Genomic DNA, 72,089 nt, shown 5'->3' with positions numbered 1-72,089 from the left:
AGAAAGTTATCCGTACAAAAGCATATAGTCTGGCTATGCTCTATCATCATTGCACAACGAGTTTAAATCATGCACAACCCCGGTATTGGCCAAGTAATTGTTTCACACATTTACTTTCTCAAATATTTTCAACTCTCACGCAATACATGAGCGTGAGCCATGGTTATAGCACTATAGATGGTGTGGAATGTGGTGGAGGTTGCAAGACAAAAAGGAGAAGATAGTCACATTAACTAGGCATATCAATGAGCTGTGAAGATGCTCATCAATATATATATCAATGTGAATGAGTAGGGATTGCCATACAAATGATGCACTAGAGCTACAAGTATGTGAAAGCTCTTAAAGAAAACTAGTGGGTGTGCATCCAACTTGCTTGCTCATGAAGACCTAAGGCAATTTTGAGGAAGCCTATCATTGGAATATACAAGCCAAGTTATATAATGAGAATTTCCCACTAGCTATATGGTGGTGACAAAACGAGAGACTCTCAATCATGAAGATCATGGTGCTCAAAATGCACAAGTGTGGAAAAAGTGGTAGCATTGTCCCTTCTCTCTTTTTTCTCTCATTTTTTTTTAATTTTGGTGGGCTCTTTTGCCTCTTTTTTATGGGATTCTTTGGCCTCTTTTATTTCCTCACATCGGACAATGCTCCAATAATGATGATCATCACACTTTCAACTCAAAACCTAGAGCAACTATGACTCTGTATGGAATGCCTTCGGTAGTGTACCGTGGCAATGATCTAGCATGGCATACACATCAATGGAAACATCATGCTAGCTATCTTACGATCGTGCAAAGGCAATGCAGACGTGGTGGCACATATCATGGTGGTAGTTGCATGGCAATATATCTCGGAATGACTTTGAAAAAGCCATAGTAGGTAGGTATGGTGGCTGTTTTGAGGGAGGCCAATGGTGGGTTTTGTGCACCAGCGAAAGTTGCACGACACTAAGAAGATAGTGATGGTGGAAGGTGAAAGTGCATCTAAACCATGGACTCAACATTAGTCATGAAGAACTCATATACTTGTTGCAGAAGTTTTATTAGTAATCGAAACAAAGCATTCAACGCATACTCCTAGGCAAAGGGTTGGTAGGTATAAACCATCGCGCGATCCCGACCGCCACGCAAAGGATGACAATCAATATACTAATCATGCTCAGACTTCATCACATAGCGGTTCACCATACGTGCATGCTACGAGAATCACTAACTTCAACACAAGTATTTCTAGATCCACAACACCTTACTAGCATGACTTCAATATTACCATAACCACAACTCAAAACTTATTGAGATGAATCAAACTTCTCTAACTATTCTATGCACATGAAGGTGGAAGTTTTCGTATCCCTTTGGATAACTACCCCTTTTGAGACTACTTTCAAAGCATAGATCAACTACCAAGCCACGCACCGCTGCGCTCTAAAATATATAAGTGAAGCACATGGAGAAAAAGTATCTAGCTCAAAAGATATAAGTGAAGCAGATGTGAGCTGAATTGTGTGCCAAAAGATATAAGTGAAGCTCGACAAAATCACGGTGAGTGCATGTCTCTCTCTCTAGGTGTGCATCAAGGATGATTGTGACACAACAACAAAAAAGACTCCTACGATACAAGACGCTCCAAGCAAAAACACATAACATGTGGTGAATAAAAATATAGCCCCAAGTAATGTTACCGATGGATTGAAGACGAGAGAGGGGATGCCTTCCCGGGGCATCCCCAAGCTTAGGATTTTACGGCATCCTTGAATCTCTTGGGGTGCCTTGGGCATCCCCAAGCTTGAGCTCTTGCCACTCTTTATCTTTTTGTCCATAAGAACTTCACCCAAAACTTGAAAACTTCGCAACACGAAACTTAAACAGAAACTCGTGATAACATTAGTACAAGAAAGCAAACCACCACTTCCTTAGGTACTGTAGAAAACTTAAATTCTACTTGTGCTGATGTTGGGTTACTGTACTTTCAATCTTCCATGGCTAATACCCCCCGATACTATCCATAGTTTCATCAAAATAAGCAACCAACACAACAAAAACAGAATCTGTTAACAGCAGACCAGTCTGTAGCAATCTGTATGTTTCGTATACCTTTGGTACTTCACAAATTCTGAAAAATTACGAAAGTCTTAAGAATTTGCGTAGCAATCAGAAGCAAAAAGAATCAACTCAAAAGCTCTTACAGAAAAAAATGAAAATTCTTTTCGTGAGCAGAAAGTTTCTATCTTTTCCAGCGTGACCAAACGATCATCCTCAAGACTAATCATAACGGTTTTGCTTGGCACAAACGCAAAAAGAAACACAAAAAACACAATCATAACAGAATTATGAAAGTGTGGAAAACACAAAGCATAAAGAAAAAGCATAGATTCGTTGGGTTGCCTCCCAACAAGCGCTTTTGTTTAACGCCCTTAGCTAGGCATTTAATGATGCTCTCACAAAAGACAAGAATTGAAGCCCAACGAGAGCATCCTAAAGCATGTGAAAATCACATCTAAGTCTAACATACTTCCTATGCATATGCATTTTATAGGAAAACAAATTGTCAAGACAATCAATAGCTGCCATATGCAAGGAAGAAGAAAGAGACAAGAGCAATCTCAACATCACGAGAGGTGATTTGGTAACATGAAAGTATCTACCAACATGTTTTCCTCTCTCATAGCAATTACATGTGGGATCATATTCAAATTCAACAATATAGCTATCCCATATGATATTCTTTTCATGATCCACATGCATGCAAAGTTGACGCTCTTCAAAAATAGTGGGATTATCATCAAATAAAGTCATGACTTCTCCAATCCCACTTTCAGTATTGTTGCAAATATCATATTCATCATGAGGTTTGAACAAATTTTCAAGATCATAAGAAAGATCATCACCCCAATCATGATTATTGCAATAAGTAGTGGTCATAGCAAAACTAGCATCCCCAAGCTTAGGGTTTTGCATATTTTTAGCATGATTTTCACTAATAGGATTTATAGTGAAATCGTTGCAATCATGCTTTTCATCCAAGGAGCCCTTGTGAATCACTTCATGAATTTCTTCCTCACAATTTTCAGATTCACGCATCTTACGCAAAACTCCAAAGAAATAGTCAATTGCCCTCAACTCACTAGCAATTTGTTCCACACGAGTGGGTCTCTTAAAGAGACTAGCAAGTGGATGAGGATCGATATCACTAAATTTTCAGCAAGCGAAGATGCAAGCATATTGAGGGCACATGGCACACAAGCGAACAGGAAGCAAGCGAGAGAAAAGGGCGAACGAAAAAGGCAAAGGAGAAAGGCAAATGAAAACGACAAATGTGAAGTGGGGGAGAGGAAAACGAGAGGCAACTGGCAACAAAAGTAAATGCAAGAGAAGAGTTTGTGAGACCTACTTGGACAGATCTTGATTTCTCCTCCCCGGCAACGGCGCCAGAAATACTTCTGATTGTTCTGATGTGTATCCCTTGCAACGGCGCAAGAAATAGTTGTGTCAGCGGCACCAGGAATCCTTCAGCTACGGCTACGCCTTAAGGGACTTCCTAGGCAAGTATGCAAAGGATTTCCCCCGTGGCCTTGGAGCCTTGCGTTGGTGTTCCCTCGAAGCGGAAAGGGTGATGTAGCACAGCGACGGTAAGTATTTCCCTCAGTTTGAGAACCAAGGTATCAATCCGGCGGAAGAGTATCTCAAGATCCTGCACAAACACAAAAGCTTGCACCCAACGCTATGAAGGGGTTGTTAATCCCTTATAGATTGTTTGCCAAGTGAGAATTGAAAGCAACAAAGTAACAAAGCAAAGTAAAAGTGGAGATGTAAACGATGGATGTGAATAGACCCGGGGGCCGTAGAGTTTACTAGTGGCTTCTCTCATGAAAGCAAGTAGACAATGGGTGAACAAATTACTGTCGAGCAATTGACAGAACTGTGCAGATTCGTGACGATATCTATGCAATGATTATTTCTATAGGCATCACGTCCGAAACAAGTAGACCGATACTTTCTGCATCTACTACTATTACTCCACACGTCAACCGCTATCCAGCATGCATCTAGTGTATTAAGTCCATAATACCAGAGTAACGCCTTCAGCAAGATGACATGATATAGAGGGATAATCTCAAACCAATGATAAAAACCCCATCTTTTTACCCTTGATGGCAACTTCTTGATGTGTGCCTTGCTTCCCCTACTGTCATTGGGAAAGGTCACCACATGGCAGAACCCAAAACCAAGCACTTCTCCCATTGCAAGAATCATAGATCTAGTTGGCCAAACAAAACCCAAGACTCGGAGAGACTTACAAGGATATCAAATCATGCATATAAGAAATCAACAAAGACTAAAATATATATCATAGATAATCTGATCACAAGTCCACAATTCATCGGATCTCGACAAACACACCGCCAAAAAAGATTACATCGGATAGATCTCCATGAGGATCATGGAGAACTTTGTATTGAAGATCCAAGAGAGAGAAGAAGCCATCTAACTACTAACTACGGACCCGTAGGTCTGAAGTGAACTACTCACGAGTCATTGGAGGGGCGATGATGATGATGAAGAAGCCCTCCAACTCCAAAGTCCCCTCCAGCAGGGTGCCGGGAAGGGCCTCCAGATGAGATCTCGCGGAAACGGAAGCTTGTGGCGGCGGAAAAGTACTTTCGAGGCTCTCCTGATTTTTTGCGGAATATTTGGGAATTTATAGGCCAAAGACCTAGGTCAGGGGGCGGCCAGGGAGGCCACAAGCCTGCCCACCTCCGCCTCCCCCTGGTGGCGGAGTGGGGGCTTGTGGGCTCCCTGGAGCCCACCTGGCTTGGCCCAAAAGCCCCCTGGACTTCTTCTGTTCGGGAAAAAATCATTTCGGGGTTTTTCTTTCGATTGGACTCTGTTCCAAAATCAGATCTGAAAAGAGTCAAAAACACAGAAAAACAGGAACTGGCACTTGGCACTGAATTAATAAGTTAGTCCCAAAAAGATATAAAAAGGTACATAAAACATACAAAGAAGGCAAGATAACAGCGTGAAACCATCAAAAATTATAGATACGTTTGAGACGTATCACCCACTTGCCCAGCCTAGTCCCTACCTGCGATCGGGGCCGTCCGATCGCGATCGTGCGGTTGAAATCGGGGCAAAAATCCCCCTAACCTAGCCCCCAATCCTATTTAACCAGCCCCACCTCCTAATTTTGGGCAGCCACCTCACTGCCTAGATTTATGCACCCTAAGCCTAGCCAGCCGCCACCTGTCCTCCTCCTCTCACCTCGAGCTAGGCATGGCCCGCCCGAGCCCGCAACAGGCGCTCCAGGCACGGGTCGCTTCGCCCCACCTGTGCGAAAGGAAGGACGGGTCGAGCAAGGCCAGCCCCGAGCTCTCCTCCCCAAGCGCTGCATCGCAGCCTCCCGTCACCGACAAGCTGCTGAATCCCGCCGCCGCCCTCAGTTCCCACGCCGGTGCCGCCGGTAGCCGCCGCCCTCCTCCCTTCGCCTCGCTGGGCGCCGCCACCGCCTGCCCGATCTGATCTGGTCGGATCCACATTGGCAGGCTGGCTCCCCGTTGACCAGCGGATGGGCCCCGAGCAGGCCCAGGTCCAGCCACTAGCGCTACTGTCCCTAGCCTGCCTTCTTCTCGCCTCCCACGGCCCAGCCCGCACAGCCGGCGCATGCCGCCTTCTCCCCCGAGCCGGCCCAAGAGCCGTGGTGAGCGCCCGACTATCCCCCACCCCGCACGTGTTTTTGTTATCTTGCGCATGCCCTTTTTAGGCCCATTAGGTCATTTCGGCCCGAGTAGATTTTTTTACGTCCTCCAAATTTTTCCAATTTCTAAACCGTGCATCGGATTGCAACAAATAATATATGTAAAACATGTAGAATTTTATCTACAATAATATTTTCCAACTTGAATGCATATTTATAACTGTTAGCCATGTTGTTTGCATTAGTTTGCGTGTCGACGTGTTAGAAACGGGTTACTTCGTAGCTAGCTAACCGTAGCTCCGTTGGAGATGAGCCATAAATGTAAATGGACTAGAACGATGAGTAGAATCACGTGAACTACTTTGTTTTGCCGTTTAACAAACATAAAATGCGGTTAGGACAAATCTGGATAGATTACAAAGTTAACGCGTGGGGTCGGTTCAGAGACGCTATATGTCATTTCCGGCCTCATTTAAAATGCATAGATAGGTAGATTATTTGTGTTTCACCCCTTGCCATGTTTAACAACATTTAATATTGCAGCATAAATAAACGAGAGTGAACTAAATAATTAAATGTGGAGTTTCGTCAATATGCAACTCGTTGGATATTGAGCTTCACTTAATGTGTAGTGTTTGATTGTGTGAATTTCCATGCCATGCCTTGCATAATTGAAATGGACATGCATCATATTAGGTTGTGCATCATATCGTGCATGTGTTGTGGTGAATATTGTGTGTTGATTCTTGTTTCCGGTTTGCTTCGTCTCGATAGAGTTTCGCAAGCGTGTCAGAATGTGAGGATCCGTTCGACTACGTCGTTTCATCTGCTTCACGGAGTCGTTCTTATTCCAAGCGGGATTACAGGCAAGATGATCATTTCCCTAAATACCATTACTATCATTGCCATGCTAGTTATATCGTTTCTACCACTATGTCTCGCTGCCTACCACCTGCTAAATATCAGCCTCCCAACATTGCCATGAAAACCTTGAGCCTTTTTACAACCTAGCAAACCATTGATTGGCTATGTAACCGCTTGCTTAACCATGTGTTAACGTTGCTAGTTGCAGGTGAAGTTGCTTTCATGTGATAACATGGGTTCTTTGTTATATCACCATATAATTGCTAATTAATTTAATACACCTATATACTTGGTAAAAAGGTGGAAGGCTCGACGTTTCTAGCCTGGTGTTTTGTTCCACCTTTGTCGCCTTAGTTTCGGCTACTCGTGTTATGTTTCATAAATGAGCGCTCCTAACATGCTTGGGGTTGTTATGGGGACCCCCTAGATTCTCATTTTTGGATAAAACTCGTTTGGCAAGGCCCAACATTGGTACTATATTTGCCCAACATAATAATTCTGCTAATACTGAAAATCATAGGGCATCATAAACCCGAGGAGTGATTCAACATAATACAGGGGGGCAGTGCTGATGGTGCTGGTACTAAATAGAACATTGTGCGGGGCCAACTTGGGGCAACTCGGGTGATGTCTATCAGGCCACTTTATGCGTAGCTCATCCTTCGTGTCCTCAGAACGAGATACACTGCTCCTATCAGGATCATCGACACGCAGGGCGGCCTTGCTGGACTTGTTTTACCTTTCTTGAGCATCTTCTGCGAGGGATTCCGAGGATACTTTGAGCTATCTCGAGGTTGAGGTTTTCCAATAGGACCCAGAGGAGATCACGGGTTTCCCTGATGGAGGTCATTCCGTCACAGCGTGTGGTAGTTTGTGATGGACTTGTTGGAGAACCCCTACAGGGTTTAATATTTTGGAAAGCCGTGCCCATGGTTATGTGGCAACGTGGAAACTGTTTTTTAACATCTGGTTATATATAACTTGAAGTAAGCCTAATTAAAAATCGCCAACTGAGTGCGTAACCGTGATTATCTCTTTCATGAGCTCCTTCTCCGATTGAGGACATGGTGGGGTTATGTGTGACGTAAGTAGGTGTTCAGGCTCATTCATTTGATCATCAGTAGTTCATGTCGGTTAGTCTTAGGTCATCCCCCTCTTTTATTCTTGTACAAGTAAGTTTGCCACCTCAAAAAAATGCTTAGTCGCTTGCTGCAGCCTCACCACTTAACCATACCTCACCTATTAAGCTTTGCTAGTCTTGATACCTTTGGAAATGAGATTGTTGAGTCCCCTGGTGCTCATAGATTACTACAACACCAGTTGCAGGTACAGGTAAAGAGTTACTTTGACGTGAGCGCGCTGATTGTGCCATTTGGAGTTTCTTGTTCTTCTTCTTCTTCATCGATCTAGGATGGGTTCTAGGTCGACAGCCTGGGATAGCAAGGATGGACGTAGTTCTTTTATCATTTGTTTTCATCTATAGTCGAACCTGCTCTTCTTCATGATGAATGTATATTGATGTATTGATGTGCTATTGATGTAGCTTGTGGCGAGTGTAAGCCAATTCCTTATACTCATCTTTTCAGTACATGTACTTGTAACGATATCCATTCTTGCGAAACACGAGATGCATTTCTATCCCTGTCGAGGCCGTCACGCCAAAAATAAGGATAGGACCGCATCTTGGGTGTTACACAAACAAAAAAACTATAATACATAACTCTACAAGCAAAACACATATCATGTGATGAATAAAACACAGCTCCAAGTGACATACCGATGGAATGGACACGAAAGACTTCTGGGGCATCCCCAAGTTAGACGCTTGAGTCTTCCTAGGATATTACCTCGGGGTGACTTGCGCATCCCAAATCTTACGGTCTTGCCTCTCCTTATTCCTTCATCCATCGTCATTGCACCCAAAACTTAAAAACTTCAACACTTAAAACTCAATAGAAACCTCATGAGATCCATTATTATAAATAAGAAAATCATAAACCTTAGGTACTGTTATAAATTGATTCATATTTAATTATTGCATAAGATATTGTATTATAACTTCTCCACGACTTATATTGCCTGATATAATCCACAACATCATCAAGACAAGCGAACTATGCAAGCAAAAAACACAATCTATCTAAAACAGAACAGTCTGTAATGATGAGCACTAAAACCATAATTATATAACCTAAAAAAATCTAGAAAATTAGGAAAACCTCGGAAATTTTAATATTAATGTTATAGAAAACATTCAAATCCAAAAGACATTCGAGTAAAATCAGACAAATTTTGCACTAGACGTAAAAGTTATATCTAATCTAACAAATTTTGCACTAGATGTAAAAGTTTGTTTTTGCACATGATCAAATCTAATATCTTCCTAATAATGCCAAAGGCTTTACTTGGCACAAACACTAATTAAAATATGAATACACAATATTTACAGTATAAATAATCATTTAAAAACAAAATAACAGAAAGTAAAGCACAAAAATTAAGATAACTATTGGCTTGCCTCCCAACAAGCGCTATCATTTTACGCCCCTAGCTAGGCATAATGGAAAGTATGAGGTGTTGTCATCCTTGAAATGTTGGTAATATGCCCTATAGGCAATAATGAAGTGGTTATTACTATATTTCCTTGTTCATGATAATCGTTTATTATCCATGCTACAATTGTATTGGGTGGAAACTCAAATACATGTGTGGATACATAGAAAACACATTGTCCCTAGTGAGCCTACAAAGGACTAGCTCGTTGATCAAAGATGGTCAAGGTTTCCTGGCCATAGACATGAGTTGTCATTTGATAACGGGATCACATCATTAGGAGAATGATTTGATGGACAAGACCCAAACTATGAACGTAACATATGTGTTGGAAATATGCCATAGAAGCAATAATAAAATAGTTATTATTATATTTCCTGTTTCAAGATAATTGTTTATTATCCATGCTATAATTGTATTCAATGGAAACATAAATGCATGTGTGGATATATAGACAAAAAAATGTCCCTAGTGAGCCCCTAGTTGACTAGCTTGTTGATCGAGGATGGTTAAGGTTTCCTAGCCATAGACAAGTGTTTTCACTTGATGACGGGATCACATCATTAGGAGAATGATGTGATGGATAAGACCCAAACTATAAATGTAGCATATGATCGTGTCATTTTGTTCCTATGACCATGTGATAATGTAACTCACTCACACCGGAGGAATGCCTTGTGTGTATCAAACGTCGCAACGTTACTAGGTGACTATAAAGGTGCTCTACAGGTATCTCCGAAGGTGTCCGTTGAGTTAGCATGGATCAAGACTGGGATTTGTCACTCCGTGTGACAGAGAGGTATCTCGGGGCCCACTAGGTAATACAACATCACAAACATGTCTTGCAAGCAATGCGACTAAAGAGTTAGCCACGGGATCTTGTATTACGGAATGAGTAAAGAGACTTACCAGTAACGAGATTGAAATAGGTCTGTCGATACGGACGATCGAATCTCGGGCAAGTAACATACTGAAGGACAAAGGGAATGATATACGGGATGGTGTGAATCCTTGACATAGATGTTCAACCGATAAGATCTTCGTAGAATATGTAGGATCCAATATGGATGTCCATGTCCCGCTATTGGATACTGACCACAGAGTGTCTCGGTCATGTCTACATAGTTCTCGAACCCTCAGGGTGTGCGCACCTAAGGTTCGGTGACATTTTTGGCATAGTTGAATTATTGACCTTGGTAACCGAACGTTGTTCAGATTCCCGGATGAGATCTCGGACGTTAGGAGTGTCTCCAGAATGGTCCGGAAACGAAGATTGATATATAGGATTGTTGCATTTGGCTTCCGAAAAGATTTCAGGCATTACCGGTAAAGTACCGGGAGTGACGAATTGGTTCCGGGGTTTTACCGGGAGGGGCCACCCACCCGGGAGAGGAACTAATAGGCCCATGGGTGGCGCACGAGCCCTTAGTGGGCTGGTGAGGCCAGCTAAATAAGCCTATTTTGGCCAAGCCAAAAATAGAGAAGGAAAAGGAAAAAAAGAGAAGGAAGGAGGTGGACAAGATGGCAAGGAGTCCTCCACCAACCGAATTGGTGGAGGACTCCTCCCTCCTTGGCTCGTCCGACTCCTCGTCCTTGGAGTAGGAGGAAAGCCACCCTCCCCTTGGTTCCTCCTATATATAGTAGAGGTTTGAGAGGGTTTTTGAACCTCAAGCCTTTGTGCAGCCCTCTCTCCCTCCACTACTTCGTGACACCTCGTAGCTAGTTCGGTACGGCACGACGTAGCCCTGCCGGAGTAGCTCCACCATCATCACCGACACGCCGTCGTGGTGCCCTAGAATCAACTACCTCTTCGTCTCTCTTGCTGGATCAAGAAGGCGGAGATCGTCATCGAGTTGTACGTGTGCTGAACGCGGAGGTGTCGTCCGTTCGGCGCTAGATCAGGACGGATCGTGGGACGGCGGCGATTTGGATCGTGAAGACATTCCACTATATCAATCGCGTTTCTTAACGCTTTCCTCTTAGCAATCTAGAATGGTATGTGGATCCGATCTCCCTCTCGTAGATGATCATCACCATGATAGGTCTTCGTGTGTGTAGGATTTTTTTGTTTCCCATGCAACGTTCCCCAACAGTGGCGTCATGAGCTAGGTTCATGCATAGATGATATCTCGAGTAGAACACAAAAGAGTTTGTGGGCCATGATGTTCGATTTTCTGCCCTCCTTAGTCTTTTCTTGATTCAACGACATTGTTGGATTGAAGCGGCCTGGACCAACTTGACTTGTATGCTTACAAGAGACCGGTTTCATCGACTGGCATGCAACTTGTTGTATAAAGATGACTGGCGGGTCTCTGTTTCTTCAACTTTAGTTGAATCAGATTTGACCGAGGCTAGCCTTGGAGAAGGTTAAATAGCAATTTGCATATCATCTCTGTGGCTTTGCATAATTAAGATGGGATCATACTAGATACCCATAAGAGCCACGTAAAACATGCAACAACTAATTAGAGGACGTCTAACTTGTTTTTGCAGGGTATGCTTGTGATGTGATATGGCCAAAGACATGATATGATATATTGGATGTATGAGATGATCTTGTTGTAATAGTTAAATATCGACTTGCACGTCGATGCTACGACAACTGGCAGGAGCCATAGGGCTGTCTTTAAATATATTTTGCGCTTGCAGATGCTCTTGCTATATCGCTAGGCAATAGCTTTAGTAGTAAAAACATAGATAGGGCCACAACCTCGATGGAAACACAATGATGGAGATCATGGTGTGGCGCCGATGATGATGGAGATCATGCCGGTGCTTTGGTGATGGAGATCAAGAAGCACAAGAGCATGGCCATATCATGTCACTTTTGATTTGCATGTGATGTTAATCCTTTTATGCACCTTATTTTGCTTAGAACGACGATAGCATTATAAGGTGATCCCTCACTAAAATTTTAAGATAAAATTGTGTTCTCCCCGACTGTGCACCGTTGCGACAGTTCATTGTTTCGAGACACCACGTGATGATCAGGTGTGATAGACTCAACATTCACATACAACGGGTGCAAAACAGTTGCACACGCGGAATAGTCGGGTTAAACTTGATGAGCCTAGCATGTATAGGCATGGCCACGGACACAAGATACCGAAAGTTCGAGCATGAATCATATAGTTGATATGATCAACATGGAGATGTTCACCATTGAAACTAATCTCAACTCACGTGATGATCGGACTTGAGTTAGTGGATTTGGATCATGCCCCCACTCGAATGACTAGAGGGATGTCTATTTGAGTGGGAGTTTATTAATAATATGATTAGCTAAACTCAATTGTCTTGAACATAGTTTAAGTAATCTTTGCAAAAATTTATGCTGTAGATCAATGGCTCGCGCAGTAGCAACCCTGAATTTTAATACGTTCCTAGAGAAAGCTAAGCTGAAAGATGATGGAAGCAACTTTGTTGACTAGGCTCGTAATCTGAGGCTTATCCTCACAGCTGGCCAAAATAAATATGTCATTGATGTTGCGCTAGGTGATGCACCACCCGGTACGGCGACCCAAGATGTTTTGAACGCTTGGCAGTACCGCAAGGATGACTACTCACTAGTTCAATGTGCAGTTTTGTATGGCTTAGAACCAGACTTCAAAGATGTTTTGAACGTCATGGAGCATATGAGATGTTCCAGGAGTTGAAGTTTATCTTTGAGAAGAATGCCTAGATCGAGAGGTATGAGACCTCCAATAAGTTCTATGCTTGCAAAATGGAGGAGAATTCGTCTGCCAGTGAACATGTGCTCAGAATGTCTGGGTACTCTAACCGTCCAGCAGAGCTGGGGATTGAACTCCCGCAAGAAGCTATAACTGACATAATTCTTCAGTCACTGCCACCTAGCTATAACAGCTTCGTGTTGAACTATAACATGCAAGGGATGAATAAGCCACCCGGCGAGTTGTTTGCGATGCTGAAAGTCGCCGAGTTAGAAATCCAGAAAGAACATCAAGTATTGATGGTCAATAAGACCACTAGTTGCAAGAAAAACGACAAAGGGAAGAGGGGTAACTCCAAGAAGAGTGGCAAAGATATTCCCCTCCAATGAAGAAACCCAAGGCTGGACCTAAGCCGGAAGCTGAGTGGTATTATTGCAAGGGACTGTTCACTGGAAGCACAAACTGCCCCAAGTATTTGGCCGATAAGAAGGCGGTCAACGCCAAACAAGGTATATTTGATATACATGCTATTGATGTGTAACTCACCAGCTCTCGTAGTAGTGCCTGGTTATTTGATACTGGTTCTGTTGCTCACATTTGCAACTCGAAACAGGAACTGTGGAATAAACGAAGGCTAGCGAAGCATGAAGTGACGATGCGCGTGGGAAATAGTTCCAAGGTTGATGCGATCACCGTTGGCACGCTCTCACTTTAGTTACCATCCTGACTAGTGATGAAATTAAATAATTGTTATTTAGTGTGTGCGTTCAGCATGAACATGATATCTAGATCTTGTTTATTGCGAGACGGTTACTCATTTAAGTCAGAGAATAATGGTTGTTCTATTTATATGAGTAATATCTTTTATGATCATGCACCCAATGTGAGGGGTTTGTTCATATTGAATCTCGATTGTCATGAAACTCATGTCCATAACATTGAGACCAAAAGATGTAGAGTTAATAATGATAGCACCACTTTCTTGTGGCACTGTCGCTTAGGTCATATTGGTGTAAAGCGCATGAAGAAACTCCATGTTGATGGACTTTTGGAGTCACTTGATTTTGAATCACTTGACACATGTGAACCATGTCTCATGTGCAAGATGACTAAGACTCCGTTCTCCGAAACAATGGAGCGTGCAAGTGACTTGTTGGAGATCATACATACTGATGTGTGCGGACCGATGAGCATAGAGGCGCGCGGCAGATATCGTTATTTTCTCACCTTCACTGATGATTTGAGTAGGTACGGTTATATCTACTTGACGAAGCACAAGTCTGAAACGTTTGAAAAGTTCAAGCAATTTCAGAGTGAAGTTGAAAATCATCGTAGAAAGAAGGTCAAGTTCCTATGATCTGATCGAGGAGGTGAATATCTGAGTTACGATTTTGGTGCTCACTTGAGACAATGTGGAATTGTTTCACAATTGACACCGCCTGAAACACCACAACGCAATGGTGTGTTCGAACATCGTAATCGTACTTTATTAGATATGGTGCGTTCTATGATGTCTCTTACCGATTTGCCGTTATCATTTTGGGGCCATGCATTGGAGATAGCTGCATTCACTTTAAATAGGGCACCATCAAAATCCGTTGAGACGACTCCATATGAGCTATGGTATGGCAAGAAGCCAAAGTTATCGTTTCTTAAAGTTTGGGGATGTGATGCCTATGTAAAAAAGCTTCAGCCTGAAAAGCTGGAACCCAAAGCGGAAAAGTGTGTCTTCATAGGTTACCCAAAAGAGACAGTTGGGTATACCATCTATCTCCGATCCGAGGGCAAAGTGTTTGTCGCTAAGAACGGAGCTTTTCTTGAGAAAGAGTTTCTCTCAAAAGAATTGAGTGGGAGGAAGATATAACTTGATGAGGTTGTGGAACCTCTACTTCAAAAGGATGGTGGCGCGAGACAGAAAGAAATTTCTGTTAAGGCAACACCAATTGAAGAGGAAGCTAATGATGGTGATCATGAAGCTTCAGATCAAGTTGTTGTCGGACCTCGCAGGTCGACAAGGGCACGTATTGCTCCTGAGTGGTACAGGAATCCTGTCTTATCAATCATGTTGTTCAACAACAATGAGCCTACGAATTATGGAGAAGCAATGGTGGGCCCGGATTCCAACAAATGGTCAGAAGCCATGAAATCTAATATAGGACCTATGTATGAAAACAAAGTACGGACTCTAAAAGTATTACCTGAAGGTCGAAAGGCTATTCAGAACAAATGGATCTTTAAGAAGAAGATGGACGCAGACGGTAATGTGACCATTTATAAGGCTCGACTTGTGGCAAAGGGTTTTTCACAAGTTCAAGGAGTTGACTATGATGACACATTATCACTCGTAGTGATACTTAAGTCCGTGCGAATCATGTTAGCAATAGCTGCATTCTTCGATTATGAAATGTGGCAGATGGATGTCAAAACGGCGTTCCTTAACGGGTTTCTTAAGGAAGAGTTGTATATTATGCAACCCGAAGGTTTTGTCGATCCAGAGAATGCTGATAAAGTGTGCAAGCTCCAGCAATCCATTTATGGAATGGTGCAAGCATCTCGGAGTTGGAATCAACGGTTTGATAAGATGATCAAGGCATTTGCGTTTATACAAGTTTTTGGAGAAGCTTGTATTTACTAGAAAGTGAGTTGGAGCTCTATAGCGTTTCTAATATTATATGTGGATGACATATTGCTGATTGGAAACAATGTAGAGTTTTCGGAAAGCGTAAAGGATTACTTGAATAATTTTTTTTTCAATGAAGGACCTAGGAGAAGCTGCTTACATATTGGGCATAAAGATCTATAGAGATAGGTCAAGGCACCTCATAGCTCATTTACAAAGCACATACCTTGATAAAGTTTTGAAGAAGTTCAAAAAGGAACAATCCAAGAAGGGGTTCTTGCCTGTGTTACAAGGTATAAAGTTAAGTAAGACTCAATGTCCAGTAACTGCAGAAGATAGAGAAAAGATGAGTGTCGTCCCCTATGCTTCAGCCATAGGGTCTATCATGCATGACAACCTGTCCAGTAACTGTAGAAAGTCACCTTGTGGTGAGATGGCACTAGTTTTATCTATCTAGGGTGGTTTATGTGCATGGTGAGAGGTTGTACTTGCATGCATCATTATGTTTGTGACATCATGTTCGTGCTTGTATTTATTTCCTGCTTGTTTCTTTTGGGTAGCTACTGGGACCGGAAACGAGTTCGAAGAGTCCGGTGAGTTCGTGAAGGAAGATCAGGATCAGTTCAACTCTGAAGAAATCACATGCAAGATGATCGTGACCTTGACACCGTTTCTAGCTCTGTTTTGCTTAGTGATTCGTTTCTTTCGATACATCTCCGCTGCCTACCACATGATATATAGGCCATCAAACATTGCCATGAAACCTCAAACACCTCCCCTCCTAGCAAATACTGTTTGGCTAAGTTAGGCTTGTTCAACCACTAATTGTTAGCGTTGCTAGTTGCAGGTGCCAACTAGTCCATGTGATAACATGGGCATTTGATATCAACATATTCATTTGCTATTTCATTAATGCACATATATACTTGGTAAATAGCGGAAGGCCTAGCCTTTTTCCGGGTGATTTGTTCCGTTGTTGCCGCCTTAGTTTCGGCTACCAGTGTTTTATTCCATAACTGAGCGCTCCTAACACGTTCGGGGTTGTTATGGGGACCCCCTTGATAAATCGTGTACTGTTAAGACTTGTCTGGCAGGACCCAACTTTGGTGTTAATTTGCTAATAACTTAATGTAAAAAGCATAGGGAATAGCTATCGATAGGACGTATCAACAACTCGGGCCAGTGCTCCTCATGAGTGTTGGTCCAAAATGAGCAGACTATGGGGCCACCACGGGGCAACTCAATGTTTGGTTTAACTCGTAGTGTGACTCATCCATCGTGTCCTGAGAACGAGATACGCGGCTCCTATCGGGATCGTCGACAAGTCGGGAGGTCTTGCTGGACTTGTCTTACCTTAGCGATATATCTTGTGCATTGGGATTCCAGTGAGACTTTGGGTCTTCTCAGAGTTGAGGTTTTCCACAAAGGAATCCAACGAGATCACGAGTTTCGTGGTAGAGGATTATTATGCGGCCTGTGGTAATTTGTGATGGACTAGTTGGAGCACCCCTGCAGGGTTTAATGTTTCGGAAAGCCGTGCCCGCGGTTAAGTGGTAAACATGGATATTTTGTTAACATCCGATTGTAGATAACTTAGAGTAATTCAAATAAAACTTGCCAACTGAGTGTGTAAACGTGACTGTTTCTTTTAGAGCTCCTTCTCTGATTAAGAACACGGTGGGGTTATGAATGACGTATCAAGGTCATTAAGTTAGTTAGACTCGATACCAAGGTCATGAGATTGCTAACTCCTCGTGGCTCACAGTTTACTACAAACACCCACAGGTGCAGGTATCCCAGATGCAGGTGTTCCCGAGGATACCCAGCTGAGGTTGGAGTTCGACGAAGACAGTGTCAGGCTGTATGTGACGTATCCCGAGGACTAGAGGCGCATGGTAGTGATCGTGGGACTAGCAAGATGGGATAGCATGATTTTGTCGTTTATCTTGTCCGTAGTCGGACTCTATCTTATGTATGAATAATGTATGCTTGTGTGTATTTTAATCTAGCATGTGGCGAGTGTAAGCCGAATCTTATACTCATTTCTCTATTTTATGTAATGGCAATGTTATCCTGCTTGCGATACGCTTATATGCGACCCTTTCCCCTTTTGAGGCTGGCCTCCAAATAAGGAAAGTGTTGCATCTTAGTCGTTACAAGTTGGTAATCAGAGCCTTACGACCATAGGAGCCTTTGATTGATCGAACTTGGCCAAGTCGAGTTTGGCAAAATCTATTTTGAGTCTTAGTTATATCGGAGAGTAGGTTTATTTTTTCTCCTCTTCTATGCTCTGGTGAGGTTTACGACTTAGGAAATTTTAATTCAACTCCTCTTCTCTCTCAATTTTTTTAGGATCACAGAGATATTTTGGGAATCTATATGATACCGATGTAACGGAGTTCTATATTGGTGCCTCCTGCTGTGTTGATTTTATTCCAGGGAGTTGAGCTCCAGGGAATTCTTGAGCATGTCGTTATCATTCATATTTCTTAGTATCTCAGGACGGAGGATGTTCGAAATTGCTTGAATACTAGTAGTTGCGAGATAACCCCGACATCCCCAGTATTGGTGCAGAGAGTTCGGGAGTACTACCATACTTTGTATTGTTGTGATTACGAGGGTCTGAGATAGATGAAGTTCTAAGATTCTGATTATGTGTTGACGGATGTGATACACTGGACGGGTTAGTATAGGAGTTGAGTGATATATTACTCCTTGTATCTGTGGACCACATTGCATCACCAGAAATTTCGGGAGTTCTTAGGTGGGAATTCAGGTAGTTACTTATAGGACAATCTTCCAACAGATCCATGATGTGAGGTTGGGATTCGAAATTCAGTGGATTCATTTGTTCACGGTCTTCATAGAGCGGTTCTCGTTGTGTCTTAAAGAGTCCTTGTAGCTTGCTACGACTCGGGGACGCTTCATATGTCGTGTGCACTGCCTTGTACATGATGGCTACTATAGGATAGAGATCGTGCGATCATATCCACGAAAATATTGGATGGAATTGATGACCCACGAGTATAGGGGATCTATCGTAGTCCTTTCGATAAGTAAGAGTGTCGAACCCAACGAGGAGCAGAAGGATCTGACAAGTGGTTTTCAGCAAGGGAATATTTGCAAGCACTGAAATTATCGGTAACAAGTAGTTGTGTGGTGAGATGATTCGTAGCAAGTAGCAAGTAACAAAAGTAACAACGGTGCAGCAAAGTGTCCCAATCCCTTTTGTATCAAGGGACAAGCCTGGACAAACTCTTATAGGAGGTAAAACGCTCCCGAGGACACATGGAAATTTCTGTCAAGCTAGTTTTCATCATGTTCATATGATTCGCGGTCGCTACTTTGATAGTTTGATATGTGGGTGGACCGGCGCTTGGGTACTGCCCTTACTTGGACAAGCATCCCACTTATGATTAACCCCTCTCGCAAGCATCTGCAACTATGACAGAAGAATTAAGACAAAGTCTAGCCATAGCATTAAACTAGTGGATCCAAATCAGCCCCTTACGAAGCAACGCATAAACTAGGGTTTAAGCTTCTGTCACTCTAGCAACCCATCATCTACTTACTACTTTCCAATGCCTTCCTCTAGGCCCAAATAATGGTGAAGTGTTATGTAGTCGACGTTCATATAACACCACTAGAAGAAAAACAACATACAACGCATCAAAACATCGAACGAATACCAAATTCACATGACTACTTATAGCAAGACTTATCCCATTTCCCCAGGAACAAAAGTAACTACTCACAAAGCATAATCGTATTCATGACCAGAGAGGTAATGAGTAGCATCAAAGATCTGAACATATAATTTTCAACCAAGTAATCCAACTAGCATCAACTATAAAGAGTAATTAACACTACTAGCAACCTTACAAGTACCAATCGGAGTCGCGAGATGGAGATTGGTTACAAGAGATGAACTAGGGTTTGGAGATGAGATGGTGCTGATGAAGATGTTGATGGTGATGAGTCCCCTTCGATGAGAGGAGTGTTGGTGATGACGATGGAGACGATTTCCCCCTCCGGGAGGGAAGTTTCCCCGGCAGGATCGTCCTGCCGGAGCTCTAGATTGGTTCTGCTCAAGTTCTGCCTCATGGCGGCGGCGAATCCTCCGAAAAGCCTCCTCTTAATTTTTTATGGAACGAAACCCTTCTTGTAGCAAAAGGGGGGAGCCAGAGGGCCATGTGGGAGCCCACAAGCCCCCTAGGCGTGACCAGGGGGGAGGTCGTTCCTAGCAGGCTTGTGGCCTCCTGCTGGCGCTCCTCTGGTACTTCTTCGGCCTAGTATTTTTTATAAATCCTCCAAAAAATCCACGTTGATTTTCATAGCTTTTGAAGTTGCGGAGAGTAGGTATCTCAAACTTGCTCCTTTTTCAGGCCAGAATTCCAGCTGCCGACATTCTCCCTCTTCATGTAAACCTTGCAAAATAAGAGAGAAGGCATAAGTATTGTACTGTGAAGTGTAATAACAGCCCAAAAAGCGATAAATATCAACATGAAAGCATGATGCAAAATGGACGTATCAGGAATCTCTGTCATACATATGTTCCGAGCAATCCTAGCTCATACTTGGTTTACGAGTGGCTTTGAATCAGATGTTGTCGGCACTTACATTGAGGAAGCATTCTTACTAATTATAGTTCGAGCGCAATTGCTAATTATTCTTGTTCAGACTTCTGTCTATTGATTCAGCTTAGTCTTTCAATTTTAATCTCTGGTCTAACGTTGTTGTCTGTCTCTAGGATGGCTCCACCAACTCGCCAGAATCCGGCTCGTGAGAGTGTTGATCCTCCACCACCCCCTCCTCCGCCACCTCCTCCGCCACCGCCTCCTCCTCCAGAGGCATGGCAAGCTATGATGGCTGCAACCAATGCAAACACTCAGATGTTACTTCAGTTGTTGCAAGAGAGAAACAATCAGCACCATGGCAATTTCAACTATGGTGGACATCAGTTTGCAACTCTGAATTAATTCCTGGTGAACCAGCTGAAGTCCTTCACTCCATGTGACCAGCCATTCGATGCACATGACTAGATTTGTGACATGAACAAGCACTTCGAGTGCAGTAATGTGCAACAAGAGGACTTCGTCAAGTTTGCAACTTTTCAGCTCAAGGGTGAGGCAGCAGAATGGTGGCAACAGTTGAAGGATTCCAGAGGCGACAGAATGAGCAGCTGGGATGATTTCTGCAGGGATTTCAGGGCTCACTATATTCCAACAAACTTTATGGAAGAGATGCGTGAGAAATTTAGGCGCTTGAAGCAAGGAGGTTCATCTATGTACAAGTACAATGTCGAGTTCCAGGAGCTGGCTCGGTACGCTAAACAAGACATCCCAGATCAGAAGAGCAAGATTTATCAGTTTAGAGGTGGTCTGAAGGAAGACTTGCAGCTGGCCCTTGCCTTGCATGATCCTCTTGACTTCGACCAGTTATATAATTTGGCTCTTAGGGCTGAATCAGCTTTGCTCAAAGTGGAGAACTCGAGGAAGCGTTTCAAATATTTCAGTTCCTCGTCCTCAACTCAGGAGGTTCAGAAGCAGCAGAAATATTGGGTGTCTCCTCCTCCTCGGTAGATTCAGCAGTTCAAGCAGTCGGGTGGTCATGGTTCTTCCCACCAACCTAACCCAGCTTTCCATCAGAGGTTCCAGAAGAAGAAGCAACGGAATCCTCAAGTGCAATTCCTTCCGCTGTCAGAGGTGACTTGTCACAAGTGTGGGCAGAAGGGTCACTACTCTAACAAGTGCACCACTCAATAGCGTCTTCTACCTTCCTCCTCCAGTCAAGCCTCGAGGCAATGTAATGGTGAAGTTCAATCCCTAGTCTACAAGGGTCAATATGGTGAATGCAGCTCAAGGAGAAAACTCCTCAGATGTGATCATGGGTAATCTCTCAGTTAATGATATTCCTGCAAATGTTTTATTTGATTCTGGTGCATCGCATTCTTTCATATCATATCCGTTTGTGGCAAAGCATGATTTGCATCATGAAGAGTTGCCTAAGGCTTTAGATGTTGTTTCTCCGGGGATGCTCATGAGTTCTCGTTGGTTTGTTCCTGATGTATCTGTCAAGATGGGCAACTATTCCTTTTCGGCTTCTCCAATTGTCCTTGGCAAGTCCGATATTGATCTGATCCTTGGTATGGATTGGCTGGCTATGAACAAGGCATATATTGATTGTCAAGCAAAAGAAGTCAAGCTAACTCATCCTTCGGAGGACGTGATTATCTTTGTTGCACGCGATGACACGATCCGTCTATTTTCCCTGAATGAGAAGGGTGAGATCTCTCCAATTTCTCAAGTCCTAGTGGTCTATGAGTATGAAGATGTCTTTCCGGAAGAAATGCCAGGAATGCCTCCGCACCGGCGAGTTGAGTTCGTAATTGAACTTGAACCTGGAACTAAACCAGTATGCAAACGGCCATATACACTGGGTCTAGAAGAGCTGAAAGAGTTGAAGAAGCAGCTTGATGAGCAAGAGCGTTTGGGTCTGATCAGACCAAGCTCATCTCCTTGGGGTTGTGGAGTTATTTTTGTCAAGAATAAGGATGGCATGGACCGACTCTGTGTCGAGTACTGTCCATTGAATAAGAAGACAATCAAAAACAAGTATCCAGTTCCCAACATCAATGAATTGTTCAAGCAATTGAAAGGGGCCAAGATTTTCTCTAAGCCTGATATCACGATGGGCTATCAGCAGATTCGCATTCGTGAAGAAGACATTCCCAAGACTGCTTTCAGGACAAGCTTTGGCTCTTATGAGTACACAGTGATGTCTTTTGGTCTCGCCAATGCTCCACCGACCTTGTGTCGGATGATGAATTATATCTTCTCCCCATTCAAGAATGAATTTGTCTTGCTGTATCTTGATGACATTTTGGTCTTTTCTGAAACTGAGTAAGAGCATGAAGAACATCTCCGGCTTGTGCTTGATAAGCTAAGAGAGCATAAGTTCTATGCTAAGTTTTCCAAATGTGAGTTCTGGTTGAAGGAAGTTGTGTACCTTGGGCACATCAGCTCTGCTGAGGGCATCAAAGTTGACCCGTCAAAGGTGCAGGCCATTGTTGAGTGGGAACCTCCTCAGAATGTGAAGCAGCTTCGAATCCTTCTCGGGCTTGCAAGCTATTGCAGAAGGTTCGTTGAGAATTTCTCCAAGATTGCTAAGCCTCTTTCCAGCCTTCTTCAAAAGAGTGTGAAGTTTGTCTGGTCTCCAGAGTGTGAGTTGGCCTTCGACACACTCAAAGAAAAGCTCACTTCTACTCCAGTCTTGACTCCTCGTGATGATTCCAAGCCTTGTCAAGTGTTCTATGATGCGTCTCTTCAAGGTCTTGGTGCAGTTATGATGCAAGAGAAGAAAGTGGTAGCTTATATCTCGAGGCAGTTGAAGCCAAGTGAGAAGAACTACCCCACTTGTGATCTCGAGTTGGCAGCAGTGGTCCATGCTTTGATGACTTGGCGACATCTCTTGTTGGGCAGACAGGCTCAGGTCTACACCGTTCACAAGAGTCTCAAATACATCTTCACCCAGCCTAGTCTCAATCTTCGGCAAAATCGTTGGGTGGAAATGATCCAAGATTATAATCTGAGCATTGACTTCACTTTTGGCAAAGCAAATGTCATTGCAGGTGCTTTGAGCAGAAAGGCTTAGTGCAGCAGTCTCATTCTGAAGCCTCTCCAGCCCGATCTTTGTGAATCTTTCAGGAAGCTCAACCTTTAGATAGTACCTCAGGGATTTCTGCTAATCTCCAGATTTCTCCTACCTTGGAAGACCAAGTACGACAAGCTTAACTTCTTGATGTGATTGTGAAGAAAGTTAAGATTGTCTTGGCAAAGAGCATTCTGAAATATAAGTGCTTCTGTGTTGATGACAAAGATACTTTGTTCTTCAAGGACCGCCTTGTCGTTCCGAAAGGAGATCTCAGGAAAGTTATCATGGATGAAGCCCACGAAGCTCCAAAATGTATCAGGATCTGAAGCAAACCTTCTGGTGGACTCGCATGAAATGTGAGATTGCTCAGCTTGTGAACGAGTGTGATGTGTGTCGCAGAGTGAAGGCGGAGCATCAACGTCCAGCAGATCTCCTGCATCCCTTGCCTATACCAGAGTGAAAATTCGATCTTGTGGAGATGGATTTTGTCACTCGGTTTCCGAAGTCCAAGAAAGGCAACGATGCCATCTTCATCGTCATCGACAAGTTGACCAAAGTTGCTCATTTCCTACCGGTCAAAGAGTCTATGTTGGGACCTCAGCTGGCAGAGTTGTATACGTCAAGGATAGTCTCGTTGCACGGTGTTCCTATGTTCATTTCTTCAAATCGTGGAAGCGTCTTTAATTCCAAGTTCTGGGATTCCTTTTAGACTGCGATGGGTACTAAGATCCATTTCAGTACAACTTTCCATCCTCACACAAGTGGGCAAGTTGAGAGAGTCAATCAGATCCTTGAAGATATGCTCAGAGCTTGTGTGATTTCTTTTGGCATGAAGTGGGAAGATTGCTTACCATTTTCCGAGTTCTCATACAACAACAACTTTCAAGAGAGTTCAAGAAAGGCTCCATTCGAGATTCTATATGGCAGGAAGTGTCGTACCTCGCTCAATTGGTCAGAGACTTGTGAGTGTCAGATTCTTGGGAATGACATGATTGCTGAAGCAGAAGAAATGTGTCGTGTCATTTGGGATAATCTCAAAGCAGCTGAGTCGTGTCAGAAGAGCTACTACGATAGCAAGCATCGTGACATGACTTTTCAGCTCGATGATTTTGTGTATCTGAAAGTGTCTCCCATGAAAAGCACTCAACACTTCGACATCAAAGGGAAGCTCTCTCCTCGCTTTGTTGGTCCTTTCAGAATTGTTGGCAAGAGAGGCAATCTTGCATATCAACTAGAGCTTCCGTCCAACTTCTCCAATGTGCATGATGTGTTTCACGTCTCAGATCGGGAGATGCTTCAAGACTCCCGAGTGCACAATTGATCTCCAGGATATCGATCTCCAGCCCGACCTATCCTACCATGAGCATCCGATAGCAATACTTGAAGGAAGTGAGCGCAAGACCCGCAATAAGTAAATCAAGTTCCTCAAAGTGCAATGGTCACATCATTCAGACAAATAAGCCACTAGGGAGCGCGAGGACAACCTACGTTCCGAGTACCCGGAGTTCTTCCAATCATAGATCTCGGGTCAAGATCCTCTTGTAGTGTGGGAGAGTTGTGACAGCCCCAGTGCACCCCTTTCATTTTATGTAACCTTTCCATGTATGGCAACCTTGGATTGTTAATGAAATGGATTTGAGACTTAGTTATGTCATCATTTCATGTGCTTCATGCATCATGCATAGCATCATATTATTCGTCTTCTTGGTTTTGATCCTTGTGTTGTTGTGTCACCTTGGTGGGATATGTGAGTGCATGTGTGAGGTTGAGCTTGGCATGAGAGTGGGTGCAACAAGTGCATCTCAAAACCCCTTGTTGCACCATAGCGCCTTAAACCCCCTCCTTATTTTTTCTGTTTATTTATTGTTTGTGTTTAATTTTTGTGATAATTAGGAATATTTCAATTTCTGGAATATGTCCATATTTGGACTTGCCAAATTGGGCACGCTCAAGAACAACCATGTTCTTGAGATAGCAGTAGTTTGATTCTATGCTATTTTTCTTTTATTGTTTGTGGAGTTTTTCTGACTGCAACATGGGCAGTATGATATATGGATTTGGGGTAGAAAATCCCAAGAAATCCAATGGTGGTACTGGTTTCTCTTATTGATCATTTTTGTAGAAAGTCACCTTGTGGTGAGGTGGCACTAGTTTTATCTGTGTAGGGTGGTTTATGTGCATGGTCAGAGGTTGTGCTTGCATGCATCATTATGTTCGTGACATCATCTTCGTGCTGGTATTTATTTCCCGCTTGTTTCTTTTGGGTAGCTACTGGGACCGGAAACGAGTTCGAAGAGTCCGGTGAGTTCGTGCAGGAAGATCAGGATCAGTTCCACTCTGAAGAAATCACAGGCAAGATGATCGTGACCTTGACACCGTTTCTAGATCTGTTTTTCTTAGTGATTCGCTTCTTTCGATACATCTCTGCTGCCTACCACATGATATATAGGCCATCAAACATTGCCATGAAACCTCAAACACCTCCCCTCCTAGCAAATATTGTTTGGCTAAGTTAGTCTTGCTCAACCACTAATTGTTAGCGTTGCTAGTTGCAGGTGCTAACTGGTCCATGTGATAACATGGGCATTCGATATCATCATATTCATTTTCTATTTAATTAAGGCACCTATATACTTGGTAAATAGCGGAAGGCCTAGCCTTTTGTTGGGTGATTTCTTCTGCTGTTGCCGCCTTAGTTTCGGCTACCGGTGTTTTATTCCATAACTGAGCGCTCCTAACACGTTCGGGGTTGTTATGGGGACCCCCTTGATAAATCATGTAGTGTTAAGACTTGTCTGGCAGGACCCAACTTTGGTGTTAATTTGCTAATAACTTAATATGAAAAACATAGGGAATAGCTACCCAGAGGACGTAATAAACAACTCGTGCCAGTGCTCCTCATGAGTGTTGGTCCAAAATGAGCAGACTATGGGGCTACCACGGGGCAACTCGAGGTTTGGTTTAACTCGTAGTGTGACTCATCCATCGTGTCCTGAGAACGAGATACACGGCTCCTATCGGGATCTTCGACACGTCGGGAGGTCTTGTCGGACTTGTCTTAGCTTAGCGATATATCTCACGCATTGGGATTCCGGTGAGACTTTGGGTCTTCTCAGAGTTGAGGTTTTCCACTGAGGAATCCGATGAGATCAGGAGTTTCGTCGTAGAGGATTACTATGCGGCCTGTGGTAATTTGTGATGGACTAGTTGGAGCACCCCTGCAGGGTTTAATATTTCGGAAAGCCGTGCCCACAGTTATGTGGAAAACATGGATATTTTGTTATCGGTTCTAGATAACTTAAAGTAATTCAAATAAAACTTGCCAATTGAGTGCGTAACCGTGAATGTTTCTTTTAGAGCTCCTTCTTTGATCGAGAACACGGTGGGGTTATGAATGACGTAAGTAGGTGTTCCGGATCACTTAGTGATCATTCTAGTCTTCGACCGTCTCACATAGACCAGCATATGTTATTTCTGTTCTTTGTAAGTTAGCCACCATATATACTTAGGATGCTGCAAACTCAAACATTTAACCCCACCTCACCCATTAACTTAGTTAGACTCGATACCAAGGTCATGAGATTGCTGAGTCCTTGTGGCTCACAGCTTACTACAAACACCCATAGGTACAGTAGGTTTTCTCGACGATACCTAGCTGAAGTGGGAGTTCTACAAAGACAATTGTAGGCTATATGTGACATATCTCGAGGACTAGAGGCGCATGGTCATGATCGTGGGACTAGCAAGATGGGATAGCATGATTTTACCATTTATCTTGTGCGTAGTCGGACCCTGTCTTATGTATGAATAATGAATGCTTGTGTGGATTGGAATCTAGCATGTGGCAAGTGTAAGCCAAATCTTATACTCATCTCTCTATTTTATGTAATGGCAATGTTATCCTGCTTGCGATACACTTAGATGCGACCCTTTCCCCTTTTGAGGCCTCGCCTCCAAATAAGGAAAGTATCGCATCTTAGTCGTTACATTCCTCCTATATATAGTGGAGGTTTGAGAGGGTTTTTGCACCTCAAGCCTTTATGCAGCCCTCTCTCCCTCCACTACTTCGTGACACCTCGTAGCTAGTTCGGTGCGGCACGGTGTAGCCCTGCCGGAGTAGCTACACCATCATCACCGCCACGCCGTCGTGTTGCCGGAGAATTCAACTACCTCTTCGTCTCTCTTGCTGGATCAAGAAGGTGGAGATCATCATCGAGTTGTACGTGTGCTGAACATGGAGGTGCCGTCTGTTTGGCGCTAGATTGGACGGATTGTGGGACGGCGGTGATTTGGATCGCGAAGACGTTCCACTACATCAACCGCATTTCTTAACACTTCCCGCTTAGCGACTGACGTCTACTACGCAACCTTCTCCTTGTAGACGTTGTTGGGCCTCCAAGTGCAAAGGTTTGTAGAACAGTAGAAATTGTCCCTCAAGTGGGTGACCTAAGGTTTATCAATCCGCCGGAGGCGTAGGATGAAGATGGTCTCTCTCAAGCAACCCTGCAACCAAATAACAAAGAGTCTCTTGTGTCCCCAACACACCCAATACAATGGAAAGTTGTATAGGTGCACTAGTTCGGCGAAGAGATGGTGATACAATTGCAATATGGATGGTAGACATAGGTTTTTGTAATCTGAAATTACAAAAACAGCAAGGTAACTAGTAACAAAAGTGAGCACGAACGGTATTGCAATGCGTGGAAACAAGGCCTAGGGTTCATACTTTCACCAGTGAAGTTCTCTCAACAAAGATAACATAATTGGATCATATAACTATCCCTCAACATGCAACAAAGAGTCACTCCGAAGTCACTAATAGCGGAGAACAAACGAAGAGATTATTGTCGGGTACGAAACCACCACAAAGTTATTCTTTCTGATCGATCTATTCAAGAGTTCGTACTAGAATAACACCTTAAGATACATATCAACCAAGACCCTAATGTCACCTAGATACTCCATTGTCACCTCAAGCATCCGTGGGCATGATTACGATATGCATCACACAATCTCAGAATCATCTATTCAACCAACACATAGAACTTCAAAGAGTGCCCCAAATTTTCTACCGGAGAGTCAAAACGTGTGCCAACCCCTATGCATAGGTTCCCAATGTCACGAACCCGCAAGTTGATCACCAAAACATACATCGAGTACTCACATGAATCCACGTGTGCCAACCCATATGCATAGGTTCCCAATTGTCACAAACCCGCAAGTTGATCACATCAGATAGACACGTGCAAGACATACATCAAATGTTCTCAAAGACTCAATCCGATAAGATAACTTCAAAGGGGAAACTCAATTCTTTACAAGAAGGGAGAGGGGGAAGAACATCATAAGATCCAACTATAGTAGCAAAGCCCACAGTACATCGAGATCAAGACATCTCAAGAACACAAGAGAGAGAGATCAAACACATAGCTACTAGTACATACCCTCAGCCCGAGGGAGAACTACTCCCTCCTCGTCATGGAGATCGCCGGGATGATGAAGATGGCCACCGGAGATGGATTCCCCCTCCGGCAGGGTGCCGGAACGAGCTCCAGATTGGTTTTTGGTGGCTACAGAGGCTTGCGGCGGCGGAACTCCCGATCTAGGTTTCTTTCTCGGGGTTTCTGAATTTATAGGAATTTATGGCGGTGGAATTGCATTAGTTGGGCCCATGAGGAGGTCACAAGCCTGCACGGTGCGACCTGGGGGGTAGGCCGTGCCCCATAGGCTTGTGACTCCCTCGTGGCTCTTTTGGCCTTCTTCCAAAGCTTCGGGGGTTTCTTTTGGTCCAAAAAATCATCGTAAAGTTTAATACCATTTGGACTCCGTCTGAAAAAGGGTCAAAAACACGGGAAAAACAGAAACTGGCACTTGGCACTGAGTTAATATGTTAGTCCCAAAAAAGAAATAAAATAGCATATTCATGCATATAAAACATCCAAAGTTGACAAGATAATAGCATGGAACCATCAAAAATTATAGATACGTTGGAGACGTATCAAGCATCCCCAAGCTTAACTCCTGCTCGTCCTCGAGTAGGGAAGTGATAAAGAATGAATTTTTGATGTGGAACGCTACCTAGCATAGTTGTCCTTTGTAAATTCTTTCACGTGGCATGAATGTTCAGATCCTTAAGATTCAAAACAATAGTTTGCTATTGACATGAAAACAGTAATACTTTAAGCAAACTAGCAAAGTAATCATGAACTTTCAAAATAACAAGGCCAATGAAAGTTATCCCTACAAAATCATATAGTCTGGCTATGCTCCATCATCCTCACACAACTAATGTAAATCATGCACAACCCCGGAATTGACCAAGTAATTGTTTTCGCACTCTTACTTTCTCAAACCTTTTATAACTATCACGCAATACATGAGCGCGAGCCATGGATATAGCACTATAGGTGGAATAGAGTGTGGTGGTGGTTGTGAGACAAAAAGGAGGAGATGGTCACATTGACTCGGCGTATCAATAGGCTATGGAGATGCCCATTAATAGATATCAATGTGAATGAGTAGGGATTGCCATACAAGAGATGCACTAGAGCTATAAGTATGTGAAAGCTCAAGAGGAAAACTAGTGGGTGTGCATCCAACTTGCTTGCTCACGAAGACCTAGGGCAATTTTGACGAAGCCCATCATTGGAATATACAAGCCAAGTTATATAATGAAGATTCCCACTAGTGTATATGGCGGTGACAAAACAAGAGGCTCTCAATCATGAAGAACATGGTGCTTATTATGAAGCGCAAGTGTGGAAAAAAGATAGTAGCATTGTCCCTTCTCTCTTTTTCTCTCTTTTTCATTTGAGCTCTTAGGCCTCTTTTTTTCTTTTCTTTTCTTTTTGTTTTTTTTGTTTTTGGGCTCTTTGGCCTTTTTTCCTCACATGGGACAATGCTCTAATAATAATGATCATCACACTTTTATTTACTCAGAGCTCAAAGATCACAATGATGAAGACTCCATAGGAAGTGCCTCCGGTAGTGTACCGGGATGTGCAACGATCTAGCATGGCGTATGATGTTGAAACATCTCGCTAGCTATCTTACGATCATGCAATGGCAATATGAGAGTGACGGCACAAGTCATGAGACGGAATGGTGGGAGTTGCATGGCAATATATCTCGGAATGGCTATGAAAATGCCATAATAGGTAGGTATGGTGGCTGTTTTGAGGGAGGCATAAGGTGGTTTTGTGCACCGGCGAGAGTTGCGTGGTACTAGAGAAGCTAGCAATGGTGGAAGGGTGAAAGTGCGTATAATCCATGGACTCAACATTAGTCATAAAGAACTCACATACTTGTTGCGAAAGTTTTTATTAGTAATCGAAACAAAGTGCTAAACTCATACTCCGAGGGGAAGGGTTGGTAGGTGTTAACCATCGCGCGATCCCGGCCTCAACACAAAGGATGACAATCAATAGATCAATTATGCTCCGACTTCCTAACATAGCGGTTCACCATACGTGCATGCTACGGAAATCACCAACTTCAACACAAGTATTTCTAGATTCACAACACCCTACTAACATAACTCTTAATATTACCGAATCCACGTCTCAAAACTAATTGAGAGGAATCAAAACTTCTCTTTCTATTCAATGCACATGAAGATGGAGGTTTTTGTATCCTCTTTGGGTACCTATCACATTTGGGACTACTTTCATAGCATAAGCCAACTACCAAATCACGCACCGCCGTGCTCTAAAGATATAAGTGAAGCACAAGAGCAAAAGTATCTAGCTCAAAAGATATAAGTGAAGCACAATGAGCATTCTGGCAAAATCACGATGAGTGCATGTATCTCTCTCTCAAAAAGGTGTGCAGCAAGGATTATTGTGACCAACCAAAAAGAAAAGACTCCTAAGATAAAAGACGCTCCAAGCAAAACACATATCATTTGGTGAATAAAAATATAGTCCCAAGTAAAGTTACCGATGGATTGAAGACGAAAGAGGGGATGCCTTCCCGGGGCATCCCCAAGCTTAGGCTTTTTGGTATCCTTGAATATGGCTTGAGATGCCTTGGTAATCCCCAAGCTTAGGCTCTTGCCACTCCTTATTCCATCGTCCAGTAAACATCACCCAAAACCTGAAAACTTCACAACACAAAACTTAAACAGAAACTCGTGATAACATTAGCACAAAAAACAAACTACCACTTCTTTTGGTACTGTAGCAAACTTGGATTATATCTATATTGATGATGGGCTACTGTATTCTCACTTTTACATGGCTAGTACCCCGTGATACTACCATAGTTTCATCAAAACAAGCAACCAACTCAACAAAAACAGAATCTGTCAAAAACATACCAGTCTGTAGCAATCTGTATACTTCATATACTTATGGTACCTCAAAAAATCTTAAAACTTACGACAGCCTGGGAAAAAAGCATATCAATCAGCGGCAAAAAGAATCAACTCAAAAGCTTTTCCAAATAAAAATGAAAAATCATTTCGTGAGCAGAAAGTTTCTGTCTTTTTCCAGCATGATCAAACAACTATCACCCAAGCTATCATAAAGGCTTTACTTGGCACAAACACTAAAAGAAACACAAAAAACACAATAATAACAGAATTATAATGGTGTGGAAAAGCAAAACAGAAAGCAAAAAGCAAAAATAAATTCATTGGGTTGCCTCCCAACAAGCGCTTTGTTTAACGCCCTTAGCTAGGCATTGATTTCAATGATGCTCACATAAAAGGCAAGGATTGAAACACAATGAGAGCATCATGGAGCATGTGGCTAGCACATTTAAGTCTAACCCACTTCCTATGCATAGGGATTTTGTGATCAAACAATTTATTGGAGCAAGAATCAACTAGCATAGGAAGGCAAAACAAGCATAGCTTCAAAAATTTCAACACATGGAGAGGAAGCTTGATACTATTGCAATAAGTAGAAGCATATGATCCTCTCTCATAGTAATTTTCAGTAGCATCATGAATGAATTCAACAATATAACCAGCACCTAAGGCTTTCTTTTCATGATCTACAAGCATAGGAATTTTACTACTCTCCACATAAGGAAATCTATTCTCAAGAATAGTAGTGGGAGTATCGTAAAAGACTTGAGCACTACAAATGGTGTCCACAATGAAAAAGCAAGGTTTAGCAAAGGGTTTTTCGAAAGTATGACAAGTTTTATCATCCCTCTTCTTCAAAGCATAAGTATCCTCACAATAATCATCATAGATAGGGGGCATGCTTTCATCAAAATGATTTTGATCATTCAAAGTGGAAGAACTAAAAAGATCATCTTCATCGAATATAGCATCCCCAAGCTTGTGGCTTTGCATATCATTAGCATCATGGGTATTCAAAGAATTCATGCTAAGAACATTACAATCATGCTCATCATTCACATATTCTATGCCAAGCATTCTATGTAATTCTTCTTTCAGCACTTGAGCACAATTTTCCTTCCCATCATGATCACGAAAGACATTGAAAAGATGGAGCATATGAGGCATCCTCAATTCCATGTTTTTTGTAGTTTTCTAGCGAAAGAACAAGAAACAAAAAGATTCGATTGCAAGATCTAAAGATATACCTTCAAGCGCTAACCTCCCAGAAAAATGCTTCATTGACGGGATGTTAGTGCCGCTTACCTAGCCTCCCCGGCAACGGCGCCAGAAAAATGCTTGATGTCTACTACGCAACCTTCTCCTTGTAGACGTTGTTGGGCCTCCAAGTGCAGAGGTTTGTAGAACAGTAGCAATTTTCCCTCAAGTGGGTGACCTAAGGTTTATCAATCCGCGGGAGGCGTAGGATGAAGATGGTCTCTCTCAAGCAACCCTGCAACCAAATAACAAAGAGTCTCTTGTGTCCCCAACACACCCAATACAATGGTAAGTTGTATAGGTGCACTAGTTCGGCGAAGAGATGGTGATACAAGTGCAATATGGATGGTAGATATAGGTTTTTATAATCTGAAATTACAAGAACAGCAAGGTAACTAGTAACAAAAGTGAGCACGAACGGTATTGCAATGCGTGGAAACAAGGCCTAGGGTTCATACTTTCACTACTGAAGTTCTCTCAACAAAGGTAACATAATTGGATTATATAACTAGCCCTCAACATGCAACAAAGAGTCACTCCAAAGTCACTAATAGCGGAGAACAAACGAAGAGATTATTGTCGGGTACGAAACCACCACAAAGTTATTCTTTCTGATTGATCTATTCAAGAGTTCGTACTAGAATAACACCTTAAGATACATATCAACCAAGACCCTAATGTCACCTAGATACTCCATTGTCACCTCAAGCATCCGTGGGCATGATTATACGATATGCATCACACAATCTCAAAATCATCTATTCAACCAACACATAGAACTTCAAAGAGTGCCCCAAAGTTTCTACCGGAGAGTCCAAACGTGTGCCAACCCCTATGCATAGGTTCCCAATGTCACGAACCCGCAAGTTGATCACCAAAACATACATCGAGTACTCACACGAATCCACGTGTGCCAACCCATATTCATAGGTTCCCAATTGTCACAAACCCGCAAGTTGATCACATCAGATAAACACGTGCAAGACATACATCAAGTGTTCTCAAAGACTCAATCCGATAAGATAACTTCAAAGGGGAAACTCAATTCATTACAAGAAGGGAGAGGGGGAAGAACATCATAAGATCCAACTATAGTAGCAAAGACCACAATACATCGAGATCAAGACATCTCAAGAACACGAGAGAGAGAGATCAAACACATAGCTACTAGTACATACCCTCAGCCCGAGGGAGAACTACTCCCTCCTCGTCATGGAGATCGCCGGGATGATGAAGATGGCCACCGGAGATGGATTCCCCCTCCGGCACAAGCCTACACGGTGCGACCTGGGGGGTTTCTTTCTGGGAGTTTCTAAATTTATATCTAGGTTTCTTTCTGGGAGTTTCTAAATTTATAGGAAATTATGGCGGTGGAATTGCGTCAGTTGGGCCCACGAGGAGGTCACAAGCCTACACGGTGCGACCTGGGGGGTAGGTCGCGCCCCATGTGCTTGTGACTCCCTCGTGGCTCTTCTGGCCTTCTTCCAAAGCTTCGGGGGTCTCTTTTGGTCCAAAAAAATCATCGTAAAGTTTCATTCCATTTGGACTCCGTCTGAAAAAGGGTCAAAAACACGGAAAAAACAGAAACTGGCACTTGGCACTGAGTTAATAGGTTAGTCCCAAAAAAGATATAAAATAGCATATTCATGCATATAAAACATCCAAAGTTGACAAGATAATAGCATGGAACCATCAAAAATTATAGATACGTTGGAGACGTATCAGCGATCTACGAGGATATGTGGATCCGATCTCCCTCTCGTAGATGATCATCACCATGATAGGTCTTCGTATGCGTAGGAAGTTTTTTGTTTCCCATGCAACGTTCCCCAACAATATGACCGTGTCAGTTTATTGCTATTGTTTTCTACATGTCAAGTATCTGTTCCTATGACCATGAGATCATGCAACTCCCAAACACCGGAGGAATGCCTTGTGTGTATCAATGTCACAACATAACTGGGTGACTATAAAGGTGCTCTATAGGTGTCTCCGAGGGTATCTGTTGGGTTGACGTGAATCGAGACTGGGATTTGTCGCTCCGTATGACGGAGAGGTATCTCTAGGGCCCACTCGGTAATACAACATCACAAGAAGCTTGCAAGCAATGTGACTAAGGAGTTAGTCTTGTCATCTTGTATTACAAAACGAGTAAAGAGACTTGCGAGTAACGAGATTGAACTAGGTATGTAGATACCGACGATCCAATCTCGGGCAAGTAACACCGATGGACAGAGGGAACATCATATGGGATTAACTGAATCCTTGACATAGAGGTTCAACCGATAAAGATCTTAGTAGAATATTTAGGAACCAACATGGGCATCCAAGTCCCGCTATTGGTTATTGACCGGAGAGTGTCTCGGTCATGTCTGCATAGTTATCGAACCCGCACGGTCTGCACACTTAAGCTTCGGTGACATTTCGGTATTATTTAGTTATGTGTGTTGGTGACCGAAGTTTGTTCGGAGTCTCGTATGAGATCCGGACGTCACGAGGAGCTCTGGAATGGTTTGGAGGTAAATATTTATATATAAAAAGTGGTATTCAGGTTCCGGAATAGTTTCGGCGATTTCCGGTATTGTACCGAGAGTGCCGAAAGGGTTCCGAGGGTCCACCAGGAGGGGCCCACCCACCCCGGGGGCACGTGGGCCTAGGAGATGGAGGAGGAGTCCTCCCAAGGGTGTCCACCTCCTTGGAGGAGGGGCCAAAGCTAGCCCACCTACCCCTTCCTCCTATATATAGTGTAGGTTTTGAGGACAGCCACCACCTGAAAAGCCACGTGTTTCCCTATCCTCCATTGGTCGTCTTCTTCCTCTAGATTAGTTCGGTAGAGCTCGATGACACCCTGCCGGATTAGTCCACCACCACCGCCACCACGCCATGGTGCTGCCGGAGAACTCATCTACCTCTCCACCCCTCTTGCTGGACCAAGAATGCGGAAATCATCATTGAGTTGTACGTGTGCTGAACGTGGAGGTGCCGTCCGTTTGGTGCTAGATCGTGATTGGATCGCGGGACGGCTTGCGATTTGGATCGCGAAGACGTTCCACTACATCAACCGTGTTTCTTAATGCTTCCCGCTTAGCGATCTACAAGGGTATGTGGATCTGATCTCTTCTCTCATAGATGGCCATCACCATGGATAGATCTTGTATGTGCGTAGAATTTTTTTTGTTTCCCACGCAACATTCCCAACTCCTCTCAATCACACAACCATGCTTCCTAGGAATTTTAGCACATAAGTTATTGATTACCACACTCCTAGGAACAAAGAGAGGAGGTTTGATGATAAGTTCCTTTATCATGTTTATGAAGTTAGGGTACACACTAATCATTTTAAGATTTTTGTTTCTTTTACTATGCGTGACACTCATAAGCTTGCAGTACCACAACGGATCCAATCAACCCCTGGATATATGAAGTTAAATGTTGATCCGATGGTGGCAAATTCGACTAATAAAGGCTCAGTTAGGGTGGTATGTCGTAATGAGCAGGGGAATTTCATAGGTCTATCTGCTATGTTTTTTATGTAATGACCGACCATCAAGCTCTAGAAGCACTCATGTGTCTTGAGGCAATTGCCCTGAACAAAGACCTTGGCCTTGAGAACGTGCAAGTCTCATCTAACTATCTCAGAGTCACCTTGAAGATCGAGTTGGCGACAAATCTAGGGGCACAGTGCATAGTTGTACATGAAATCAAAGAGAGAAGCAATCTATTTGGATCTTGCATCTTCAGCTTCAAACATTGTGACAACAACAAGGAAGCTCATAGGCAAGCTAGGATTATGTCTCGCTTGATGCGGGGCGATATGTTTTGCTAAGACCTCCTTCTGATAATTAATGTATCCCTATAAACGTTGTTAACTTAGAATAAAGTGCCTTGTGATCCCAAAAATAGAGATGATGAGATCAACTAACTAAAGGAACCTCCTTGTGGGAGCTTTGCAAAAGTCACTTTTGTTGGCTGAGAGCGCACCAAAGTGGTGCATCAAATCGATGCTAGGTGTCGCGTGCTGGGTGTTTCCTCTAAATTTTGTGTTTTATACGAGTGTTTGGGTTTTAAGTGGATTATTTACGAGGTATATTTCTCTTTTTTGTTTACTCTTGGTTTTCATTAGGTTGTGGAGAGGAAAAAATAGGTTTGCTTCCACCAAAAGCACATATTAGCTTTCGTGAATGCACAGATTTGCCACAAGCGAATCTTTGCGTGAAAAATGTGCTTCCCAAAAGCACATATTAGCTTTCGTGAATGCACAGATTTGCTTCCGTGATTGGGCTTCATAAGAAAATGAATTTCTTTTGCGGATGTTTTTTTTGCTTTCATGAAAAGCACATATTTGATTCTTGTGGTGGCACATACAATTGTCTTTCTCTAAAAAGAGAAAAACAAAATCATGATTTTTTGCATAGATTTTGTTTGCTACATTGAGAAGCAAATATGCTTCTCGTGGAGGCAGAAAATCGCGATATTTTTTGTTCTTCCACCACACACATAGATTTGCTTCTCTTGGAGGCACATATATATTTCCACGAGAAGCACTATGCTTCTTTGGAAAGGGAAACAATAATGATTTTTGCGAATTTTTTTGTTTGCATGTCATGGCGACACATATCATTGCTTCTCGGAAAGGAAAAAAGAAAAAAATGCTTTAGGCTCCTGGTTTTTTCTTTCATTTTTCATGAAAAAAAATGTCGAACCTATTAACATAAGATCTAATTTTGAAGATCTTGATGCGAGAAATCAAAAGGTGAAAACAGTTCAGGATTTAGAGGCACTGTTCAAGAGATAAAATATTTTAAATAAACGATTCTACGAACAAAAGGGTAAACTCTTATATTACGATAAATGGCTAACATAGAGTGCGTCTGAGAAGGTGAGAGCGATCTTTGTAAAGTGTATCCCTTAATTAGTGATTATGTATGAGGATTACTATCCATATCGCGGGACTCGTACATGCTTCTCACTACTGCAAAAACAAATTAGATAATGCTCACTACGGCAAATAGTCGGTCACCCGCACTTGCAGCGCCCTGACTGGGCCGGACCAGTATATAGCACAAAAAATCACAAAAGGATGTGTTGTGGCGATGGGTCGAACTCGCAACATCACATTCATCTATGTGAGCTGCTAGCCACTAGAATTTATTGCTGCTGTTGGTAGATGACATCACAATATTTAAAAACTCACCACAGCATACTATTTACTATACTTATAGATTTTTTTTAATAATTTCAACACATATTGGTGAAATGAATAATTTTTGTAAAAATCTGAATAATTTTTAAAATTCCAAAGATGTTTTATAATTTGGCAAACAAAATTTATAATTTTGATCTTTTTTGAAATAAAATGATTTCTTACTGTTTTGAATTTATTTATTTTGGAAATCTGAACATTTGTGAAAAAACTGAGCAAGCTTTTAAATCCTGGTTGTTAATTAAAAGCATGAACAGATATTTCAAAACCCATCTTTTATATTTGAATAACTAATGAATATTTGAATATATTCAAAAAAGTGTGAATTGTTTTGAAAATTCAATCAATTTTTAAAACACTAGCATAACTTGGAATTCTTGAATTTTTTTGAAAGGAAAGAATAGTTTTCAATTTTCGATTTTTTTTAGATTCCAAAATTATAAAAAATGAATAAATAAAAAGTAAAATAAAATAGACCAACAAAAATAGAAAAGCTAGAAAGCAAATAAGAAAAAATGGTTTAGCAACCTTCTAGATAAAAATAATAAATAAAAATCTGAGAGAATGCCCAACATGTGACACATGACGACGACTGGGAGTGCACCAAATGGCACGCTCTCAGCTCTTCAAAGTGACTCTTACGAGTCTCCCGCAAGGTGTACCACTTGGTTAGTTGCTCCCCTCCTATTCCCTGCATGGATCAACTGATAGTGACCTGATACGCACCACTGTCGGGAATAATGGGACAGCCATTAATCTATTTTGCATATATTTTTATATGTATATTCATTCATTTTTCTTTTTCTTTTTTCTTTTTTCTTTTTTTATTTTTCTCTTTTTACCTTATTCTCTTTTCAAGTCCATGAACTTTATTCAAATTCATGAATTTGTATAATTGCTTTTGAACTATTTTAAAATTAATAAACAGTTTTGATAATTAAAATAAATTTCAAATACATAATATTTTTTTAAATCTAGAATGGTATTCAAATTCATGAACCTTTTTTGAAGTCTTGAACATTTTTAACATTTATCATCACTTTTTGAATTTGTGAACATTTTTGAGATTCATGAATGTTTTCTAACTTGTCAAAACAAATTTGAACATTCTTGGAAATTCATGATTACTTTTTTTATTTCATGAGCTTTTTTGAAACAATAAATTTTTTGGATTATTCAATTTTCTTAATTCAAGAAGATTTTTGAATTGGGGAAAAAATTTGAATTGGAGAAGATTTTTAAAATCATGAACATTTTATCAATTTCGATTTTTGTTTGAAATCTGAGAAAAAAAAAGAAAAAAAAAAGAAAAAACAAACATATTCTGTTAGAGAAGAAGGTTTGTTACCGCTGAAAAAACACGACATTGTTGAAAATATATGTCAAACACCGAGCCAATTGCAAGGCTGCGCACCTTGACTTACAAAGTTGACATGGTGGTGGCATCATTTTCCTATTAAAGAAAGAATCCAACACAAAAGTCTACCATGGGATTCTACACAATGGCACATCAATTGATAGGATTCTGCACTAAGACAAATTATACACTAGTAGAAAATTTGCAACAAAATAGTGTATCATTGGATTCTACACAAAACCCTTCATTGGATTCTACTCTATTTGAATAGGATTCTACATTAAGCATATCAACCGATGACTCAACACTAGAAAATTTAAACACTAACATAAAAATCAACACAAAAGACTATCATCAGATTTTACATTAAAGCATATTCTATGCTAAAAAGCGTTATGCACTAAGTATAACATCGGATTCTACACTACTAAAATAGATTCTATGCTACTACAAATCCACACAAAAGACTATCATCCACCGGACCATGGATTCTACACTACTAAATTTGACTCTACTAGGGGCCTATTTGGGACTGCTCTACTCCATAAAAATCGGTTCCGCTCCACCAAATCTACTTTGGAGAAGTTTTATATAGAAGTTGTAACCCTTCTAAAGAGAATGTTTGGCTTTCATCTAGCTCCACCTTCAAGAATGAGAGATTTGATGGAAATGATATATCTGATTGGATGCGTGGGAAGAAATGAAGGGGTATCCACTTACTAGTGATAGTGGTGGGTAATTGATTTCCAACTTCAGCTTTTACATTTTTTGGAGCACCTCCCAAAGAGCTTCATAAAAACATGGAGTTGTAGCCCAGTTTGTACTTTCTTGCGAAGTGGCATGTCATGAAGCTATCCTGTTTGGCTTGCGTTTTTAGAGCGGAGCTGGATTTTAAGGAGCGGAGTAGTCCGAAAGAGACCCTAAGTATAGAACGAGACTCTACACTACTAAACGAATTCTACAGTACTAAAAAACTACACAAATCAACCTAGTCCATGGATTCCATGGCATCTGTGGATGAGGGAGGCACGAGGGGAGGGAAACAAGAGGCGTGTGGGGAGGAGATGGAACCTACTCATGAGGCAATCCTCTCTAGCGGTGTGGCGATGTTCTTCATGGTCCGGTGGGGCGGGGATCAGACCTAATGCTGAGGCATGGAGGTTGCGGTGGTGGCTGGTCGAGGGAGAGGGTGCAAAAGATAGAGAAGGCAAGGTAGCCTGAATTTTACTAGGTGAGAGATAACGAAAAGAGATGGACTAGTGCTGGCATGGGCCTAACAGGCCAGATCCTAACAAAGTACATCCCAAAAGAAACTCAAATAATACATATGGCATGCCAAAAAAAGTCAAGCGCAACCACCAAGGGCATAGTGATGGCGTGTAAAATTTGCCGACCCCGTTGTTATTTGAAAAAAATGTGATAACGCTAAATGGAAATGACGCGCCACCAACTAAAGTTGTGGCTAGTCATTTCTCTACTAATGACATATGTTACATATACCATCAATTTCGAGGGTCCTCCTTCTTTTGTTTTACTTTTTGAGAAGTGAGTTAGTGACCATTCTCCAAGCAACAATACATACTTTGCAAGGGAGCCTCGCCTTCTAGATCATGTTTCAGATATTTTCCCTTCCAACAAACCAACTATTTCTACATGTTGTTTCATGTTCATTTCTACTCTACAAGCACTTCTAACCATGAAGATGCCAGTTTTATCGTAGTTCCACGCTAGATGGTCTTCTATCTTATTTAGTGTCAGGCATGGTCAAATACCCTCCACAAATATTTTTAAAAAGTTTCAATGGCGGGTATAAAAGTTCGCTGGCCACTGCTATGTGTACAACAGTGGCCGGCAAAAAATATTGCTTGCCACTAGTAAGCGTTTACAAATTCACCCACGAGATAAAATCAACTAGAACCTGCCACTGCGAAACATGCTCGCCATTGAATTTGTTTGGCAAACCACTATTTGTTTTGTTGAATTTTTTTGAAAGTTTGTACTGGATGGCCCCATCGACCACCCGACACACATGTCTGAAGTCTGAAAATCATTGAAAAAAAACATTTTTGTTAAACCCAAAATAGTCTCATATTTGAGCATGAGACTTCCAATGATGTGTATCAATTATGGAAAAAAGTTTGAAGATAAAATGATGTATAAAAATTAATTTGTGTGTGGAATGCAGCGATTTTCGTTCGAAACGCTGATACTTCGTCGGAGAGTGTTCAGTTTGTACACAAAATGCATATTTTGTTGTTGTAACGCTCTTAATTTCAACGCTTTCGGACCTCGTTTGCATTTTCTGTTAAATCAATGAGCGTTACCGGCACAATGCCAAGTTTCATTATGTTCGTTTTATGTACCTATTTTATGGACATCTGGCAGACTTATACGCTGTGTACTGGCAAAATAAAAGGTAAAATAAGGACATGTGGCAGTGTATGAACATAGGGCGTTACCGGCACATTGGCTGAACATCCGGCTGAGAAAGAAGGGTAAAATAGGTATACATAACAACGAACAGGTAAATCATCATAACATGGATAATATATTACACTGAAGCGCCAGCAACACACATGTGTATGCCGACTGATCATATTTGCACATACGAATGAGGCCCAAAATGAAAGAAAAAAGGAAAAGAAAACAGCCCAGAACAAAAGGCTCATGGATCTCCAAAAAAGAAGATACAGGCCCATGATATGAAAAAGGACGCAAAAAACGATAAAAGACGCATTATTACCACGAGACGTATCAAAGTAAGTAAATTAACTGCTAAGCACACCCAGCAACTCACCACGCCGCAGCACAACGGCGGGCGCAGAGGCGGTCGACACGGCACCGACGCGCACGTGATCGTATATCAGTAGTAGTAGGAAGAAGACGAGCCCCCGAGCTGGAACCCGTCGGCGCCGGCGTCATCGACGGCCGGCATCGGCGAGAAGAGCGGGCTGTGCACGTAACCTTCCTCGAAGTACACCCCGTGGCCGCCACCCGGCGTGGAGGAGTATGCTCCGAGTTCGGATGCGTCGCACCACCCGCCGCCGCCTGCGGCATTGGCGCCGTTGCCGCCGACGCCGTACATGGAGAAGTCCATGTCTTCGCCGCCGTCGATCATGGGCAGGTCGTCGGGCATGGAGATGTCGTCCATCAGCGATGACATGTCAGGGGCACCGCCATAGAGGTACTCACTGCCGACGTTCTGGCCGCCGCCACCTGCCGCGGGCTGATGCGTCGGCAGGGGGGCGACAGGGTCGGCGTAGAACGGCTGAAGGAGCTGCACGGAGTTGTCGTTCGAGGTGAGGTCGGGGGAGAGGTAAGGGGTGATGGACGAGCCCGGGGGAAGATCGGGATAGGCGAAGTTGGTGCGGGCGCGGACGCCGCGGAGGGAGCGGGCGGCGCGGTCGTAGGCTACGGCGGCCTCCTCCGCCGTGTCAAAGGTGCCAAGCCAATGGCGGTCCTTGGTCGCCGGGTCGCGGATCTCCGCCGCGTACCGGCCCCACGGCCGCCGACGCACCCCGAGGTACCGCGTCGGGTTGGAGTCCGGCTGCTGCTGCTGCGCCGCCTGCTGCCGGCGCTTGGACGATGACGACTTCTTGTCCGACGAGGAGGAGGATGAGGAGGACGAGGAGAAGAAGTAGGACGAGAAATTCATCTTCGTCCTAGCTTGTGATCAAAACAGAGCAAGCTATAGAGACAGTGTGACTATGTGAGAGATGGATGTGTTGGTCGTTGACAAGTGGAGATGAGAGAGATGGGAGGTCAGAGGTGGTTGAAATGGTGGTTGGACTTGGATGGATGCTGCATGGGACGGTGTTGCATGGGAGTATATATAAGCGCGGGAAAGTGAAAAAGGGTTAGTTAAGTGGGGTGGAGGTTGGCCATGACAAGCTCATTAACAGGATTAGTTAACAAGGTGATCCGTCGTCATGTGCTCCTTTTGTTAATCAATCATTCGATCTCAGGAAATAATTAGTTGGAGTATATATATATATATGTGGGTACACATATCATGCATGTATATGGGGCGGCGAGGTGAGCTCTCCATAGTGATCGATCACAGGGCATGCAGGGCAGAGGTCGCTTTGGGTTTGATTCTTTGTGGGGACGACCAAAGGTGGTCAACCCAATGATTTGGACTGGTGGGTGCAAGTAGGGCACATGGTTTTATATAGGAGTAACAGCATCTTCAATTATAGATGTAGCAAGTTAAATCTTGAGAAGAATATTAATTCGCCGTCTCATACACCTCTACTTATTACTTACCTTTGGTTCACTGAAAATAATACAAACACACATGCTCATGGTCACTGAACCAATATTGCCGAACAGGTTGAAATAAACCAGAAAAATATGAGGACTAGTGTCAAATTTAAAACTTAAACCCTGATGAGCCGATTCCTTTACAAGGAACGTAACCATCCGAACTATGCTCAATTTGCCTGACCTTTGATTAATTTGATTCAGTATCATTGCATTTTGTAAAACGTAAAAAGAGCGAATGATCACCTATTCTGAAGTTAATTTGCATGTGTTTATCGATGGTCAGTCAATCTATTTCGAGCCTTGGATGTACATCGGACAACTACATTTTTAACGGGTTTCCGCACCACGCTGCACATAGAAAACCCAAAACTTGAAAGAAATAGAAATGCAAAAGGCTATAGAACAACTGGATGGCTAGAGCCGAAGAATTTTTTTCTCATTAAAAAATACAAATTGAGTTTTCTTTGCCCTTAAGTTATCATATTAAATATATGAGCAAAAAAAAGTAAGAAGTGTATTCCTTAAAAGGAAAACAGCAGAGCCATAAAAATAAAAGTAAATCCCGTTATCTTGTAACAGCCGTTGATCGATCATATTCAGAACCATATGTTGGAAGACAACACTTGTTGTCATGGACATTCACGTGGATGATATGTGTTGAGTATCGTAATTGATTGGAAACGATAAATCAGGAAGTATTCTGTTTATCTTATATTTCAAATGATAAATCAAAAAATATTCTGATTTATTTTATATATAATATATCAACATACTTATAATGATAAATTAATATATATACTAGCACATGACAGTATATGATACATGTAGGGTCACTATTCCTAAATACTAGGACATATTTTGTGTGTGTATATATATATATAGTCGTACTTTTCGTCATCCTGATGAGAAATAGTTATTCTTCATTCCCTTAATTCTTTCATCAATGCACCGTATTTTTATGTCTCATAACTTTTTCTTAATTCATACCTAAAACGAGAACGTAAAAATATATTAAACCACCGTATATTTTTTTTTACGCTAGGTAAAGTTACAAACTTAAAAACATAGTGTAAAGTATGTATAAAATATTTTTTTCTTGTCTTGTGACCTATATTTTTTGTTTTCTTATACCAAATTTTACACAATCAATCAATATGTGTGTAACAAATTTATATAAAATGAAATTTATTTATGAAACAATCATAAAATTACCTCGAGTGAAGAATAACTCATTCTACAGTCTAGATGATGAATAGTGTCATATATTAGGGTTAAGCAATATAATAACTATTTCATCAATCTTTCTTTTCTCTAACAAGGTATCAGCCTCATAGCCACCACCGACGCTTTCGCTCCACGTCGCCCCCGAGGCGATCGGCCTCAATGACCGCCGCCTAGGGCCACGCCGCCCGTACCTAGGATCCGTCTGCCAGTCTTGTTGTCCTAGAGAGTCTTTTTCCTGATCTTTTGATCCCGGTTTACTCTCTCTTTGATCACTTTGATTGGCGTTTCCTTTTGGGTTTTCTGTTCTAAGATCGGTTTGCATCGCCCGCCGCCACCGTGGACCATTGCTCCTCTACTTCGACAACGGTATGACATCGGCCTCTTCTTTGACTCGGCGGCCTCGCGCACCGCGTCGGCCCATTTGGGTCTTACCCCGCGCGTCTGCCTGCCCATTGCTCTACGTCGGCCGTTGCTGCCAACATCGTGACCATCTGGCCTCTTCTTTGACCCGACGGCCTCGCACGGCGCGGCACCCCATCACGGACGTCGTCCTCGCATCAGTCCGCCCATCGCTCTGAGTCGACCATCACTGTCCCGCTCCGATCAGGATCCCACATCACCTTATCGCCACACACTTGCTTGCATCTGTCCGTCGGCCCTGACGCCGCACCACACACGATCCATGGACCGGCGACATTGTGATGCGCAGCTCACGCCCCTCTTAGGCGTGGGTCGCGTACGTGCACGTGTGTGGCCACGGTGGCTCGGCCACCTCATCACCGATCAACGACTCCAACCTCGCGAGTGGCCAGATGTTGATCACCTAGTCGTTGCTCTGCTCCATTCTCGTTGTGTGCCCGACCTAGCTAGCCGTTTGCGTGTGCCTCTAGAGGTCATGTGAAGATCGTCCTCGAGTCCAGAGCGCCCCTCCACCGATCGATCATCGGGCCGTCATTGTGTCGGCGCCCCGTGGTTCTCCCCGTGGCTGCACCTACTCGCGGCTTACCGCTACGTTGCCCCTTCAAGCCCTAGCCGCGGGCGGTGGCATGCGGTCCATGCGAGCCGCGAGCCGCTGCTACACCGCCCCTTCGGGCTTTAGTGCCTCGACACGCAGTCCATGACGCGTGCATAAGGCCGTCCCCGAGGTTGCACCGACCCACGCTCCGCCCCTACGCTGCCCCTTTGGATTGTCACGCCACGACTCGCGGTCCACACCGACGCCCCACGGTCTTCACACGATTGCACCGACCAGCGTGTCGTCAATGCGTCGCCCATTCAGGCCATAGTGCCGCTGTTAGAGCATATATCTCCATATGTGGTTTTGGTAATTGATGACAATTCCTATGAACTAATGGTTGCCTTAAGTTACATTTATAGGATTTGTCCATAGGCACTTCTTGAAGTCCATCTGTTGGGTTCAAGGAGTTTATATGATGACCAAGATGGTATTCAAGGTATTATCCAAAGAATGGTCATAGAGACACAAGGTTGATCAAGATCTCAGACAAAGAGTAAATCAAGATGATCAACACACAAAGCGTACAAGATGTACCGAGAGGGATCAAGTTATCCCATGGTATGGTGAGCATTGTCCATTACGTGTTTGTGTACTAACCCATGGTCTTCGTGAGAGTTCTATGTGTGGGTTAGGTGTGTTTCCATGGGCTTGCGTCAAAAGGAAGATCTCATACAACCCATGAAGGATGACGTCAAGTGGTGATCGTCATCAAGATTGCGGTGTGCAAGTTCAAGAGGATCAGCACGAATATATCGTGCTTGAAGCTTGCCGTCCATTGTGGTGGCAATAGACTTGTGAAGATATGCTGAAGAGTGGCTCACCCATAGTGAGTATGGGGGAGCAATCAACTAGTCTTCATCAAGCCAACACAATCAAGAAAGGTGGTCCATCTTGAGGAAGCCAAGATCATCATCATCTAGCTCAAGAGGACGAGGTGCAAGGTATAGGTTTGCCCTTGATAGGTTTTATGTTTAGGATAGATTGTTGTACTATCAAGGGGGGCTCTCAAGTGAGTAGCTTGATCGTATCGTTCGTTGAGAGCTCAAACCATTTGCATCCTTGCATCATACTTCTTGGTTCTTGTTTGGTGTTTCTCTTTGTGAGTTTTAGAGCTTATGGTCATCTTCATGACAAGCTCGAGTTCATCGAAAATGGAGTCCATATGCATCTACTATGATGTTTTCGATGTTGGAGTTTTTGCCGGTTCTTCATTCATAGAGGACTCACATCTCTATATCATTCTCTGTTTGGATAACTCTTGTCGTCCTGAATCCAATAAGCTTGGGTTTGCTCGATTCGGAGCTCGTATGAGAAAGTTGTGGCTGTTTCGGTGGCGAGCGGTAGTACCGCTGGACCTAGCGGTAGTACCGCTAGAGCTGGCGGTAGTACCGCTGGCCCTAGCGGTAGTACCGCTAGAGCTGGCGGTAGTACCGATGTCCCAGCGGTAGTACCGCCCCTGGTCAGCGGTAGTACCGCTCCAGGAGCTTAGTACCGCCTTCCTAGCGGTTGTACTTCGTCGAACCTTTTTTTTGCAAAGTCTTTCTTAGCGGTGGTTGGCCCGGTAGTATCTTTGCGCTACCATGGGCTCAGCGGTAGTACCGCTGCAGCCAGCGGTAGTACCGTTGGATGGTCAGCGGTAGTACCGCTGCAGCCAGCGGTAGTACCGCCGGAGGGTCAGCGGTAGTACCACTAGGCTCGGGTTGTAAGTGGGGGTAACGGTCTAATTCCTTCCCCCACTATATAAAGGGGGTCTTCTTCCCCCTTGGTCTTATCCATGTGTTGAGCTCTTGTTCTAACTCCATTGTTGACATTCTTAGAGCTTGCTAACTCTCAATCCCTCCAATGATTCTTGCTTGTTCTTGAGGGAAAAGAGAGAGGAGATCTAGATCCACATCTCCACCAATCACTTTCTCCTCTATGTGAGGGGAACCCCTTGGATCTAGATCTTGGAGTTCTTTGTGAGCTCCTTGTTCTTCCTCTCATATTTCTCCATAGCTTTCGTTGTTGTGGAGTGAGTGTGAGGAACTTGACCACTTCGTGTGTTCTTGCCATTGCATTAGTTGCATCGGTTTGAGTTCTCCACGGTGATACGTGGAAGTGAGAAGTTGAGAAGCTTATTACCTTTGGTACTTAGTACCCTAGATATTGTTCTTCGTGGATGCTTTGGCGTCCTAGAAGCTTGGTGGTGTCTCAGAGCTCAATCATTGTGGTGTGAAGCTCCGGGCAAGCGTCGGGGTCTCCAATTAGGTTGTGGAGATTGCCCCGAGCAATTTGTACGGGTACCGGTAACCGCCCCCAAGGGTTGCCACGTGTACGGGTTCGGTGACCGCCTCGAAGGTTTGCCATTTGTACGGGTTCGGTGACCGCCCCCAAGGGTCCCTTAGTGGAATCACGACATCTTGCATTGTGTGAGGGCGTGAGGAGATTACGGTGGCCTTAGTGGCATCTTGGGGAGCATTTGTTGGAATTATGCCCTAGAGGCAATAATAAATATAGTTATTATTATAATTCCTGTATCAAGATAATCGTTTATTATCCATGCTATAATTGTATTGAATGAAGACTCATTTACATGTGTGGATACATAGACAAAACACCGTCCCTAGCAAGCCTCTAGTTGGCTAGCCAGTTGATCAAAGATAGTCAGTGTCTTCTGATTATGAACAAGGTGTTGTTGCCTGATAACTGGATCACGTCATTAGGAGAATCACGTGATGGACTAGACCCAAACTAATAGACGTAGCATGTTGATTGTGTCATTTTGTTGCTACTGTTTTCTGCGTGTCAAGTATTTATTCCTATGACCATGAGATCATATAACTCACTAACACCGGAGGAATGCTTTGTGTGTATCAAACGTCGCAACGTAACTGGGTGACTATAAAGATGCTCTACAGGTATCTCCGAAGGTGTTAGTTGAGTTAGTATGGATCAAGACTGGGATTTGTCACTCCGTGTGACGGAGAGGTATGTCGGGGCCCACTCGGTAATACAACATCACACACAAGCCTTGCAAGCAATGTAACTTAGTGTAAGTTGCGCGATCTTGTATTACGGAACGAGTAAATAGACTTGCGGGTAAACGAGATTGAAATAGGTATGCGGATACTGACGATCGAATCTCGGGCAAGTAACATACCGAAGGACAAAGGGAATGACATACGGGATTATACGAATCCTTGGCACTGAGGTTCAAACGATAAGATCTTCGTAGAATATGTAGGATCCAATATGGGCATCCAGGTCCCGCTATTGGATATTGACCGAGGAGTCTCTCGGGTCATGTCTACATAGTTCTCGAACCCGCAGGGTCTGCACACTTAAGGTTCGACGTTGTTTTATGCGTATTTGAGTTATATGGTTGGTTACCGAATGTTGTTCGGAGTCCCGGATGAGATCACGGACGTCACGAGGGTTTCTGGAATGGTCCGGAAACGAAGATTGATATATAGGATGACCTCATTTGATTACCGGAAGGTTTTCGGAGTTACCGGGAATGTACCGGGAATGACGAATGGGTTCCGGGAGTTCACCGGGGGGGCAACCCACCCCGGGGAAGCCCATAGGCCTTGGGGGAGACACACCAGCCCTTAGTGGGCTGGTGGGACAGCCCACAAGTGCCCTATGCGCCAAGGAGAAGAAAATCAAGAGAGAAAGAAAAAAAAAGGAGGAGGTGGGAAGGAAGGGGGACTCCCTCCCACCAAACCTAGTCCAACTCGGTTTGGGGGGGGGAGTCCTCCCCCTTGGACTCGGCCGACCCCCTTGGGGCTCCTTGAGCCCCAAGGCAAGGCCCCCTCCCTCCCACCTATATATACGGAGGTTTTAGGGCTGATTTGAGACGATTTTTCCACGGCAGCCCGACCACATACCTCCACGGTTTTTCCTCTAGACCGCGTTTCTGCGGAGCTCGGGCGGAGCCCTGCTGAGACAAGGTCATCACCAACCTCCGGAGCGTCGTCACGCTGCCGGAGAACTCTTCTACCTCTCTGTCTCTCTTGCTGGATCAAGAAGGCCGAGATCATCGTCGAGCTGTACGTGTGCTGAACGCGGAGGTGCCGTCCGTTCGGTACTAGATCGTGGGACTGATCGCGGGATTGTTCGCGGGGCGGATCGAGGGACGTGTGGACATTCCACTACATCAACCGCGTTCTCTAACGCTTCTTCTGTACGGTCTACAAGGGTACGTAGATCACTCATCCCCTCTCGTAGATGGACATCACCATGATAGGTCTTCGTGCGCGTAGGAAAATTTTTGTTTCCCATGCGACGTTCCCCAATAGTGGTATCAGAGCTAGGTTCATGCGTAGATGTCTTCTCGAGTAGAACACAAAAGTTTTTGTGGGCGGTGATGTGCGTTTTGCTGCCCTCCTTAGTCTTTTCTTGATTCCACGGTATTGTTGGATTGAAGCGGCTTGGACCGACATTACTCGTACGCTTACGAGAGACTGGTTTCATCGTTACGAGTAACCCCCTTTGCTCAAAGATGACTGGCAAGTGACGGTTTCTCCAACTTTAGTTGAATCGAATTTGACCGAGGAGGTCCTTGGATGAGGTTAAATAGCAACTCATATATCTCCGTTGTGGTGTTTGCGTAAGTAAGATGCGATCCTACTAGATGCCCTTGGTCACCACGTAAAACATGCAACAACAAAATTAGAGGACGTCTAACTTGTTTTTGCAGGGTATGCTTGTGATGTGATATGGCCAACGATGTGATGTGATATATTGGATGTATGAGATGATGATGTTGTAATAGAAATATCGACTTGCACGTCGATGGTACGACAACTGGCAGGAGCCATAGGGTTGTCTTTATACTAACGTTTGTGCTTGCAGATGCGTTTACTATTTTGCTAGGATGTAGCTTTGGTAGTAATAGCATGAGTAGCACGACAACCCCGATGGCAACACGTTGATGGATGATCATGGTGTGGCGCCGGTGACAAGAAGATCGTGCCGGTGCTTTAGTGATGGAGATCAAGAAGCACGTGATGATGGCCATATCATGTCACTTATGAATTGCATGTGATGTTAATCCTTTTATGCACCTTATTTTGCTTAGAACGACGGTAGCATTATGAGGTGATCTCTCACTAAAATTTCAAGACGAAATTGTGTTCTCCCCGACTGTGCACCGTTGCTACAGTTCGTCGTTTCGAGACACCACGTGATGATCGGGTGTGATAGACTCAACGTTCACATACAACGGGTGCAAAACAGTTGCGCATGCGAAACACTCGGGTTAAGCTTGATGAGCCTAGCATGTGCAGACATGGCCTCGAAACACATGAGACCGAAAGGTCGATCATGAATCATATAGTTGATATGATTAGTATAGGGATGCTTACCACTGAAACTATACTCAACTCACGTGATGATCGGACTTGGGATAGTGTAAGTGGATCATGAACCACTCAAATGACTGGAGAGATGTACTTTTTGAGTGGGAGTTTAGCATATAATTTGATTAAGTTGAACTCTAATTATCTTGAACATAGTCTAAGTCCACTTTGAATATATTTGTGTTGTAGATCATGGCTCACGCGACAGTCATCCTGAATTTTAATACGTTCCTAGAGAAAGCTAAGTTGAAAGATGATGGAAGCAACTTTGTAGACTGGGCTCGTAATCTTAAGCTAATCTTACAAGCTGGGAAGAAGGATTATGTCCTTAATGCTGCGCTAGGAGATGAACCACCCGCTACGGCTGATCAGGATGTTAAGAACGCTTGGTTAGCACGTAAGGAGGACTACTCAATAGTTCAATGTGCAGTCTTGTATGGCTTAGAACCGGGACTTCAACGTCGCTTTGAGCGTCATGGAGCATTTGAGATGTTCCAGGAGTTGGAGTTTATCTTTCAGAAGAACGCCCGGATCGAGAGGTATGAGACCTCCGATAAATTCTATGCTTGCAAGATGGAGGAAAACTCATCTGTCAGTGAACATGTGCTCAAAATGTCTGGGTACTCAAACCGTCTAGCTGAGCTGGGGATTGAACTCCCGCAAGAAGCTATCACTGACAGAATCCTTCAATCACTGCCGCCAAGCTATAAAGGCTTTGTGTTGAACTACAACATGCAAGGGATGAACAAGTCTCCCGGCGAGTTGTTTGCGATGTTGAAAGTCGCAGAGTCTGAACTCCGTAAAGAGCATCAAGTGTTGATGGTGAATAAGACCACTAGTTTCAAGAGAAACGGCAAAGGCAAGAAGGGCAATTCGAAGAAGAGCGGCAAGCCTGTTGCCAATCCGCCAAAGAAACCCAAGGCTGGACCTAAGCCTGAAACGGAGTGCTACTATTGCAAGGGTATGGGTCACTGGAAGCGCAATTGTCCCAAGTATCTGGCAGATAAGAAGGCGGGCAAAGAAAAATCAGGTATATTTGATATACATGTTATTGATGTGTACTTAACCGGCTCTCGTAGTAGTGCCTGGGTATTCGATACCGGTTCTGTTGCTCATATTTGCAACTCGAAACAGGAACTGCGGAATAGACGAAGGCTGGCGAAAGATGAAGTGACGATGCGCGTAGGAAATGGTTCCAAGGTTGATGCAATCGCCGTCGGCACAGTGTCATTTCAGCTACCGTCGGGATTAGTGATGAACTTAAATCATTGTTATTTAGTGCCTGCGTTGAGCATGAACATTATATCTGGATCTTGTTTATTGCGAGACGGTTACTCTTTTAAGTCAGAGAATAATGGTTGTTCTATTTCTATGAGTAACATCTTTTATGGTCATGCACCGAATGTGAGAGGATTGTTCATATTGAATCTTGATAGCGATACGCATATACATAACACTGAGACCAAAAGAGTTAGAGTAAACAATGATAGCGCCATATTTTTGTGGCACTGCCGCTTGGGTCATATTGGTGTAAAGCGCATGAAGAAACTCCATGCTGATGGACTTTTGGAGTCACTTGACTTTGATTCACTTGACACGTGCGAACCATGCCTCATGGGCAAGATGACTAAGACTCCGTTCTCCGGAACAATGGAGCGTGCAAGTGACTTATTGGAAATCATACATACCGATGTGTGTGGTCCAATGAGCGTGGAGGCACGCGGCGGATATCGTTATTTTCTCACCTTCGCTGACGATTTGAGTAGGTATGGTTATGTCTACTTGATGAAGCACAAGTCTGAAACATTTGAAAAGTTCAAGCAATTTCAGAGTGAAGTGGAAAATCATCATAACAAGAAGATCAAGTTCCTACGGTTTTATCGTGGGGGTGAATATCTGAGTTTCGAGTTTGGTGATCACTTAAGAAAATGTGGAATTGTTTCACAGTTAACACCGCCTGGAACACCACAGCGTAATGGTGTGTCCGAACGTCGTAATCGTACTTTGTTAGAGATGGTGCGATCTATGATGTCTCTTACTGATTTGCCGTTATTATTTTGGGGTTATGCATTAGAAACAGCTGCATTCACTTTAACTAGGGCACCATCAAAATCCGTTGAGACGACACCATACGAACTGTGGTATGGCAAAAGGCCAAAGTTGTCGTTTCTTAAAGTTTGGGGATGTGATGCTTATGTCAAAAAGCTTCAGCCTGAAAAGCTGGAACCCAAAGCGGAAAAGTGCGTCTTCATAGGTTACCCAAAAGAGACAGTTGGGTACACCTTCTATCTCAAATCCGAGGGCAAAGTGTTTGTTGCTAAGAACGGAGCTTTTCTCGAGAAGGAGTTTCTCTTGAGAGAATTGAGTGGGAGGAAGATAGAACTTGACGAGGTTGTCGAACCTCTCATCCCTCTGGATGGTGGCGCAGGGCAAGGGGAAACCTCTGTCGTTGCGACGCCGGTTGAGGAGGAAGTTAATGATGATGATCATGAAACTCCAGTTCAAGTTTCTGTTGAACCACGCAGGTCGACGAGATCACGCGCTGCTCCAGAGTGGTACGGTAATCCCGTCTTATCAATCATGTTGTTGGACAACAATGAACCTGCAAATTATGAAGAAGCAATGGTGGGCCCAGATTCCAACAAATGGCTAGAAGCCATGAAGTCCAAGATAGGATCCATGTATGAGAACAAAGTGTGGACTTTGGAGATACTACCTGAGGGCCGCAAGGCTATTCAGAACAAATGGATCTTTAAGAAGAAGACGGACGCTGACGGTAATGTGACCGTTTATAAAGCTCGACTTGTGGCAAAGGGTTTTTCACAAGTTCCAGGAGTGGACTACGATGAGACTTTCTCACCCGTAGCGATGCTTAAGTCCGTCAGAATCATGTTAGCAATAGCTGCATTTTTCGATTATGAAATCTGGTAGATGGATGTCAAAACGGCGTTCCTTAACGGTTTCCTTAAGGAAGAGTTGTATATGATGCAACCCGAAGGTTTTGTCGATCCTAAGAATGCTAACAAGGTGTGCAAGCTCCAGCGATCCATTTATGGACTGGTGCAAGCATCTCGGAGTTGGAACAAACGCTTTGATGAGGTGATCAAAGCATTTGGGTTTATACAAGTGGTTAGAGAATCTTGTATTTACAAGAAAGTGAGTGGGAGCTCTGTGGCGTTTCTAATATTATATGTGGATGACATATTACTGTTTGGAAACAACGTAGAGCTTTTGGAGAGCATAAAAGGTTACTTGAATAAAAGTTTCTCTATGAAGGACCTAGGAGAAGCTGCTTACATTCTAGGCATTAAGATCTATAGGGATAGATAAAAACGCCTGATAGGACTTTCACAAAGCACATACCTTGATAAAGTTTTGAAAAGGTTCAAAATGGAACAGTCCAACAAAGGGTTCTTGCGAGTTTTACAAGGTACAAGATTGAGTAAGACTCAGTGCCCAGCAACTGATGAAGATAGAGAGCATATGCGCTCCGTCCCCTATGCTTCAGCCATAGGTTCTATCATGTATGCGATGCTGTGCACTAGACCGGATGTTAGCCTGGCCATAAGTATGGCAGGTAGATTCCAGAGTAATTCAGGAGTGGATCACTGGACAGCGGTCAAGAATATCCTGAAGTACCTGAAAAGGACTAATGAGATGTTTCTCGTGTATGGAGGTGACGAAGAGCTCGCCGTAAAAGGTTACGTCGATGCAAGCTTTGACACAGATCCGGATGACTCTAAGTCGCAAACCGGATACGTATTTATTCTTAATGGGGGTGCAGTAAGCTGGTGCAGTTCCAAGCAAAGCGTCGTAGCAGATTCTACATGTGAAGCGGAGTACATGGCTGCCTCGGAGGCGGCTAAGGAGGGTGTCTGGATGAAGCAGTTCATGATGGATCTTGGAGTGGTGCCAAGCGCACTGAATCCAATAACCTTGTTCTGTGACAACACTGGTGCCATTGCCTTAGCTAAGGAACCACGGTTTCACAAGAAGACCAGACACATCAAACGACGCTTCAACCTCATTCACGACTACGTCGAGGAAGAGGACGTAAATATATGCAAAGTGCACACGGATCTGAATATAGCAGACCCGCTGACTAAACCTCTTCCACGGCCAAAACATGATCGACACCAGAACTGTATGGGTGTTAGATTCATTACAATGTACTTCACATGGTGATGTGAGGGCTAGATTATTGACTCTAGTGCAAGTGGGAGACTGTTGGAATTATGCCCTAGAGGCAATAATAAATATAGTTATTATTATAATTCCTGTATCAAGATAATCGTTTATTATCCATGCTATAATTGTATTGAATGAAGACTCATTTACATGTGTGGATACATAGACAAAACACCGTCCCTAGCAAGCCTCTAGTTGGCTAGCCAGTTGATCAAAGATAGTCAGTGTCTTCTGATTATGAACAAGGTGTTGTTGCCTGATAACTGGATCACTTCATTAGGAGAATCACGTGATGGACTAGACCCAAACTAATAGACGTAGCATGTTGATCGTGTCATTTTGTTGCTACTGTTTTCTGCGTGTCAAGTATTTATTCCTATGACCATGAGATCATATAACTCACTGACACCGGAGGAATGCTTTGTGTGTATCAAACGTCGCAACGTAACTGGGTGACTATAAAGATGCTCTACAGGTATCTCCGAAGGTGTTAGTTGAGTTAGTATGGATCAAGACTGGGATTTGTCACTCCGTGTGACGGAGAGGTATCTCGGGGCCCACTCGGTAATACAACATCACACACAAGCCTTGCAAGCAATGTAACTTAGTGTAAGTTGCGGGATCTTGTATTACGGAACGAGTAAAGAGACTTGCGGGTAAACGAGATTGAAATAGGTATGCGGATACTGACGATCGAATCTCGGGCAAGTAACATACCGAAGGACAAAGGGAATGACATACGGGATTATACGAATCCTTGGCACTGAGGTTCAAACGATAAGATCTTCGTAGAATATGTAGGATCCAATATGGGCATCCAGGTCCCGCTATTGGATATTGACCAAGGAGTCTCTCGGGTCATGTCTACATAGTTCTCGAACCCGCAGGGTCTGCACACTTAAGGTTCGACGTTGTTTTATGCGTATTTGAGTTATATGGTTGGTTACCGAATGTTGTTTGGAGTCCCTGATGAGATCACGGACGTCACGAGGGTTTCCGGAATGGTCCGGAAACGAAGATTGATATATAGGATGACCTCATTTGATTACCGGAAGGTTTTCGGAGTTACCGGGAATGTACCGGGAATGACGAATGGGTTCCGGGAGTTCACCGGGGGGGGCAACCCACCCCGGGGAAGCCCATAGGCCTTGGGGGAGACACACCAGCCCTTAGTGGGCTGGTGGGACAGCCCACAAGTGCCCTATGCGCCAAGGAGAAGAAAATCAAGAGAGAAAGAAAAAAAAAGGAGGAGGTGGGAAGGAAGGGGGACTCCCTCCCACCAAACCTAGTCCAACTCGGTTGGGGGGGGGAGAGTCCTCCCCCTTGGACTCGGCCGACCACCTTGGGGCTCCTTGAGCCCCAAGGCAAGGCCCCCTCCCTCCCACCTATATATACGGAGGTTTTAGGGCTGATTTGAGACGATTTTTCCACGGCAGCCCGACCACATACCTCCACGGTTTTTCCTCTAGATCGCGTTTCTGCGGAGCTCGGGCGGAGCCCTGCTGAGACAAGGTCATCACCAACCTCTGGAGCGCCGTCACTCTGCCGGAGAACTCTTCTACCTCTGCGTCTCTCTTGCTGGATCAAGAAGGCCGAGATCATCGTCGAGCTGTACGTGTGCTGAACGCGGAGGTGCCGTCCATTCGGTACTAGATCATGGGACTGATCGCGGGATTGTTCGCGGGGCGGATCGAGGGACGTGAGGACGTTCCACTACATCAACCGCGTTCTCTAACGCTTCTGCTGTACGGTCTACAAGGGTACGTAGATCACTCATCCCCTCTCGTAGATGGACATCACCATGATAGGTCTTCGTGCGCGTAGGAAATTTTTTGTTTCCCATGCGACGTTCCCCAATAGGATTGTGCCTCCACACCGCTCCAACGGAGATTAGCATCCGCAAGGGTGTGAACTTCGGGATACATCATCGTCTCCCCGTGCCTCGGTTATCTCTTACCCGAACCCTTTACTTATGCACTTTACTTTGTGATAGACATATTGTTGATTGTAATATATCTTGCTATCACTTAGTTGTTTATCTTGCTTAGCATAAGTTGTTGGTGCACATAGGTGAGCCTAGTTGTTTGTAGGTTTTTTGCTTGAAAAATTAAACGTTAGTTTTATTCCGCATTTTTTCAAGCCTAAACCTTAATTACTTTAAAGCGCCTATTCACCCCCCCTCTAGGCGACATCCATGTCCTTTCAGCCGCGACACTCGGTCCACTTTTCTATCCCTGTGCATCGACTTCTACGCGGCATGCGTTGGGGAACGTCACCATCCGCATCGGGTTCTTCCTTGCCTACTTTTATCATCATCGCCGCACTCCTAACGAGTGGTCGCCACGGCTGTCGTGTGACAGCCCCATGCCGACGTTCCAGAAGATTCCCTTTCCTTTCCGTTTTCGTCATGTGTCTATTTTATTTTGTCGCATCATCATCGCATCATTCGCATCATCTGCATTGCATCGGCATCTCCGTTGCCGCCAGTTTTCAAACGTTGCATCCGTTGTTAGTTGCCGGTTAACATCGTTGTTCGTTCCGAGCCTGACCGCAGACGCACGCGCCCGCGGCACCGTCGTAACTCTGTTTTTTAAAGTGTGCGTAAAACTTTCTCTGATAGGGTTGAGATTTGACGTGCGGTGATATTTTAATATAGTCAGGCCGCCTATCGAATTTCATCGCGATCGGAGACCGTCTGGTACCCGAACGGTCGACCGTAGCGGCACCGTATTCGGTCTACCGTCGGACGTTTGTCGGTGTTTTAAAAATTCGTTGCCGCGTCGCCCGTTTGCCTCTCGTCTCCGGTAAACCACTCTACACGGCCGCCTACCCGTTCCCACGTGCGGAATCGTTCGAATCCGACCCCGCGGTTGGATCCGGGTCGAAATTTCGCTAAACCTAGCCCCCCATTTGTTTATAAATAGTCCCCGGGTATTTCTTTAGACAACCCCTGTCCTCCCCTACCTCGGAATCCGCGCCGAAAACCTAACCCTAGCTCTCTCTCCCGCAGCCTCTCTCCCCACCAGCCGCCGCGGGCCCGCCGGGCCCGAGCCGCGCCCGCCCGGGCCCGAGCCGCCGCCGCCCCCGTTCGAGCTCCCTGCCCCGAGCTCCTCCCTCGCGTGCCTCCTGAGCCCGAGCCGCCGGCACCCCAGCAGCAGCTGCCGCCCCGCTCGCCGGAGCTGGCGCGTCGCCCGCCTGCCGGAGCCCCTACCGGTGCCCCTCGTCCAGCCCCTCCCCGTGTTCCGGCCGGCCTCCGGTCGCCCCAGCGCTCGCCGGTTCGCCCCGAGCAGGAGCAACCCCGCGCCAGCTTCCGCGTCGCCTCCGGCCAGGGTACCGGCTAGATCCGGTCGGCGAACCCCAGATCCGGTGACCCTTGGCAAGATCCGGTCGCCCTGCCTCGTCCACCTTCTCGCCGTTGTCGAGCCGCCATGGGTGCCTCGCTGCTCGTCGGGAGACGACGAGCGCCTCACTCGCCCTGCCGCTTGGCGCCGCATGGGCCTGCCCCTCCGCCCCGGCCCAGCAACGGCCAGACCGAGCCGGACCAACCTCGGCCCAGCTACGCGCCTCCACCGCCGCGGCCCACCAGCTCCTCCCCTCCACCGAGCCGGCCCAGAGCCGAGGTAAGCCTCGGCCTCCTGTGTAGCGCCCGAGCGGCGAATAGCTTACCTGCGCCGCCCTCTTAGGCCCATTTAGTTTTAGGTTTTTCTGCGAATTTATATTTTCAGGAAAATGTTAGATATTAAAACGCTCGTAGTTTCTTAACCGTAAGTCGGATCGAGACGTATTTTATATGGTTTTGGGGTAGTTTTGCGAGTAGAACATGATTTCACAACTTGCATAATTATTTGACGTAGTTTTAAGTGCCGAACGCCTAGTTTTACGTGCTGTCCTATTTTGTTTCGTCCCGTATTTAATTTTCGTGCAAGTCCGGATTGCTCGTATGCCGTAGATTAAATGCGCATGTTTTAGGAATCATTTTTGCATATATTTTAGAGTAGCCGTTGGTATTTTTGCGCGTAGTGATTTGCCTCTAGTTTATTTTTCGCGTTTAGATAATTATCTCGCATTTACGTGTGGGATTATTTTGTTGTTGCAACCCCACATATTTTATATGTTTCCGGGGTAGATTTTTCTGTGCAATTAGTTTTAGCATTAGAGCAAGTTAGTTCGCTCGATATTTTTGCCGTGATGCCCTTTTGTTTAATTCGTAGGATTTATTCCGTGCTTCGTTTAAAGAAGTTGTCAACTAGAGAGTTGATCTTGGGTGTTTAGACTAGCCCCTGGTATTTTTGGTTGCAATAAAAATGCATGTTTAGGTGTGTTTTGATTGCCCTTAAGTTGCTAGAAATAGTGCTGTTTTGGAGGAGCTGAAATATTTTTAAGTCTGGAATCTGTTATATTTTGTTGCTGTCTTGTCTTGCTTGCATCTTGTGATCTGTAGCTCTTTTGAGGTTGGTCCAATGGAGTTAGTTGTACCCCTTGTGTTTCTCTAGCATGCTGTAATTTTTCATGCCATTTGGAGACCTGTAGCTTAGGATTTTGCTGCTGTCAATATTGCTTCAGATCGAAAACTGCACTTTCATGAGGTGTAATTTTCACTAAGTCTGAAATAGTGTGTGAGATGCCATTTTGTGTCTTCTTTTCCTAGTGCTCCTTGCTGATACGCTAGTTGTTGTTAGTTGTTTGTAGTAGTGCGTCTTGCCCTCTTCCGTGCAATGCCTTGCTTGGGCATATCGGAGTGGTGTAGCCCTAGTTGTGGGGCGTAGAAAATGCTATGTGGCTGATTTTGGCAGATTGTAGGGATTTCTTGTTTTTGCTCGTAGTTTGTGAACCGTAGCTCCGATTCGATCGTGTCCTACATGAAACTTGCTTATAATCTCGTGTAGTTTCATTTTATCTTTCTGGTTGTGTGTTTTGAAGTGCTCGTGACCGTCGTTGCACACATATTGCATTCATGCCATCATATCTTGCGGTGCTTGTAACTTTTGATCCGTAGCTCCGTTGGGGATGTTCTTTATGTGTAGATTGCTTGCCTTGACGCGTAGAATCACGTGAACCTATTTGTTTTGCTGTTTAACAACTAATTAAATGCATTAGTTCAGATCTGGACAGAATTGTAAATTAACATGTGAGGTCGTCTCGGAGGTGCTATATGTCATTTCCAACCTCATTTAAAATGCCTAGATAGGTAGATTAATTGCGCTTCACCTCTTGCCATGCTTAATCATATTTAATATTGTCGTGTAAATAAATGGGAGTGAACTAAATAATTCATATGTGGAGTTTCGTCAATATGCAACTCGTTGCATATCGAGCTTCACTTAATGTGTAGTGTTTGGTTGTTGTGTTTGCCATGCCTTGCATTAAACCGTTCATGCATCATATGTGTTGTGCATCGTGTGGTGTATATCGTGTGTTGATACTTGTTTCCGTTTCCCTCCGTCTCGATAGAGTTCCGCAAGCGTGTCGGGTGTGAGGATCGTTCGACTACATCGGTTCGTCTGCTTCACGGAGGCATTCTTCTTCCAAGCGGGATCTCAGGCAAGATGATCATTTCCCCAGATACCATTACTATCATTGCCATGCTAGTTATATCGTTTCTGTCGTTATGTCTTGTTGCCTATCACATGTTAAATATCAGCCTCTCAACAATGCCATGAAACCTTCAACCTGTTCAACCTAGCAAACCACTGATTGGCTATGTTACCGCTTGCTTAATCCTTTTGTTAGCGTTGTTAGTTGCAGGTGCAGATGCTTCCATGTGAAAACATGGGTTCTTTGTTATATCACCATATTAAATGCTATTTAATTTAACGCACCTATATACTTGGTAAAAGGTGGAAGGCTCGGCCTTTCTAGCCTGGTGTTTTGTTCCACCTTTGCCCCCTTAGTTTCTGGCTACCGGTGTTATGTTCCATAAATGAGCGCTCCTAACACGATCGGGGTTGTTATGGGGACCCCCTTGATAATTCGTTTTAGATTAAAGCTGGTCTGGCAAGGCCCAACTTTGGTACTACATTTTCCTAATAACCTAATAATAATGCATAGGGACCCGCCGGCACCCGCGGACTAATTTAATCAACCCCCCGGGCCAGTGCTCCTCATGAGTGTTGGTCCACCCACCTAGCAGTCGGCGGTGCCACCACGGGGCAACTCGAGGTTTGGTTCCCGTCCACTTTGCATAGACGGTGTGTCCTGAGAACGAGATATGCGGCTCCTATCGAGTTCGTCGACACACCGGGTGGCCTTGCTGGATTAGTTTTACCTTTGGCGAGATATCTTGCGCATCGGGATTCCGGTGATGCTTTGGGTAATCTCAGAGTTGAGGTTTTCCACTAGGGAATCCGACGAGATCGCGAGCTTCGTGATTGAGGATTTCTATGCGGCTTGTGGTAATTTGTGATGGACTAGTTGGAGCATCCCTACAGGGTTAAATCCTTTCGGAAAGCCGAGCCCACGGTTATGTGGCTACATGGAAACTTTGTTTAACACTGGTTCTAGATTACTTGAAGTTAACTTAATTAAAATATGCCAACTGTGTGCGTAACCGTGACTGTCTCTTTCGTGAGTTCTTCTCCGATCGAGGACACGGTGGGGTTATGTCTGACGTAGGTAGGTGTTCAGGATCATTCATTTGATCATCAGTAGTTCACGTCCGTTATGCGTAGATCTCCCCCCTCTTATTTCTTGTACTCGTAAGTTAGCCACCAAATATATGCTTGGCCGCTGCTGCAAACTCACCACTTAACCTTGCCTCACCCATTAAGCTTTGCTAGTCTTGATACCTTTGGAAATGAGATTGCTGAGTCCCCTGTGGCTCACAGATTACTACAACACCAGTTGCAGGTACAGGTAAAGGTTACTTGACGCGAGCGCGTTGATTGTACATTTGGAGTTGCTTCTTCTTCTTCTTCTTCTTTGATCTAGGATGGGTTCCAGGCCGGCAGCCTGGGATAGCAAGGATGGACGTCGTTCTTATTTTTATCGTTTGTTTTCGTCCGTAGTCGGACCCTGCTCTTACCCTTGATGATTATGTAATGTACTGAAGTTACTCTGATGTAGCTTGTGGCGAGTGTAAGCCAATTCTGTATATATATATCTCTTCTTTTCAGTACATGTACTTGTAACTATATCCATTCTTGCGACACGACGAGATGCGCTTCTATCCCTGACGAGGCCTTCGTGCCAAATTGAGGATATGGTCGCATCTTAGGCGTGACATGTCGTCACGTCGCGGCCACCACTCTTCTTCGGTACCGCTGCAGCTCGCCCACCCGGGCCACACCACCCGTCCACCCCTTCGTCTTTGTTGAGAACTAGCTCATCGCTAGCATCGCCGTCATGTACCCCGACCACTTCATCTACTCCGACAACCGCAAGATCACAGCCTCCCAGCCGATTTGCGTCACAACTGTCGTCGAGTCGTTCTCTGCTAGCTCCCTCGACATCGCATACAAGCTTGTGCAGGTCCCGTCTATGCATGCCTGGTGCTGGCAACACCAACGCGTGCCTTCGTCCCCGATGTATTCCCAGGCCTGGCACGCCTGAAGAGGGACGTCTTCAACATTGACTTCGTCCGTCTACGCATACCCGATGCTGGCAACACCAACGCGTGCTTTCGTCCATGATGTGTCCTCGAGCTTGGCAATTCCGTCGCGACGCTTCGTCAACACCATCTTCTTCCAGACGCACCACTCCCTCAACACCACTTCACCTATGACTAATTCGGCGCCTCATTGCACCTGCAGTTCTATGACGACTTCCTTGTCATCGGCCACTTTGACGCGACATCGACCACGGCGTCCTTCGCACGGCTACCTCAACCACGGCTACACCACCCTACGCTCTCGGCTACCTCAACATGAGCATAAAGGGCTACCGCCTTGTTTGAGCAACCTCATCATTTCACTCGAGCCACAACTTCCGTGGTGCATCGACGTTACGACTGTGGGGGGTGATCGTCGGCTTACCTTCAGATTCTTCTCCAGTCTTACTGTTTGCATCCTATCGTTGTGAATGTGGAGGGGTGTTGAGTATTTTTATTAGATTAAAAATATTGGGTAGACTAAAAAGTATGCTCGCTTGTCTTGTATTTCAAATAGATCATGTACTCCTCTATACTTCCTCTGTATCTAAATAATTGTAGTTGGGGAGTTCTCTCAAACTACAATTATTTGGGTACATAGAAAGTATATACACATGAAATTCAATTAATACAATCAACTATTCCGCTAATCCTTCTATTCTTTTGTTTTGCGGGGAACTAATTTCTTTATTCCTAGTATAGTACTGGTATTTCCTTGTACCTAAACATTTGTTGACGAACAGTAATACAAGTACCCAGCTATAAATATTATGGTATGGAGGGAGTAAGTAGCTAATAGTAGTTCGGCAGTAATACTACCGTAGCTAGTACTCCTGATGGCCAGCCGTCCAAATGCGGCATACCGTCGTGCATGTGGCCCGGCGGTAAGCTGCAGCCCACGACCTCCCGTCCCCATGCATGCGCGCCCGCCACACAGCGCCAGCCAACGCGCTACACCGACCAGACACGCCGCGGATGCATGCGGCGCTTTTCCGGAGTCTCCAGTCTGAACGCGTGCATGGCCGGCCGGCCACCAGCACGCATACGGCGTACTACGTCGCCAAACAGATATCATCAGTCCCGCCGGGCCTCGAATCAGGGATCTCCTCCTGGCCGCCCGCTCGATCTCCGCGGGTCCATCGGACCATCGCCCTCGTCTGCCTGTCCGCCCACACGTCAACCGACTTCACCCCCCACAAAGATCCGCGATCGATACACGATGCCTTTTTTTTCTTTTTCTTTTCGAAATACGATCGATAGACGATGCCGACGCGACAATATATGCATGCAGCACGGCCGCTGAAAGGTGAAAACCCCCCTTCTCGAGTTTGACCGAATGCAGCGCATGTGCACACACACACGCCACCAATCTAAGCACAAAATGTCGTGCCAGCATAGGATGCCCCAACGTTAGGCCGGCAGGCCGTACGGCTCTAGCGTTTCAGCTCCTGTCCGGTACGTGTTACAAAAATTCGTACGTTGGTATCTGGTCGAAAACCGGCCAAGTGCATGCGCGGGTCAGGATTCGAGGAGGGAGATGATGGAGGAGGACCTGCCTTCCTTGTGGGGGGTCCAACGGCTCACCGGTCACTTGCATGCAACCGCCACATTCAATTCTCGTTACATGGTGCATGTTTTTCTGTTGGAAATCTGCACTGTAGGATCCATATATCGTTTTTCGGTACACACATGGAAGGAAGCGCTTTAAATTTCTGGTTGCATCTGCCGGCAGGTTACATGATCAACCGCCATGCATGCCGGCCAGTGGCTCGCCGATCCATGGATCTTGTGCTTGTGCCTGTGGGCGCCACACTGCATATTGTACGGTGCCATGTTGTCTTGTCACTCGGAGATTATACGTTTCTCTGGTCGATCAACGATTTTGAATTCTATTTCTGTTTCTATTTTGCCTTTGCCATCCGACATGTGCAACGGCCATAACTGTTCTCAGATCTTCTGGTGGTCGATTGAAACGTCGGTCCTTGTCACAAAATAATAATAGTACACTACACCTAATATAATATGTGTACAAAGAAAACTAATACAAAGTTGGTGCTGATAATTAATTATTTTCTTTGTCGTGTTTATTCTCACAACACAGATGCAGACACTTCTTAACTTCATGAGCACATTCGAAAGACAAGATCGATACATCATCTTAAGAACGGTAAAGTCACCACGGCATCTTCATGGTCAACAAGAATGTCTCTTCTCATTAAACGAACACCGTTGCGATGTCTGAAATAAATTCAGAAAAACAAGTATCAGGGTCAAATTTATAGGACTTAAATCCCGATGAATGTAAAGAATCAATCACTTGAACTAAAAATGAAGATGTAAGGGATTTTGTTCCCGTTTTACTAGTTTCTATATTAAATTATGCTTTTGCCTTATATTAGTTATAGTTGAAATGTCATCGCAAAAAAAGAAGAAGCTATAGTTAAAATGGATGTATCAAAACATATTACAGTATCAATTCATTTGTTTGTGCAACAACTAATTTGGAATGGAGGGAATACAATTTAATTACCTTGAATCATAGTGTTTGTTTTAGTTAATTGATCATCAACCACTTGAGTTTCTCTTACTCTGATGAGATATACTTCTTCCGTTTCTAAATATAAGTCTTTTTAGAAATTTCACTAGAGAGTTACATACGAAGCAAAATAAATGAATATATACTATAAAATATGTCTATATACATCCATATGTGATCCTTTTAATGAGACATCTTAAAAAACTTATATTTAAGAGCGGAGGAAGTAGTATATTTATTGTGGGCTCCGGACACCAGAGGCACATAACGTGGGACGTCGTACGCACAAGGAGCCACAGACCGACCAGCCCGTGGTCCTCCCATGCATATGGTGATACTGATCTCAACCAATTGCCACTTGCTCTCTCGGTCAAGGTCAAATGGCGTGGCGCTGCTGCTTCTTACACGGTCGCTGCTGGTTCACATGCCATCTTAATTGCAACTACTTTTGGATCAGTGATCTATATAACAATTAAGAATTCGTAGTGGTGCGCCTCGGGGCCAAATGGATCTCGTAGTAGGACATGCAGATATTGTTGACCACGATGTATCGGGATCACGAGTTTTAATTCTTCTAGTATTATATAGTACATATAAGAGCATCTACAACCGAAATATTGTAAATATGATCCCTAAACATCTGTAGATGCGTTTCTTATTTGTTCATTTGTGCAGTTACATTTTTTTATTTTCTTCGTTGCTCGAATCAATAAAGAAAAAAATTATGGTCCGGAACGGGCCGCGTCCTATGTGACGGACTAGCCGGACGCGTCCTGACGCGTCCTCGTATCATTTCCATATTTAAAATGGATATGAGGGGCTTCCGAACAACCCAAAAATATAAAGACGATACAAAGGGTTCAATTGGGTCATTTTTCTTCTTCTCTCTTCTGTTTCATGAATGATGGAACGCGTCTGTAAATGTATGATGAATTATTTGAAGGATACGGCTATAGATGTTCTAAGTACAGCTCTCTGATGTATTTTAATTGATTCTTTAAATTCTAAAATGTGTTGTTTTGGATATTGGTGCAATTCTCCACGGGTGAGCGGAGGGCATCGACTAAACGGTAACCAGATAGCGCCGGTTTGAATGATGTTGACCTCAGATTTTGACATGGCACAAAATGCAATTAAGTTGGCCTCAAATGAAAAAGTTTTTAACTTGATTTTTTTTGTCTTAAAACAATGATGCTGTAAAAAATCTGGAGATAGACAAGTTGTCTGCCAAGCGCAAAAACTTTATGTTGCAGCCGGATTGTCCGCGAATTAGGAACAACCTATTCGATATGGGTCGCTGAAATCGTCCAAACATTCTGTTCTCATTGGACAATGCGGTTCGGGCTTTCAAACAGTCATGTCCATAACGAAATTGTCCTTTTTCATGTAGCTAATCGGTACGGGGGTGATTAAGGCCTCAAGATGGAGTCAAAGAAAAACGAATAAAATAAAATTTCTTCGTTTTTCCGAGAGGAACGTCTTTGCTTCTTGCGATTTCAGTCTGAGATTGTTTACTGCCTCAAAAGTGAGCCGCGAGGTGCAGCCAGTTTTTAAAACGAACAACTTTGGAAAGTTCAGACCAAACCATCCAAATCTTTATCTTTATCTTTACCTACTAATAAAGCACAAATAACTTCTGTCCGTACGTCATCGAAGTTGCCCCTGAAGTTGGTCAAAATTACCCACCAATGCCACCCGTAAGTCAAAAAACGATTGAGTTTTCGGATTTCAAAAATCGTCGCGCCGTTGTATGTTCTTAATAGACTGATATATTAATAGACAACCAACATGGGCTAGCCCGATGGCCAAAGCCTCAACCCTCCATACTGGAGACCAGGGGTTCGGTTCTCACACCCTTTTTCTCTTCTTTTTTCCTCCCTTATGCATGGGCCGGGCCATGTGCAGGTATTTTTTACTTTCCATTCCTGTTTAACGGCACCCCTGCCCCGATCGGTACTACCGCTCGCGCACGGTACTACCGCCCTGACCGAGCGGTACTACTGCTCGTGGAGGGGTACTACCGCCCTGACCGAGCGGTACTACCGCCTTGCCCCAAGCGGTATTATCGCTCGCGCACACTTTGCTGCCTATGCTTACTCCTACTTAGTTTCATTTGTGTTTTCTCCTGTGTTCTGGATGTTGCCATGACTTCTCTTGTCGTTTTCGCGTGTTTGTGTTGTGTGTCTCAGGTGGTGGCTCCCGTCGTTCCAAACCAGTTCGCAACACCGAGTCCAAGAGGTACCACAACACTGAAGAACCGGAAGGTTCCAATCCCGTGAAGCGCAACTTCAAGAAGACTGCATCAAAGGACAAGGAGTCCACCATTGACTATGACACTATGCCTCTCAAGGAGTTTGCGTGGCGCCGAAAGCAAAATCCTTATGTCAAAGAGAGGGAGATGTTCAGGGGCAATGAGATGTTCTGGACCAAGCAACAACTCATAATCTATCAAGATGTCGTCCTGACTAAGAAGAAGAAATTTGTTCCAATGCAGTGGATTGATCTCAATCATCTCCAGAAGGATAATGCATATTTTGGAGAGGCCCTGAGTATGATTGAGCAGCTGGGTATTGAGGATATCATCAATTTTCACTGTGACTTCGATCCAGTGCTAGTAGCTCAATTCTATGTCTCTGTCTACTTCCATAATGATGAGAATCTCTCTTTGACCTGGATGACTCATGGCGAGAAGATGACTGTCTCTTGGGCTGAGTTCATGAAGCTTTTGGATAAACATGTTGGCCTGCGCCCTCATCGCAACCCTGATACCACCCCAAGGACAAGCTGATGCCTTTCTATGTCAGGAAGGGTGTGCTCATTCCCTTCTTGGATATCATGCATCGGGTCTCCCGCAACTCTCTGTTCCCTCAGGTTGGTAACAAAGACGAAGTTCATTCCTATCTCGTGGACATGCTCCTGATGTGTGAGGAAGGACGGACATAGTCCAATGGGCCACTCGATGTCCCAAATGTGATGTTTTGCGAGCTTCAGATGGCCATATACAACCGTAGGGTTCCCATTTATAAGCCTTACTTGTTCTACTACATCAAGACTAAATGGGCTGAGACCTTTCTGTTGGAAATATGCTCTAGAGGCAATAATAAATTAGTTATTATTATATTTCTTTGTTCATGATAATTGTTTATTATCCATGCTATAATTGTATTGATTGGAAACTCAAATACATGTGTGGATACATAGACAAAACACTGTCCCTAGTAAGCCTCTAGTTGACTAGCTCGTTGATCAAAGATGGTCAAGGTTTCTTGACCATAAACACGTGTTGTCACTTGATAACGGGACCACATCATTGGGAGAATGATGTGATGGACAAGACCCAAACTATAAACGTAGTATATGATCGTGTCAGTTTATTGCTATTGTTTTTTGCATGTCAATGTATCTGTTCGGATGACCATGAGATCATGTAACTCCCAAACACCGGACGAATACCTTGTGTGTATCAAACATCGCAACGTAACTGGGTGACTATAAAGGTGCTCTACATGTATCTCCAAAGGTGTCTGTTGGGTTGGCATTGATAAAGACTGGGATTTGTCACTCCGTGTGACGGAGAGGTATCTCGGGGCCTGATACGTCTCCAACGCATCTATAATTTTTGATGGTTTCATGCTATTATCTTGTCAAACTTTGGATGTTTTGTATATCTTTTATATTTTTTTGGGACTAACCTATTAACTCAGTGCCAAGTGCGAGTTCCTGTTTTTTTCCATGTTTTTGACCCCTTTCAGAGGAGGATTTTGAACGGAGTTCAAACGGAATGAAACTGCCAAAAAGATTTTTTCCGAAAGAGAAAAAGATCGGGAAGCCGGAGAATCAGGGCAGGGGGCATACAGGGACCCCACAAGCCCTCATGGCGCGGCCAGGGGGCCCGCGCCACCCTGGCTTGTGGGCTCCCTGGGCCACCTCTGCCCTAGGTTTTGCGCCTATATATTCCCTAAAATCCAAGAAAAACCAGGAGATCATCGAAAGTACTTTTCCGCTGCCGCAAGCTTCTATCTCCGGAAGATCCCATCTGGGGCACGTTCTGGTGACCTACCGGAGGGGGGATTCGGATACGGAGGGCTTCTTAATCAACACCATGACCTCTCCGATGATGCGTGAGTAGTTCACCATAGACCTACGGGTCCATAGCTAGTAGCTAGATGGCTTCTTCTCTCTGTTGGATCTTCAATACAAAGTTCTCCATGATCTTCATGGAGATCTATCCGATGTAATCTTGTTTTGCGGTCTGTTTGTCGAGATCCGATGAATTGTGGATTTACGATCAGATTATCTATGAATCTTATTTGAGTTTCTTCTGATCTCTCTTATGCATGATTTCATATCCTTGTAATTCTCTTCAAGTTGTGGGTTTTGTCTGGTCAACTAGATCTATTATTCTTGCAATGGGAGAAGTGCTTGGTTTTGGGTTCATACCGTGCGGTGACCTCACCCAGTGACAGAAGGGGTAGCGAGGCACGCATCCTGTTGTTGCCATCAAGGGTAAAAAGATGGGGTTTTCATCGTTGGTTTGAGATTATCCCTCTACATCATGTCATCTTGCTTAAGGCGTTACTCTGTTTGTCATGAACTCAATACACTAGATGCATGCTGGATAGCGGTCGATGTGTGGAGTAATAGTAGTAGATGCACAAAGTATCGATCTACTTGTCTCGGACGTGATGCCTATATGTATGATCATTGCCCTAGATATCGTCATGACTTTGCGCGGTTCTATCAATTGCTTGACAGTAATTTGTTCACCCACCGTAATACTTGCTATTTTAAGAGAAGCCTCTAGTGAACACTATGGCCCCCGGGTCTACTCCACACCATTTGTTCAGCCTTAAAGTCTTTACTTCATTGCACTTTCTGCCTTGAGATCTCAGTTTGCAATCAATCTTGAAGGAATTGACAACCCCTTTAAAGCGTTGGGTGCAAGCTCTTTTGTGTTTGCGCAGGTACTCTGGACTTGACGAGATTCTCCTACTGGATTGATACCTTGGTTCTCAAACTGAGGGAAATACTTACTGCTCCTGTGCTGCATCACCCTTTCCTCTTCAAGGGAAAAACCAACGCAAGCCCAGTCTCCGTCAACGTGTCAATTTCTGGCGCTGTTGTCTGTTGCCGTAGCAGAAGAATTTCTGGCGCCGTTGCTGGGGAGGATCAAGTCAAGAACTCATCCAAGTAGGTGTCGCAAACTCATCTCTTGCATTTACTTTGTTTTCCAGTTGCCTCTCGTTTTCCTCTCCCCCACTTCACCAATTTGCCTTTTTCGTTTGCCTTTTCCGTTTGCCTTTTCGTTCGCCCTTTTTCTCGCTTTCTCTTTGTTCTCTTGTGTGCTTGCTTGCTTGCTGAAGTCACTATGAATGAAAACACCAAACTTTGTGACTTCTCGAATACTAATAATAATGATTTTATTAGTACTTCGATTGCTCCCGCCACTAGTGCGGAGTCATACGAAATCAATGCCGCTTCGCTGAATCTTGTTATGAAAGAGCAATTCTCCGGCCTTCCTAGTGAAGATGCCGCATCCCATCTTAATACCTTCATTGAGCTTTGCGATATGCAAAAGAAGAAACATGTGGATAATGATGTGATTAAATTGAAGCTTTTTTCCTTTCTCGTTGCGAGATCGCGCAAAAACTTGGTTTTCTTCTTTGCCCAAGAATAGTATCGGTTCTTGGGAGAAGTGCACAGATGCTTATATATCCAAGTATTTTCCGCCGGCTAAGATTATCTCTCTCCGTAATGATATCATGAATTTCAAGCAACTTGATCATGAACATGTTGCACAATCTTGGGAGAGAATGAAATTGATTATTAGAAATTGTCCCGCTCATGGCTTGAGTCTTTGGATGATTATACAAATCTTTTACGCTGTCTTGAATTTCGCTTCTAGATATATCTTGGACTCCACCTCAAGTGTAACGTTCATGGAAATCACGTTAGGGGAATCCACAAAACTCCTAGACAATATCATGACAAACTACTCTTAGTGGCATGATACGTCTCCAACGTATCTATAATTTTTGATGGTTTCATGCTATTATCTTGTCAAACTTTGGATGTTTTGCATGCCTTTTATTTATTTTTTGGGACTAACTTATTACCTCAGTGCCAAGTGCCAGTTCCATTTTTTCCATGTTTTTGAGCCCTTTCAGAGGAGATTTTAAAACGGAGTCCAAACGGAAGAAAATCCCCGAAAAGATTTTTTTGGAACAGAAGAAAATCGGGGAGCTTGGGAGCCAAGGCAGGGGAGCCCCAAGGGCCCCACAAGCCCCCACCCTGCGGCCAGGGGGAGGACGCGCCATCCAGGCTTGTGGGCCCCCTGAGCGTCCCCTGACCTAGGGGTTGCGCCTATATATTCCCTAAAAATCGCAAAAAGATCACGAGATCAACGAAAGTACTTTTCTGCCGCCGCAAGCTTCTGTCTCCGCAAGATCCCATCTGGGGCACGTTCTGGTGCCCTGCCGGAGGGGGATTTGGACACGGAGGGCTTCTTCATCAACACCATGACCTCTCCGATGATGCGTGAGTAGTTCACCATAGACCTACGGGTCCATAGCTAGTAACTAGATGGCTTCTTCTCTCTCTTGGATCTTCAATACAAAGTTCTCCATGATCTTCATGGATATCTATCCGATGTAATCTTCTTTTGTGGTGTGTTTGTCAAGATCCGATGAATTGTGGATTTATGATCAGATTATCTATGAATCTTATTTGAGTTTCTTC

At 44.0% G+C, this 72,089-nt stretch overlaps 1 protein-coding gene across 1 annotated transcript; it reads right to left on the bottom strand.

Moving 5' to 3' along the window:
- Positions 1–41,703: 41,703 nt before the first annotated feature.
- Positions 41,704–42,978, bottom strand: LOC123430235 (ethylene-responsive transcription factor LEP-like). The gene has a single exon (XM_045114114.1). It carries the CDS (start codon positions 42,845–42,847, stop codon positions 42,056–42,058), a length of 792 nt encoding a protein of 263 aa, XP_044970049.1. The 5' UTR covers positions 42,848–42,978; the 3' UTR covers positions 41,704–42,055.
- Positions 42,979–72,089: the final 29,111 nt, after the last annotated feature.

This window comes from Hordeum vulgare, chromosome 2H (assembly GCF_904849725.1).
Source record: "Hordeum vulgare subsp. vulgare chromosome 2H, MorexV3_pseudomolecules_assembly, whole genome shotgun sequence".
Lineage (NCBI taxonomy): Eukaryota > Viridiplantae > Streptophyta > Magnoliopsida > Poales > Poaceae > Hordeum > Hordeum vulgare.
This window is presented reverse-complemented; position numbering and strand designations above follow the sequence as displayed.

What these genes read in the sequence shown, in the direction of transcription:
- LOC123430235 (XM_045114114.1), bottom strand. Translation starts at nt 42,847, where the DNA reads ATGAATTTCTCGTCCTACTTCTTCTCCTCGTCCTCCTCATCCTCCTCC.